At 45.9% G+C, this 72,089-nt stretch overlaps 1 protein-coding gene across 1 annotated transcript; it reads right to left on the bottom strand.

The window, feature by feature from the left end:
* Positions 1-13,771: 13,771 nt before the first annotated feature.
* Positions 13,772-71,882, bottom strand: LOC119227422 (NACHT, LRR and PYD domains-containing protein 3-like). Its single transcript, XM_062557456.1, has 12 exons — positions 71,597-71,882; positions 25,667-25,831; positions 22,147-22,272; positions 21,945-22,058; positions 21,473-21,586; positions 21,065-21,140; positions 20,700-20,910; positions 18,254-20,018; positions 17,708-17,881; positions 17,187-17,360; positions 14,847-14,893; positions 13,772-14,727 (listed from the first exon to the last, which is right to left on the bottom strand). Exons 3-12 carry the CDS (start codon positions 22,233-22,235, stop codon positions 14,183-14,185), a joined length of 3,309 nt encoding a protein of 1,102 aa, XP_062413440.1. The 5' UTR covers positions 22,236-22,272; positions 25,667-25,831; positions 71,597-71,882; the 3' UTR covers positions 13,772-14,182.
* Positions 71,883-72,089: the final 207 nt, after the last annotated feature.

The following is a 72,089-nucleotide window of genomic DNA, read 5'->3' as shown; positions in this document are numbered from 1 at the left end:
GGTGCTGGCCGATGAATTCGTGTTAACACATAAAACTGTGTTTCCCACTCACCGTAGTGAAACTAGACCAGTTGTTTCTGCACCTGCCTATAACTCCCCTCGTTACACGGTACATGCACGACCATCTCAAAAGGAGGAGCGTGCATGCTTTTACTGTCATAAGGTTGGGCATATCATTGACGATTGTGTGACTTTAAAACGCAAGTCCCCGCCATCAACCCCTAAACACCCCAAAGGTGTGGGGTTAATCAAGATGGCTACACAGGGCACGGTACAAGAGAGTTCTGCCGTTCGACCGAGTGGTTGTGACCCAACGTATGACCCGTTCATATTTAAAGGCTTTGTTTCCCTGACAGGTGATTCTAAAGACCAGGAGCCCATTTTGATATTGAGAGATACTGGGGCGGCTCAGTCTATAATTCTCTCAAGTGTTCTGCCCTGGTCAGCTGAGTCTTACTGTGGTTCTAGTGTATTGTTGAGGGGGATTGAAATGGGTTGTGTCCCTGTCCCCTTACACACTGTCCATTTGGTTTCAGATTTGGTGAGTGAATGCTTCAGAGTTGGTGTACAGTCCCAACTTCCCATAAATGGGGTGGCTCTAATCATGGGTAATGATCTAGCAGGAGGTAAAGTTGTGCCAGTGTTAGAGGTAATAGACAAGCCAGATGTGCAGTCTAGCGGAGATGTTTTGGCCACTACATTTCCTGAGGCCTTTCCTGCATGCGTAATTACGCGTGCCCAGTCGCGTCGCTTGGGTAGCATGCTTGACCTATCTGACTCTGTGCTTGCACCTATGTGGACTGGAGAAGAAGTCCCGTGTTCTACTTCTGTGATCCCAAGTAGTTCAGCTAAGGTTGCTCTTGAGGTAGAAAAGAAAATGGATTCCTCGGGTGACGATTTAAGAGTACCATTGACTAGGGAAAAGCTAATAGCTTCCCAAAAAGAGGATCTGAGCTCAGCTAAATGTTTTGCCTCTGTTGTGAAGTTGGAGGAAACCACTACGACGGGTGTGAAATATTACTTGAAGGACGGTCTGCTAATGAGAAAATGGACTCCCCGCACGGATCCAGGGAAGGATTGGAGTTCGGTTTTCCGGATTGTAGTTTCAGCCTTGTTTCGGACACATGTAACGTCTTTAGCTCATGATATTCCCTGGTCTGGTCATTTAGGGGTGACTAAAACGTATGATCGCCTCCTCCGTCATTTCTTTTGGCCGGGAATGAAACAGGATGTGGCTCGTTTCTGCCGTACATGTAGTACGTGCCAAGTGGTAGGGAAGCCTAACCAGGTAGTTCCCCCGGCTCCTTTATGCCCGATTCCGGTCATGGGAGAGCCGTTTGAGAAGGTGTTAATTGATTGTGTTGGTCCCTTACCACGGACTAAGTCTGGAAACCAATTTATGCTTACCATAATGTGCACTGCTACTAGGTACCCTGAAGCAATTCCTATGCGTACAGTCACCAGTAAGGCAGTGGTGAAAGCCCTGATTAAGTATTTCTCTACTTTTGGGTTCCCAAAAACCATACAAACAGATCAAGGAACAAATTTTACATCTAAATTGTTTGAGGGAGTGTTGAAGACCTTGTAGGTGACCCATAAGTTGTCCAGCGCTTACCACCCGGAGAGTCAGGGTGCGCTGAAACGTTGGCATCAGACCCTAAAGGCCATGTTAAGTAAATACTGCAAGGACACCGAGAAGGATTGGGATGAAGGGATTCCATATGTGCTGTCTGCGATTCGGGAGACTGTGCAAGAGTCTCTTGGGTTTAGCCCCGCTGAGCTAGTCTTTGGTCACACGGTGAGAGGGCCTCTAAAGATACTAAAAGAACAAATTATGGCTAGCGATTCAACAGAGTCTTCTACTAACGTCCTAGACTATGTAAATCAAGTCTGAGAAAGGCTGCATGATGCATGGGCAGCAGCTAGAGAGAAACTGTCTTCCACTCAGAAGAAAATGAAACGTCACTTTGATCTAAAAGCTGTGTCCCGTTCTTTTCATATCATATCAGGTTAGAGATGGTTCCAAATCTGGTACCAGTACAAGTCCGGTGGTTGCCGCTGTTGCCGCTGTTAAGCAGGATACCCAACCTGGACTCTGGGTAACTGATGAGGACAGTTTAGCGATGCGAAATACTCCAGAGCAGTGTGCTCATTTGGGTAATTCTGAGATGTTAGCGTCTCTTCCCTCACATCTGGAGCATTTGAGTGATCAGCAGAGTGCTGATATACAGTTACTAATTGCTGATTTTCTGAGTCTCTTTAAGGATGTCCCGAGTCGGACAACTGTGTTGGAACACGATATAAAGGTAGGCGATGCTGCGCCAATCAAACAACATCCATATCGTGTTAATTTAAGTAAGAGATCAGCAATGAAAGCCGAGGTAAACTATTTGATAAAAAATGGAATGGCAGTCCCCAGTAGCAGTCCTTGGAGTTCTCCCTGCTTGCTGATTCCAAAGCCAGACGGGACTCAAAGGTTTTGCACGGACTACCGGAAAGTGAATAAGGTTACGATCCCTGACTCATTTCCTTTACCTCGCATGGATGACTGTATTGACACCATTGGCTCAGCTGCTCATGTCACCAAGCTTGATTTATTAAAAGGGTATTGGCAGGTACCTTTAACCCCGCATGCTTCTGGGGTGTCTGCTTTTGTAACTCCGGACAGTTTCTGCCAGTACACGGTGATGGCGTTTGGAATGAGGAACGCCCCGGCCACCTTTCAACGGTTGGTAAATATAGTATTGGCTGATATTCCTTATTGTACCTGGATATTCCTGATTGTACCTGGATGACCTAGTGATTCATTCCACTACCTGGGCTGATCACATAGACACGTTGAGGGCTGTGTTTGCACGCTTGGCCAGCGCATCGTTAACCCTCAACTTGGCCAAATGCGAATTTGGAAAAGCAACCGTAACGTACTTGGGTAAGGAGGTGGGAAGAGGTCAGGTTCGCACCCCAACTTCCAAGGTAGAAGCTATCACACGGTTTCCTGCTCCTGCTACTCGGCGTGAATTGCGCAGGTTCTTGGGCATGACTGGGTATTACCGAACCTTTTGCAAGAATTTCTCCACTGTCGTAGCCCCACTGACCCAATTACTTAGTCCTTCGGTGTCATTTAAGTGGACTGATGAGTGTCAGTCTGCTTTTGAGTCTGTGAAAGACCTATTGTGCACTTCTCCGGTTCTGTCTGCCCCAGATTTTGAAAAACCGTTTAAGTTGGAGGTGGATGCCAGTTCTGTGGGTGCGGGTGCTGTACTGTTGCAGGAACATGATGGAGTAGATCACCCAGTTTGTTACTACTCTAAAAAATTCAACAGTTGCCAGTCCCGTTACTCCACCATAGAACAGGAGACTCTGGCGCTGTTGTTTGCATTACAGTTTTTCGAAGTTTATGTTGGCTCCAGTGTGTTGCCTGTTGTGGTGTATACTGACCCCAATCCTTTAGTTTTTTTGGGCCGCATGTACAACCACAACCAGCGTCTCATGTGTTGGGCGTTGGTTATACAAAGTTATAATTTAGAGATTTGACACATAAAGGGGTCAGAAAATGTGGTTGCTGATGCTCTGTCTCGGGTTTAAATAAATAGGTCTGTGATTTTTTTTTTTTTTCTTTTTTGTGTTCGATACCTGAACTTTTGTTGTGACCACTGTAAAGTCAGGTACAGACCATGTCGTAATCCCACGGGTTTACTCTTTTTGGAGGGGGCGTGTTACATGTCCCCATGTTTTGTGTCTCGGCCTTTAACTGTGAGTGGGGGTAGTGTTTTGTTTTTTGTCATGGCTTACAGGTGTGCAGTGCTGGTTGGCTGTTGGCGAGGAGGCGTGGCCATATAAAACCTGGGGAGCAATCAGCTCACGAGCTGGTGGCCTATATAACCAGCCTGGTTGAGGAACAGAAGAGAGAGAGAAAGCGAAAGGAGAGGCTGTGTTTTGTTGTATGGCCTGGCTGACATTGTTTTGTTTGGGATCTGGTCGAATGAGACCCAATGGTACTCTACCTCTGTTCTGGAGAAGGGGTAGGTAGTTCTGCCCATGGGTGTACATTTTCCATCACGTAGGTAAACCTTTGTTACACACACTAAGTTAGCTGGGTGGGGTCACCCCTGTAGTTTTTGCAATAGAGAGGTGAGCTGGTTAGGGATAGATTGTGTTAGGCAGGGAAAGGGGTGTAGAACAAAAGGGACCTTTTGTTTATTTCCTTACTTTGACCCCAATCCCCTTCTCCTCCCTGATTTGGTTATGTGTGTACCTTTTTGTTGTGTTGTTATTTGTTTGTGTCACCTTCTAAATGTCCCACGGGGACCAAACACAAATTTTACGTGTCAGGCCTCATTTGTTTCAGCTGCACCCCCCCCCCCCACACTACTTCACTGTCCACTGCTGATTATACAGGGTGCGCCAGCACAGGTTTTTACGTTCCCCACCTGTAAAACGAGTTCCAACCTAGGTGGGAACGTAACACCAGTGTTTCGTTCTTTCACATATAATAACAAAAATAAACTGTCACTAAACCTATAAATAAACCAACACATAAACAAGCAAAAAACTAACAACAACTGAAAAACTGACTTGAAATGACTTGTTGATTAAACAGTATCATCAAGATTTTCCAGAACTGGCAGCTGAGGAGAAATCAGAGATGTCAGTCGAAGACAAACAGTTCATGTCTATGATGGAAAGTTCAAAAGAACTAAGAAATGGTCATTATTACTTACCGTTACCCTTTAAAGAAAATTATGTAATGATGCCAAACAACTACCAACAGGCACAGCAACGTATCATGTCTCTGAAAAGAAAATTTGAAAAGAATGAACAATTTCACAGAGAATACACTGCATTTCTAAAAGGAATGCTTGAGAAGGGCCACGCAGAAGTCGTGCCATCTGATGAACTGGAAACACAAAGTGGAAAGGTGTGGTATATTCCACATCATGGAGTGCACCATCCGAAGAAGGGTTCCCTGAGAGTTGTATTCGATTGCTCCGCATCCTTCCAGGGGGTATCCTTGAATAGAAAATTGATGCAAGGTCCAAATCTCACCAGTAACTTGGTAGGCGTCTTGTTGCGCTTTCGCCAGGAGCCAATCGCTCTTATGGCAGACGTGGAAAGCATGTTCCACCAGATAAGAATTATGGAGAAGCACGTGGACTTTTTGCGCTTTTTATGGTGGCCAAATGGTGATACGGGTCAACCACTCAAAGAACACAGAATGACAGTGCACTTATTCGGGGCAACGTCTTCACCAAGTTGTGCAAGTTTCGCCCTCAGACAAACTGCCGAAGATTTCAAAGATCTCTTTTTGCCCGAAACAGTGGAAACAATTAAGCAACATTTCTACGTAGATGATTGCTTGAAAGCTGTGGCTACTGAAGCCGATGCTGCGAAGTTGTGCAAAGAGCTTGAAAGAGCTTGCTCAATGGGAGGCTTTCATTTGCACAAATGGATAAGTAACAGCAGAACAGTCCTAACGTCCATCCCACAAGCAGCCAGATCAAAAGAAGTCAAAGACCTTAACTTGGAATCCAGTGATCTTCCTACAGAAAGGACTCTTGGTATACAATGGCACATAGAAAGTGACAAACTCACCTTCGCAGTGAGCCCGAAACAACAGCCATGTACTCAAAGGGGAATACTGTCCATTGTATCCTCAGTATACGACCCCCTCGGCTTCATCTCTCCATTCGTCCTTACTGCTAAGAACATTCTGCAAGATCTCTGCAAACTGAATTACGCCTGGGACAAAACTGTACCAAGCCACTACATACAGCTGTGGCATGAATGGATGGCAGGCCTAAGTTGCATTGGAGAGCTCCGTGTCAACAGATGTTTCAAGCCAAAAGGCTTTGATCCGATAACATCTGCACAACTACATCACTTTAGTGTTACGGCTGTGTCACGTATCTCCGTCTCACAAATTCAGAGCATGAAGTGCACACCTCCTTTATAATGGGGAAATCACGCGTTGCGCCACTAAAACAAACTACAATGCCAAGAATGGAACTTACTGCAGCAGCACAAGCAGTACAAATGGATAAACTGATCAAAGCAGAGTTACAACTTGCTCTTGAGAATTCCATGTTTTGGACAGATAGTACATCAACACTGAAGTACATTCAGAATAAGAACAAAAGATTTAAAACATTCGTGGCTAATAGAGTGAACACAATCAGGGAAATGAGCAAAGTAAAACAATGGAGATACATAAACACTAAACAAAATCCTGCAGATTGTGCATCCCGTGGTCTCAAAGCCAGTGCTCTTCTGAATTCAAAAGGTGTGGCTGAATGGTCCAGAATTTCTCAAACGTCAGGAATCTGAATGGACAAATTCTGACATTGCCATACAAACACATAGAGATGATGATGATGATGAGGCGGATGTGAAGAAAGATGTTCTCACCATGAACTTGATTGTAAAAGAAGAACAAAATCCTACTCACACATTCATACATTATCACTCAAAGTGGAACAATCTAACCAGAGCAGTAGCATGGCTACTTAAGTTAAAAGACGTTCTCTTGCAATTAAGTCTGAAAAGAAAGGAAATACTTACCAACATGAGTATTAAAACCTTAGATGCAGAGAAACAACGTCTGATGGAAAGTAAAATGCAAACAGTCAAAAAACGCATGAATGTGCAGCAGATTACTTTAGAAGACGTCAAAAGGGCAGAAAAGGCAATCGTACACTTTACACAAATGGAGGCATTTCCAGGAGAAATCAAAACCTTGCAAAGGGAAAACCCTCATGTCAGTCATCAGAGCCACATTCGTAAACTGGATCCTATTCTGCAAGACGGATTACTTCGTACAGGAGGAAGATTAAGCCGAATGGCTATGCCCGAGGATCGAAAACATCCTACAATTCTTCCAAAACACCATCATGTGTCCAAGCTGGTGTTAAAACACATTCACGAACAACTAGACCACTGTGGAAGGAACCATATGTTGGCCAAACTGCGACAGCAGTACTGGATTCCAGCAGCAACTTCCCTTGCTAGAAGGATACGATCTGAGTGTGTGTTCTGTAGACGCCTACATTCAAATTTGGGAGAACAAAAAATGGCAGATTTGCCAAAAGAAAGAATAACACCAGATTTACCACCATTTACCTTTGTTGGAGCAGACTTCTTTGGTCCAATCATAGTAAAAAGAGGACGCAGTGAAGTGAAAAGATATGGTGTCATTTTTACGTGTTTCACAACTCGAGCAATACATTTGGAAATAGCCAATTCACTTGACACAGATTCATGTATCAACGCAATCCGCAGATTTATAAGCAGACGAGGGCAAGTACGCCAAATAAGATCTGACAATGGAACTAACCTGACTTCAGCTGATCGTGAACTAAAAAATGCCCTAAAGGAATGGAACCAAAGCAACAAACTTCAAGTTGCTCTGCAACAAAATGGCATAGAATGGATTTATAATCCACCTGCCGCTTCACACTTTGGAGGAGTATGGGAGAGGTTAATAAAACAGGTCAAACTAATACTTCTATCACTAACAAAGGATCAAATAGTAGACGACGAATCCCTTCACACTTTCATCTGTGAGGTAGAAGCCATAATGAATAGTCGCCCACTTACCTCAAACTCAGATAGTCCAAATGACCTCGAACCTTTAACACCCAACCACCTCTTACTTCTCAAAGGGCATACATTAGACCTCATCATAACAAACTTCCCTGTTGACAACGTTCAAGTACATGATCTTGGCATATCTGATCACAATGCCATATCATTTGACTTCTCATCCTTGACCTCGCTCAATAAACCTAAACAGAAAATTTGCTTTCGCAAAACAAAAGACATTAACCCTGAACATCTGTCCTACGACCTACAAAACTTGGCCACATCTGCCCATCACTCTGCTACTGACAAGCTTGTCGACCATTACAATACTGGACTGCGAGAGATACTTGACGACCACGCTCCCCTCAAAACACGTACTGTAACATTTACACGCTCTGCTCCGTGGTACACTGGTGCGCTGCGTAGACAGAAGGCGGCTGGGAGGGTCCTTGAGAGGCGCTATGTTGCCTCTGGGCTGACTGTCCATAAAACTGCTTATAGAGATCACCAAAGATCATATTCCAACCTGCTTAGTCTGGCACGGTCACAATACTATTCCAACATCATTAACAATAATCCCGGAAACGCAAAACAGCTTTTTAAAACAATAAACTATCTTCTCAGTCCACCTCCCCTGAGGCAACAAAACTGTACCGACGACAAGTGCAACAAATTCCTTGACTCATTCACCACAAAAATAACTACCATTCGCTCGAACCTAATACCTGGCACTGTCAGTCCATCCATCCCCCCAACCTCAGTACCAGTGTTCTCTCACTTCATTCCCCCTACAAACAGACAGGTTGAGACTCTCATACACAGTATGAGACCCTCAACCTGCTCATTAGATCCTCTCCCCACTGACCTAATCAAATCAAATATGACTTTCTTAAGCGCGCTCATCACCACCATCATAAACTCTTCCCTGCAATCTGGCCATCTCCCAATCTCTCTTAAAACTGCACTTATCATCCCTCGGCTTAAAAAACCCTCCCTCGACTCCGATATTCTATCAAACTACCGGCCCATCTCTAACCTTCCATTTCTCTCCAAAGTCATCCAAAAAGTAATTGTCACCCAAATCCACAACCACCCACTCACTCACTCACACAGTCTCTATGAAAAATTTCAGTCCGGTTTCCGCCCCGGCCATAGTACAGAGACAGCCCTGGTCAGGGTCACAAACGATCTGCTCGTGGCTGCTGACCAGGGCTCATCATCTCTCCTCCTGCTCCTGGACCTCTCAGCCGCCTTTGACACTGTTGACCATGCCATCCTACTTCATCGTCTTCAACACTTCATCGGCATTTCACACACAGCACTTCAGTGGTTCCGGTCCTACCTGACTGATGGCATGCAGGGTACCTCAGGGTTCGGTTCTCGGCCCTACTCTCTTTTCTATCTATATGCTCCCCTTGGGCCACATCATCAGCAGGCATGGAGTTGCTTTTCACTGCTATGCTGATGATACGCAGCTTTATGTCAGATTGGACCCCACATCCTCTGCATCATCTCTCTCCATGCTAACTGCCTGCCTTGAGGAGATAAGGACATGGATGACTGACAACTTCCTCCAGCTAAACAACTCCAAAACCGAAGGTCTCCTCATTGGGACCCCACACCAACTCCGATCTTCCCCTTTGACTGTTTATTCATTCGCTGGCCATGACATCCCACTGAAAGTCCGCTATAACAAACCTGGGGGTTCGATTTGACCCACACCTATCATTTAACACCCACATCCAACATATCTGTAAGACCGCATTCTTTCATCTCCGCAATATTTCAAAACTTCGTCCCTCACTCTCTCTTCCTGATGCAGAGAGGCTGGTCCATGCCTTTGTCTCCTCCAGGCTTGACTACTGTAATTCGCTCCTCATCGGGCTCCCTGGCAGGAGCCTGCAGAGACTGCAGTATATTCAGAACTGTGCTGCCAGGGTCCTGATGAGGGTGCGTAAATCTGATCACATCACACCCATCCTCCATAAACTTCACTGGCTTCCTGTCAGGTTCAGGATTGACTACAAGATCTGTCTCCTGACCTATCAATGTGTTCACGGCAGCGCACCATTGTACCTTAAAGAACTACTCACTACACATAACCCTACCCGTCATCTCCGCTCCTCCGACAGCCACAAACTCCAGGTACCCATGTCTAAACTCTGCGCCATGGGAGACAGGGCCTTCCGGGTGACTGCGCCTCGACTGTGGAATGCCCTCCCCGACCACCTGAGGGCGCCACAGTCTTTAGAAGTTTTTAAAAACAAATTAAAGCCCTATTTATTTTTTATTGCTTTCTCTTAGTATAACTGCTTTTAGCTACCTCTGAATGTGAATATGTACTTTTAATTTTCAATGCCTTTTAATGTTTCTGCTCGTGTAATGCACTTTGAGATGTGTCCTCACATGTAAAGCGCAATATAAATAAAATGTATTATTATTATTATTAAAGGACAACCCACATTACCCCCCTGGCTTATTTCAGAAAGCAGATGTATATAGTAGACGCAGATGGAAGCAAGTACAGTACTTAGCTGATATGTTTTGGAAAAGATGGGTTAGAGAGTATATTCCAAACCTACAAGAAAGACAAAATTGGTTTAAAGAGAAAAGAAACTATGCAAATGGTGACATCGTGTTAATTGCAGATCCTACTGCCCCTAGGGGATCTTGGATGTTGGGGAGAGTTATTGACACAAAGAAAGATTCAAAAGGGATCGTTCGTAGCTTGACTTTAAAAACAAAGACTAGCGTTATAGACAGACCGATAACAAAGGTTTGCTTATTGTTGGAAAATCACATGTGGGTATGAATGTCCAATGTATGTGTAATGTTTACTCCACCATGTAGGAATTGACATGTACACTGATCTTTACACACGCACAATGGACTATGGACAATTCAAGCAAGGAATCTCTTGCAACCTGCACACATGCGTACATAAATATACCAATGCACACAAACATGGACCTTTGAACGCACAACGCCTTTGTGGCATAATGGACTATTTGTGTTATACACTGAAGAAGGACTCTGAAAAAGGAGCATTGATTGCATTACTATTTCATTGATGGACTTTAATTTGAATTGAAATGAATATGGTCACAAATGAACTGGAAAAACACTTGACGTGTTTCAAATGAAACCAACGTATTCATGTTTGTATGAGTGACCAATCGTGATCATTGATGATTCGACAGATTTATATCTTTACTGTGTATATTGTGAAATGGCTCCATATTTTGTTTCGTTTCTTTGTTATTGTACCTATTTAGTCGGTAGCAATAAGAGGGCCGGTGTGTAGGAGCCATTTTGAAGCAAAGTTAATTGGGTGACGCCTGCTGGTCGAAGTTGCACACCTGTGGCAATTAGTGGGCAGAGGAAGACAAACGATCCTGGAAGTTGTCTCTTTTGTTTCGGTGTTGAGTGTTGGGAAGACGTGGACGCCAGCAGGTATTGGTTTTGTTGATGTCCGTCAGTTATGTTTCTGTTTTCCACATTAAAAAATTCAAAATGTTACAAGTGAAAAAAAAAAAAAAAAACTAACAACAATTGAAAAACCATATGCCTGCTGGCGTCCACGTCTTCCCAACACTCAACACCGAAACAAAAGAGACAACTTCCAGGATCGTTTGTCTTCCTCTGCCCACTAATTGCCACAGGTGTGCAACTTCGACCAGCAGGCGTCAATTAACTTTGCTTCAAAATGGCTCCTACAGTAACGACTTTATGAACTTCTTCAATAATAAGATTCTGACTATCAAAGAGAAAATTGATGGCCTCCTACTCCCAACCGGAGCCAACCCGTCCGCGGATGTAGGATCCTTGGATGCAGCCGTGGGCCCTGATACCTACTTGGATGGTTTCTCTTCCATCAACCTTGATCAACTGACTTCTACAATTTTGAAATCCAACTCTTCCACTTGTCTCCTGGATCCGATTCCAACTAAGCTGCTTAAGGAAGTTTTTCCGTTAATTAGCACATCCCTACTGGATATTATGAATCTGTCTTTGTTGACAGGACATGTACCACAGTCCTTCAAGGTAGCTGTAATTAAACCTCTTCTGAAGAAACCTACCCTAGCTCCAGAGGTGTTGGCTAACTACAGACCCATCTCTAATCTTCCCTTCCTCGCTAAGATCCTGGAGAAATCTGTCACGAATCAATTATGTGACTTTCTACAAAACAATGCTTTGTTTGAGGATTTCCAGTCAAGATTTCGAATGCGTCACAGCACAGAAACGGCACTGGTGAAAATTACAAATGATCTTCTACTTGCATCGGACCAAGGACTTGTATCTTTTCTTGTATTGCTGGACCTCAGTGCTGCATTTGACACCATCGATAACCGTATCCTGCTGCAGAGACTGGAACACTTGATTGGCATCAAAGGAACTGCACTCAGCTGGTTTAAATCTTAATCATCGGATCGATCCCAGTTTGTGTTTGTGAACGGTGAATCATTGAGGACCACAAATGTTGGTCACGGAGTCCCACAAGGTTCTGTGCTTGGACCGATTTTATTTACCCTGTACATGCTTCCTTTGGGCGACGTTATCAGAAAACACCGCATAAACTTCCATTGTTATGCAGACGATACTCAACTGTATCATCAACTCTATCGATCAAGCCAGAAGACACCAACCAACTTGTTAGACTTCAGGACTGTCTTGGAGACATCAAAACTTGGATGACCTGCAACTTCCTGATGTCAAAAAACGGAAGTTATCATGATAGGCCCAGAGTGCCTTCGAAGTCAGCTGTCACGTGATACAGTCTCTATGGATGGAATTGCTCTGGTATGCAACAGCACCGTCAGAAATCTTGGAGTTCTCTTTGACCAGGATATGTCCTTCAACTCTCATATAAAGAAGACTTCAAGGACTGCCTTTTTTCATCTACGGAATATATCGAAAATCAGGAACTTCCTGTCTCAAAGTGATGCAGAAAAACTAGTTCATGCATTTGTTACTTCTAGACTGGATTACTGTAATTCTTTGTTATCAGGCTGCTCTTGTAAATCGCTTAAACCTCTCCAACTGATTCAGAATGCTGCAGCACGTGTATTAACAAGAACTAAGAAATAGGATCATATAACTCCTGTATTAACTTCTCTCCACTGGCTTCCTGTTAAATCAAGAATAGAATTTAAGGTACTTCTCCTCACCTACAAGGCACTTGCTGGTGAGGCACCGTCTTATCTTAAAGAGCTTGTTACACCGTATTACCCTACAAGGCATCTACGCTCCGTAGATGCTGGACTACTTGTGGTTCCTAGAGTTTTAAAAAGTAGGATGGGGGCCAGAGCCTTCAGTTATCAAGCTCCTCTTTTGTGGAACCAGCTTCCACTTCCAGCTTCAGTTCATTTAAGATAAAGCTTAAAACGTTCCTCTTTGATATTGCTTATAGTTAGGGCTGGCTCAGGTTAGCCTGGACCAGCCCTTAGTTAAGCTGCTCTAGGCTTTGACTGCCGGGGGACTTCTTAGGACACACCGAGCCCCTCTTTCACTCTCACACTCTCACTCTCTCACTCCCACAATCATCCATGTTTTAATAATGTACATCACTAATTAAGCTTCTTTCCGGGAGTTTTTTGTGCTTTCTCGCCTCGCAGGTCTCCGTGGATCATAGTTTTGTGCGGACCCCGGTTCTGACTCCTGGCTCTGCTGACACCTGCTGCTGCCTTCATCATTACTTTAAATATGATTCATATTACTGTCATCAAAAACCAACATCTTTCTGCTCTCCCTCCCCACAGAAGCCTCTGTGGATGGTGGTTCTATCTGATGGAGGTTGTCCCTGCAGTGGTCCTGCCGTACACCTGTTCTGCTACTTGCAATTACTTGTATCATTTTCTTTAGAGGAATTGAATGTATTGTACATCTTTTACATTGTTGATTCTGTACACATGACATCCATTGCAGTCTGTCCATCCCGGGAGAGGGATCCCTCCTCTGACGTTCTCCCTAAGGTTTCTTCCCTTTTTTCCCCATGGAGGGGAGTTTTTCCTGTGCCGATGTGAGGTTTTCGGGACAGAGGATGTTGCATGTGTACAGACTGTAAAGCCCTCTGAGGCAAATTTGTAATTTGCGATTTTGGGCTATACAAAATAAAATGAATTGAAGTAACTAATATCTGTCATTAAACCTTTTTTCAGAGGTTTGCTGAAGCTTTAAAAAGGAACAAAGCAGATAATGTGAAATGATCTTTAATGTGACACATTGAAATATTTGAAGTTAAAATTTGAGTACAATTTATCAAACAGATACATTAGTCGTATAAAATGTCTTCTTGAACATTGTGACACATAAAGATTAAGATTAAACTGTAATTAGGAGCCAACATCTAAATGATGATTATTGATTCATCCACAGAGGCATCGAGCACAGAGACATTAAAACACACCTCGCTGAGCTCTTTCACACGTTCATCTGCAACAGCACAAGTCCCAGAGAGCTGTGGACCCCCAGAGTCCAGACCAGCTCAGGTACCCCTCACCTGCTCCACCTGCACCTACACCCACATGGACCTCCATCAGCTGTACACACTGAACTATGTGGTGAGCAGAGAGGAAGGTTCTCCACCAGGAGGAGACTCTCCGTCCTACAGAGGACACAAAGACACTGAGGAACCAGAACCGGACCAGGACCCAAACCCAGGATAAAGAGGTTCAGTAAATGTGGTGCTGAAGGTGTGGAGGTGGATCAGTGAGTCAGATGAGACTCTGTAGAAGGACAGAGAGCCAGCAGGACAGTCCACATACACTGCTACTCTACCAGAGGAGGAGGAGGAGGAGGAGATGATGGGTGTTTGTGTCTCATTGTGACAGACATAGTAACCTTCATTAGAGCATCTCAGACTCCAGGACTGATCATTGTGTCCAAACAAACAGTCTCTACTGCCTCCTTTCCTCTTGATTCCTCTGTAACTCACTGATACAAAAACACTTCCTCTGAACTCGACCTCCCAGTAACAGCGACCAGTCAGACCAGTTCTACACAGCTGCTGAGGATAGAAGTCAAATCTGTCTGGATGATCAGGATATGACTGAACCTCCTCCTTCTTCACACATGTCACCTTCCTGTTGTTGTCAGACAGTTTGAGGTCTCTGTTTACTGTGTTTGTGTCGATTGTGAGTTCACAGGAATCTGATGAGAGAACAAGACACAATACAGCTGCAGTTATTAATCATGTGTTCATCTAGTGACATCCCAGAGGTGAATGAGTGATGTCACAGTGTGATGAATCCAACTCAAAGCTCACTTACACTTCTTCAGACCTGGTGTCATCCATCGGACTCCAGCAGGCTCCACCCTGAAAGGAGGAGGGGGGTCAGAGCAGCATGGAGACATGGACATGACATCACTCTCATACACACAGCTTGGTCCTTCATGTCCACATGGACCACCTCTTCTTCTTCTGATTGGCCCATGACCACAGCTCATCATGTTCACTCATTCATCATCTGTTAGGATTAGTGCATGTTAACGTGTTAGAAACCTACTACAGGCCTAAAGTACTACCAGCATGAAGTACTACCGACATAAAGTACTGTGAGCACAAAGTACTGCCAGCATGAAGTACTGTGAGCACAAAGTACTGCCAGCATGAAGTACTACCAGCACAAAGTACTACAGGCCTAAAGTACTACCAGCATGAAGTACTATGAGGACGAAGTACTACGAACACAAAGTACTGTGGACAAACCAAAGAAGAAGAACGAAGCGTCCTTAGAAGCCTCCCAACAATTAATTATGATTGACCTTTGACCTTCTTCACTGTGGTTTCACAGGTGGTTCAGTTTCTATCACCTGTAGTCTGCAGGTGAAGATGTTACAGCTCAGGTGGGTCTGCAGCCACAGAGCACTGCCTAAGTCCCCCTAGAACTTTGGTCCAGTCCTAAACAAACCTCTTTGGGCTCTGACCCCCCAGGGGGCTGTTGCACCAAACCCGGATAAGGGATTAAGTCGGATATCCAGGTTATTCTGGAGGAATTTAGCTTGATTTGGTTGCACCAAAGGAGGTTGAATTAAACCGGGCCAAGTAACCATGGCGATTTATTCTTTGAAGCTAACCTGCTCCAGACCAGGCTAAGAGCCAGGCTAAGATGAATCCTGCAGCTCATGGGTTAAATCAGCTGATCTGGGTTTAACAGTTATTCCGTTGTGTTCTGATGTATTTGTATTAACATTTTAGAAGTGTGTGTTTGTCACTGAAGTCCTTAGCTCAAATCTTCATGACCTTCATGGACACAGAAGAATGTGTCACATCAGAGGATTTCCACATGTGGTAGAAAACAACAGGACGAGGAAATAGGAGCCATAGGAAAGGCCAAAAGGAAACGGTTTAGCCACTACACATATAGTGCTTTACATGTTGCTACTCAAAGACACTTGACAGTAAAACCAGCACATTTACCACATCAACACAGATACAGCAATAAAACCAACACATAAAACAGTCAAATTCTTTCTTTATTGTGCTTTTGTGCAATACCCCCGATGTCCACAATCAGCTGTTGGTTCCTCACTGAGTGTCTGTGGCCGACTGTCACCTGTAGTTTCAACAAGTCCAACTTATCATCCAGGGATCTGGCTCTCAGTGCAAAGCACCAAAACCTGAAGCTGAGCTCCTTTAAAACACCAAACATTCCTGCTGTGATGATCCATCAAGACGGTTTGAACATATTGTTTCTTTAACTGTGTCATTTAGTAATAACGTGTGACTAAAGGACAACACACACTGGAGGCAGATGATCAGCTTCTAAACATCCAGGTGACGACGTTGACTCATATCAACCCACCATGATGCCTTCACCGTGTCAGGAGACACCTCTGTCCTCTCCTATAACAACAAGACAAGGCTCCAGAGACACAAGCCTTTCGTCACCTTCCTCCCTGTTTTGGGAACAGTCATCCTGACTACTCCTCCTCACTACTTCTGTCTGTGTTGATGGTCTGATGTGGGAAACAGTTTGATGAGTCTCTGGTAGTTTGAGGTCAGCTTGGTGTCTCAGGGTCACATGACCAGACTGACAGTGGGACAGAGAAAAGGTCTCCAGCTCTCCCTCCTCTACCAGACTGATGGTCTGTGGCTGCAGCCTCTTCATACCTGAGAGTCTCCAGTCTCCAGTGAGGATCCTCCAGTCCATCAGACAGCAGCTTCACTCCTGAGTCTGTTGGATGGTTGTAGCTCAGGTCCAGCTCTCTCAGGTGGGAGGGGTTGGAGCTCAGAGCTGAGACCAGAGAAGCACAGCCTTTCTCTGTGATCAGACAGCCTGACAGGCTGCAGACACACAAAACAACACACATGTCACATGACCTGAGGGAGCTGTGAGGGCTGGAAGGTCACTGCAGGACGGAGATACTGTCGGCTAGTGAGGGATCATGTGACCATTATTACTTACTGGTTTACAGACAGAACAAAACACACAAAAAGCCCATTAAACTGTACATCAACAATCTTATAACTGATAAATATATTTTACCAACATTTCTATTTCTAACATTTTAGTCTAACAGATGTTTATAGAAAAATTTGGAAAATCAATATTTTATTTAAATCATACAAGCATCATATGAAGTAAATAAAGACATTGAATCTTGACCTGAGAGTCTCCAGGTCACAGTGTGGACTCTTCAGTCCATCACACAGCAGCTTCACTCCTGAATCCTGCAGGTGGTTGTTACTCAGATCCAGTTCTCTCAGACTAGAGGACTGGGAGCTGAGGACTGAGGACAGAACTTCACAGCTTCTCTCTGAGAGGTTACAGCCACTGAGTCTGAAGAGACAACAACCAACAAGAAAAATAACATTTGTGTTAAGATTAAATTCTCTTTAGTGATGAGATTGAACTAAAATGAAATCATGATGATCAAAGAACATTTGTTCAGTGAATGTTTTTCCATTTGTTCTTTTTCTACTTTAAACTGTACATAAAGAATCTTATAAACTGATAAATATATTTCCAAAATTTTCGATTTCTAACATTTTAGTGAAAACAAATTCCAACAAATGTTTATGGAAATATTTGGAAATAAATATTTTATTTAAACCATACAAGAATCATATAAAGTAAAACATGTACAATTGATGTAAATAAAGACCAAGTGGACATTGAATCCTGACCTGAGAGTCTCCAGGTCACAGTGTGGACTCTTCAGTCCATCACACAGCAGCTTCACTCCTGAATCCTGCAGGTGGTTGTTACTCAGATCCAGTTCTCTCAGACTAGAGGACTGGGAGCTGAGGACTGAGGACAGAACTTCACAGCTTCTCTCTGAGAGGTTACAGCCACTGAGTCTGAAGAGACAACAACCAACAAGAAAAATAACATTTGTGTTAAAATTAAACTCTCTTTAGTGATGAGTTTGAACTAAAATAAAATCATGATGATCAAAGAACAACAAGAGGAAAACATCAGTTAATTTGCTCTACTGTTAACAGGAAGTACTGTAGTATCAGTATCAGGATGAGGAAGGAAGATCTAATGTTGTTAAATAGAGCTGAAAATACAAAGTTAAGCTTCTCTATCCTCCATCTGACTCGTTTTAAAGAAAGATACAAAAATAAATCTTTATCTTCTGATTTCATGTTTTTCATGTTCTGAATCAGAAATAAACAACCATGATGTTGACATGAAGTCATGATGAATGAATCTAACTCTTTACTTACAGAACTTTGTTGGAGGCTTTGACCACTGGCAGCAGCCTCAGAAGAGCCTCCTCTGAAGCAGAGTATTTCTTCAGGTCAAACACCTCTAGATCTTCTTGTGATGACAGTAAGATGAAGACCAGAGCTGACCACTGAGCAGGAGACAGTTTATCTGTGGAGAGACGTCCTGAACTAAGGGACTGTTGGATCTCCTCCACTAGAGAACCATCATTCAGTTCATTCAGACAGTGGAACAGATTGATGCTTTTCTCTGGAGACACATTCTCACTGATCTTCTCCTTGATGTACTGGACTGTCTTCTGATTGGTCTGTGAGGTACTTCCTGTCTGTGTCAGCAGACCTCGTAGGAGACTCTGATTGGTCTCCAGAGAAAGACCCAGGAGGAAGCGGAGGAACAAGTCCAGGTGTCCATTAGGACTCTGTAAGGCCTGGTCCACAGCTCTCTGGTAGAGACGCATTGGTCCAGGTTCTCCTGACAGCAGATTGACACCAGAGCTGAAGAAGGTCAGATGGACATGAAGAGCAGCCAGAAACTCCTGAACACTCAGATGGACGAAGCAGAACACCTTGTCCTGGTACAGTCCTCTCTCCTCTCTGAAGATCTGAGTGAACACTCCTGAGCACACTGAGGCTGCTCTGATATCGATGCCACACTCTGTCAGGTCAGATTCATAGAAGATCAGGTGGCCTTTCTGCAGCTGATCAAAGGCCAGTTTTCCCAGAGACTCGATCATCTTCCTGCTCTCTGGACTCCAGTGTGGATCCGTCTCAGCTCCTCCATCGTACTTGACCTTCTTCACTTTGGACTGAACCACCAGGAAGTGGATGTACATCTCAGTCAGGGTCTTGGGCAGATCTCTTCTCTCTCTGGTCTTCAACACGTCCTCCAGAACTCCAGCAGTGATCCAGCAGAAGACTGGGATGTGACACATGATGTGGAGGCTTTGTGAGGTCTTGATGTGAGAGATGATCATGCTGGCCTGCTCCTCATCTCTGAACCTCTTCCTGAAGTACTCCTCCTTCTGGGGGTCAGTGAACCCTCTGACCTCTGTCACCATGCCAACACACTCAGGAGGGATCTGATTGGCTGCTGCAGGTCGTGTGGTTATCCAGAGGCGAGCAGAGGGAAGCAGCTTCCCCCTGATGAGGTTTGTGAGGAGCACATCCACTGAGGAGGTCTCTGTGACATCAGTCAGGATCTCATTGTTGTGGAAGTCCAGAGGAAGTCGACACTCATCCAGACCGTCAAAGATGAACACGACCTGGAACTCTTCAAACCTGCAGATTCCTGCTGCTCTGGTTTCACTGAAGAAGTGATGAACAAGTCCCACCAAGCTGAACTTCTTCTCTCTCAGCACATTCAGCTCTCTGAAGGTGAATGGAAATGTGAACTGTATGTCCTGATGGTCTTTGTCTTCAGCCCAGTCCAGAGTGAACTTCTGTGTCAAGACTGTTTTCCCAATGCCAGCCACTCCCTTAGTCATCACTGTTCTGATTGGTTCTTCTCCTCCAGCTGAGGCTTTGAGGAGGTCTTCTTGTCTGATGGTTGTTTCTGGTCTGCCTGGTCTCCTGGATGCTGCTTCAATCTGTCTGACCTCATGTTCTTCATTGACCTCTGCAGTCCCTCCCTCTGTGATGTAGAGCTCTGTGTAGATCTCATTCAGAAGGGTTGGGTTTCCTGCTTTAGCGATGCCCTCAAACACAGACTGGAACTTCTTCTTCAGGTTGGATTTGAGTTCACGCTGACAAACTGCAGCAGGAAGTCCTGAATGAAGACAACAGAGAAGATCAATGAGTCACAGAATAGATTTTAACATGTCCTTTCCTCAGAGAATGACTCCATGAATATATTCTGTCCATCTCTTGAGACATTAGTGAAGGTCTCATTCATCGTGTTGAGGGAAAATGTGTCTTATTATCCAACATATATTCATGTTATAATCAGTTTTAGAGAAATTGGGTAAGTAGGGATACAACTAGATTAATATATAGTGTATGTAGACACTAGGAGGAGAACAGGAGGGTCAGCTGACCAGACTGAGCCAGTTAGTCCAGCATCAACAAGCAGATAGAAGGTCTAGTGAAGGACAAGAGGAAGAATAGTAGGACGACAACAGGAGGAGAGTTACGTAGTTAGATTGAGGGGAGAGCTTCACTCAATCAATGGTCAAAAGATGTATGAACTGTGTTGTATCATCACCTCGTTGGTGTCTTTCTGGAAAGAGCTCGGTTTATTTGTAGCTCCAATAAATCTCTGACTTGAAGAATTCAGATCTCCAGTGGGTTCTATGTGTGTTACTGAAGGTTCTTGGTCTGTGAGGGTGTGTGGGTCCTCATCACCAGTCAGATAGATCAAGTCAGTAAGTTAGAGAATACGTAGAAAATAGTTGGAACTAAGAATAAATGAATCCACAACATCAGCAAGTCTTTAGAGAAACCCTCTTACTGCTCTGCAGACGCTCAGCCAGATCCTCCTGCTTCATTCTCCTCAGGAAGTGCACTGAGATCTTCACAAATGCCTCTCTGCTCCTCCTCTGCTCTTCATCCAGCACCTCCTCATCCTGCTTCTCTAAGCATTCTGGGTAATCTGAACTCAAAACCTTCTGGATCTTCTTCAGCTCGTTCTTCACAAAGGTGAGGATGTTCTCCTCCAGCAGCTGGAACAGAACATTCCATGAAGGACACCAACTAGAACCATGGAAGCCACCATCAGGTCCATGTTGGACAGATGGACAATCCACTGGTCTACAAAGTGCAGCATGGAGATGATGGTGAACTGAGAGATGTTTAAGTAGTTGTTCATGTACACACCATGAAGATGGAGTCCAGGTGGGTTTGATGCTGCTGGGCAGACTCTGTGGGAACCTCTGAGCTCTCCTGGTCCTCTCTGTGGAGGAACATGAACCATCAGCTCACATGGTGGTTGGACCATCAACACCAAGACAACATTAGGTAAAGATATTGGCTTCTGTCATGATTGATCACCATGGAAACCAGATGCTGAAGACTGATGACGGACAGTTTATTAGTTGAGTGACAGTGTTTACATCTGAGGATGTTTACAGTTAATGATTCACCCTTTAACACATAAGGACCAATTAGATGAAGATAAGAAATCATGATGGATCGTCAAGGAAACAACAATTTAAAGAATGAATGAACATTTCTGTGATTCATTAACGACAATCTGAACACTTCTTCATCTGTTTAAGAACTTACTGTGGGTCATAAGAACGGCCTCCATCTTTGAAGTTAATGAAATGACCTTTAGAATGATGACTCTTCATGGACACACATCTGGGTTCAGGAGACTTTCTTCTTTTCTGATGTGAACTGAAAGAAACACTGAGATTACATCATCACATCATCATCTAATCATGAAGCATCATCTCACATGGTGTCCGTCCTCACAGAGACCAAAACAAGGTAAAGGTCCATGACGTGAGGTCTGGATGTGGACCACATGCCTGTAGTGGTCTAGGTCTACTGGTCCTGCTGGTCCCACTGAGGATCAACAGCTCACTGTGTTCTTCACCAGTCAGTTTGGTTTAGTCCCATCAGGTCTCACCAAGTCCTCCATGGAGCTCTCCCTCCCTCACTGGACTCTGCTGAAGGGCCCTGGAGCAAGAAACCCAGAACCTCCACCAGAGAGTCTGGTAGAAACACCTCACCATCAGCCTGAGACCCTCACCTTGCATCAGCAGAGGGACGGGCATCTTTGAAGACTAGAGGAGGCTCCATGGACTGGTTACTCTTCATGGACACACAGCTGGGTCCAGGTCCTGGTTCTGGTCCCTGGTAAATCCTGGTCACACATGTAGAACCAGAGTCAGTGAGTCAAAGACGTTGGGACATGGAGACGAGTGGAGGACAGTTGGAGATGGTCCTCTCACCTCTGAGCTTTGGTCTGTCTGTCATGTCCCCCCCACAGAGGGGCTTCAGAGGGAGGGACACTGTCCTCTGGGTCCTCAGCCTGATTCATAGCAGAGTCCACACCTTCACACCTTCACAACAACCTGCTGGGAGATCTCACACATTATTCATCTTCATCAGGACAAACTCACAGAGCTCATTCACCTCACATTCACGTCACAGCAGCAGATGCTGTCGGCCTCTGTCACACAATCCCAACCTGCTCCCTCAGGCGACTGTGGCTTGGATCCCAGGTCCTGTTGACCTGTGTCCATGTGTCCTTGAGCAGGACACTTCACCCACATTGCTGCTGTGGCTGTGAGTCCTGTGTGAATGTTGGTCACTGATGGACAGGTGTCTCTGTGTGGTAGCTGCTGTCATTCATCAGTGTGTGAATGATGACATGAAGCCTTAAAGCGCTTTGAAGGGTCAGAAAACTAGAAAAGAGAAACAAGTTCATTCCATCCACCATTTAGCAAACAGACTCACAGACTCACACCTGTCACAGTGTTTGAGTCCTTTATGAATCATTTCCTTAAGTCAGCTTTGGATGAGTGAATCGGCCCAAAGGAATTACCCAGAAGTCATTGTGACGTTAAAAAAGTGTGTTCAGGCTGTCATAATAACATGTTTACATCATTATTGTATTTTTGCGACTATAAAGGTGCACTTAAAATCCTTTTTTTTCTAAAAAAACGACGCGTGCGCCTTATAATCCGGAGCGCCATGTATATGGATCAATTGGTTGATCCATACTGGTTAACGAGGATCCATTGGAGGGAAAGTCTGGTGCCAGCAGCTCCAACAGCGTATTTTAAAGCTGGTAGTTGGATGTCGGGATCGAGCTGACGGTCCACCGTCTGTTCCAGCGCTGCCTCTCGGTGCAAGATGCACCAAAGCATTTACCAAGAATGTTTTCATGAATCAAGAAGGAAAGTTGGAGGTTCAGAGATATTGTTGATATCCACATTAACGTTAGAACAACGTTACCATGGGAGTGAACGCTTAATAACGTTTGATTTAGCACAGCCCGATCTAGTGGATGCATAACGCAGCCCCAGTCAAACCTTTTACTGCAGTATCTTCTATTCTATGCGCCTTATAATCCGGAGCGCTCTATATATGAAAATAGTTCTAAAATCGCCGATTCATTGAAGGTGCGCCGTATAGTCGCGAAAATACGGTACTTAAAATGACGTCAGCAAACAGCCTAAAAGTCGTTCAAGTCAGAGTAAAAAGTACAATAAACCAATTTGACGTTGTCATGGTGACGTAGCAACAAAGTGTTGTCCATTCAGATTCACAACATTTACGGAAACTCCGGATTATAATCTGCTACTTTTTTCCTCTATGACCACTGCATCATAGATATTAAATACTATGTAATCACTAATGATGTCATCTATCTAACTGTAGCTTCCATTGATTACTGCATCATAGATATTTAATACTATGTAATCACTAATGATGTCACCTATCTAAGGTGTAGCTTCCATTGATTACTGCATCATAGATATTAAATACTATGTAATCACTAATGATGTCACCTATCTAACTGTAGCTTCCATTGATTACTGCATCATAGATATTAAATACTATGTTAATCACTAATGATGTCACCTATCTAACTGTAGCTTCCATTGATTACTGCATCATAGATATTAAATACTATGTAATCACTAATGATGTCACCTATCTAACTGTAGCTTCCATTGATCACTGCATCATAGATATTAAATACTATGTAATCACTAATGATGTCACCTATCTAACTGTAGCTTCCATTGATTACTGCATCATAGATATTTAATACTATGTAATCACTAATGATGTCACCTATCTAACTGTAGCTTCCATTGATTACTGCATCATAGATATTAAATACTATGTAATCACTAATGATGTCACCTATCTAACTGTAGCTTCCATTGATCACTGCATCATAGATATTAAATACTATGTAATCACTAATGATGTCACCTATCTAACTGTAGCTTCCATTGATTACTGCATCATAGATATTTAATACTATGTAATCACTAATGATGTCACCTATCTAACTGTAGCTTCCATTGATTACTGCATCATAGATACTAAATACTATGTAATCACTAATGATGTCACCTATCTAACTGTAGCTTCCATTGATCACTGCATCATAGATATTAAATACTATGTAATCACTAATGATGTCACCTATCTAACTGTAGCTTCCATTGATTACTGCATCATAGATATTAAATACTATGTTAATCACTAATGATGTCATCTATCTAACTGTAGCTTCCATTGATTACTGCATCATAGATATTAAATACTTTGTTAATCACTAATGATGTCATCTAACTGTAGCTTCCATTGATTACTGCATCATAGATATTAAATACTTTGTTAATCACTAATGATCATGTCATCTATCTAACGGTATGTAGCCTCATTGATCACTACATCATATACATACAATACTATGAGGTTAATCACTATTAATGTAGCGACACAGAAGAGGTTCAGGTACATCACCATTTTAATTAATAGTGATGTTTGTGCATTTAACTGTACGATGACACCACACTGATGATCAGCCTCTTGATGTTTGAGTAACAAGGAGACAAACGGTAGCTGTGTGTGGAATGTGTTACTATCCAGTAAAATATGTACTGTTTAATTGTTGTTACTGTGCCCAACGTCCTCCTTTATGAAACCATACAAAAATAAAGCTAATGCAGTGTGATGTAATACAACAGCCCTAATTTAAACGTTCAACTAAGTAACGTTTGTTTCTTCCATCTAATATGAATAAATATTAGATTGACACCTGTCATTGTAATCCAGTAAAGTTCAGCAGCACCACAAACTACAGCTGCTCCTCTTCATCTGCTTTAAAAAGATGTTGGACTGTACAACAACTCTGATCTGATCCATTGACATACTTTATACATACATAATTATTTTATGACTTATTATATATATATATATTTAATGATCAATCTAATATATATAGTTTCTAATTTTAAATAAAAATAAAACAAAAGCTTGATAATAGTAAAATACTCAACATAAAACGTATTAGCGAGACCAACTGACGTGGTGACGTCATCAAGTCAGCTGCTGTTCCGATTGCGGAAACGACCGATCTCCCGAAAGCGCGAGTCCGTCTCCCGAGTCTGTTCTCGCGGGAACGCAGGTCCGTTCTCGCCGTCTTAGTTACTGAGAAAGGGCCATTTAGAGCAGATGTTCTCTACTGACGGTTATACAGTGACGTCACAGCCACTTACGAAGAAATGCGTTTAAGAAAAGATTAAAGGAAAGATAGAACGTGTTTTTCCAATTCCGTTTTAAAAAGGAACAAACTGCAGAAACCTGGTTTCCGTGTTTCTGTATTTCCGGGTTTGTCGTATAAACGGTTTAAATGAACCTTAAAACGTTTCACGGCCCGTTAACACATAAACAGACACATAAACACACACCAAAGCACACATTGTGTATCACGGACATACTCACAGGATCTGAACACTTTGAGATGTTAAAGTGAAGCTCCGGTAACTTTCTGCTTACGCGCTGTTGCGCTTCTTCTTCTTCTTCTTCTTCTTTTAGTGCTTATTGGCGGTTCGGTGCATTACCGCCACCATCTGGACTGGAGGGTGGAGCAGGAGATTATGCAGAACACTAAGAGATGAACTAAAGTACAGGAAAAAAAAAAACTAGATCCGTTTAACTAAATTCGTTTCTCTTAAAAACTGATTAATGATTAATTCTGAGTGTTTGTTTGGCCAGAATATCAACGTGTTCCTTCCCCTCCACACCAACATGGGCTGGTACCCAGATGAATTGCATGGTTTGACCTCTACTTTCCATCCTATACATTATGAAGAATATTTTATTGATTATATCATTCCTGATATCTGATCTACTGGATTCTATGCTGGAAAGTGCTGAGAAACTGTCAGATGCAATGACGGTGTTGTTAATTTATCTTTTATCCAGTCACTGCAGGGCCAATAGAATCGCTAATAGCTCTGTGGTATAAACTGACACATGATCTAATACTCTTTGCCTGATGCAGATCTCACTCTCACACGGGATATAAACTGCTGCTCCTGCACATCCTGTTTTGGAGTCTTTCGATCCGTCCGTAAATATGAACGTAACGTCAGAGAAGTGCTGATCAAAATAATTCTGTACTATGCGCCATGCTGGCTTTTGCTTCGACTTATCCTTCAATTTTTGCTGTATCCTAAAGTCTACCTTTGGAGATGGGAATAACCAGGGAGAGATGGAGGAGATGGAGACTGCAGGGCGATACTGTAGTTGACACAACCCTGCTTTTCCCGCCATTACATGGCCTACCCACCCAAAGCTTGTGTGGTTGGGTTCTCTATGTTCCCAGCAGTTGTTAGGTTCTGAAGGCCGAAGGGGAGACCAGCTTCCCTTTGTTCTCGTCCAGGCGGGATACGGTGAATCAAAAGTCAACTAGCTTGCGTTTTAAAAATCAAAAAGTATTTAATAACTAAACAAAGAGTAAGGCCTACAATTACAAAGTGAAAAAACAATGTGAATAGTGATATATTTTGCGAAATAGAGATTTCCCCGGCCCAGTCAAAAGTGACTCCTCAGGACGGCTGCAGGATAAATCTAATCTTCTTGTTCCTTGGTTTGCTGATTTGAAGCTCCCGGGGGGGGTGGTCTTCTGGGTGTATTTGAATGTCATTGGCTCCTTCCTGGTCCAGCCTTTTCACATCAAGGTGTGAACTGCCACGTGTGTCTCTGGATCCCCCTCTCTGTCTCATCTCTCCCTGTCCAATTCATTCTATTTAAACACATCTCGGCTTTATGCCTCAAAGAGTGAAAATAACATCATATACATAGTTTGTCTTCATTTTATAACTAGTACACTTCAGTTACCACACAACATATAGGATCACAGTACTTAATGGTTTATCACAGTTTATCTGGTGCAACACATTGCCTCATTTGGCTGTCTTACATTGCTAAATTAATACCTGACAGGAGAGAAAAACTCCTACTAAAAACCCTCTCTGGGGAAAAGTAGGAGAAATCCATAAAGAACGGCCTATAGCTTACGTCCCCAGGTTTTAACATTACATCATGACAGGATGTTAATGTGTACAGTATTTATATGATTTATATGACTTTAAATTGTTATTGTCTATAATACATTCACTTTATTTAACATACAAATGTAATATCTACTATCTAACATCACAACAACTACAATTCTATTCTAAACATTGTTATACGTAACATACTTCTCACCGCTAGGGGTGCACTTCTACTTAAATTCCTAACAGTGGGAATAAGAGTTCAGCCGAGACCCCAGGATTGCAGTGAAGTCAAACGGAAATTTTATTTATTATAACCTGAGGGGAAGAGGGGAGGGGGCATAAACAAACTCAAAACGCCGGGTTCACCGGGATCGCCGGAGGCATCGGGCAGCTCAGCTGGACTCGTCCTGGAGTGAGAAGGGCAGAGGGATTAGTGTCGTTCCGCTTCTTTTCTTCCCCCCACAGTGTCGTCTCACCCTCCCTTTTACAGGCTCTTGATTGAGGTTCTGATTCAGAACACCTGGGAGGTGCACTTAGGGCCACCTGCTGTAGTACCGCCCATCCACTACCACGCCTCTTGGTGGCCGTTGCCTGGCTACCCCAAGCCAGCTGGGCCATCACGTACCCCCCCCCTCCGCTCCGAACTACGGTGGGGAGCGGCAGTCCACAGGCAGTCGTCCCTTCTTGACAGGGCATCGGCGTTCCCATGTAGCCCACCCGCTCTGTGCTCCACTGTGAACTTAAAGTCCTGTAGGTGCAAAAACCAACGGGTTATTCTGGCATTCTTGTCTTTGTTAAAGGCCATCCACTTTAGGGGGGCGTGGTCTGTGACCAATGTAAACTCTCGGCCTAGTAAGTGGTACCTTAGTTTACCTATTGCCCATTTAACTGCTAGGCACTCCTTTTCAATAGTTGCATAATTCTTCTCATGGGGAAGTAGTTTGCGGCTAACAAAGGTGATGGGGTATTCACTTCCATCATGTACTTGGGACAGGACTGCCCCTAGGCCTACCTCTGATGCATCGGTCTGTAGTACAAACCTCTTGCCAAAGTCAGGGGTGTGTAGTACGGTTTCCCCACAGAGGGCTGTCTTCAAGGCATTGAAGGCCAACTGGGCCTGCTCCGTCCACTTTACCCCGTTGGGTGCGTTTTTGCCTGTCAGTTCATGCAAGGGGGCGGCTACCGAAGCAAAGTTAGGGATGAACTGTCTGTAATACCCAACTAGCCCTAGAAATGTTCTCACCTGTCGTTTTGTCTGGGGTTGGGGCCAGGTTGTTATGGCCTCCACCTTCTTTACTTGGGGCTTCACATTTCCTCAGCCGACAGTGTACCCAAGGTAATTTGCCTCCTCCAAGGCGAGGGAGCACTTTGCAGGGTTGGCTGTCAGTCCCGCCTCTCGCAAGGCCTGGAGGACTGCGGCTAGGTGCTGTAGATGCTTCTCCCATGACGTGCTATGGATGACGATGTCGTCGAGGTATGCCGCGGCGTATTCCTGATGGGGCCGCAGTATCTTATCCATTAGCCTCTGAAACGTTGCCGGAGCTCCATGAAGGCCAAATGGGAGCACTTTATAGTGGAAGGCGCCGTCTGGTGTTGAGAAGGCAGTCTTCTCCATGGCCTGGGGGGTGAGCGGTACCTGCCAGTACCCTTTCGTTAAGTCTAGCGTGGAGATGAACCGGGCCGGTCCTAGTCTCTCGACCAGCTCATCTACCCGGGGCATAGGGTAGGTGTCAAACAGAGAAATTGCATTTAATTTTCTGTAGTCATTGCAGAACCTAATGCTTCTGTCCGGCTTTCCAACCAGGACTATAGGACTGGACCAGGCACTGTGTGACTCCTCCACCACCCCAAGGTCAAGCATTTTCCTCACCTCGTCCCTGATGGCCTCCCGTCTGGCCTCGGGGATTCTGTATGGTCGTAGTCTTACGGTCTTTCCCGGCTCTGTTCTGATGTCGTGGGAGATGGCTGTTGTTCGACCTGGGATCTCAGAGAAGACATCTGCGTTCCGGCCAACCAGTTCTCGGAGGTCTTGACCTTGTCCTGGCCGGTGACCTTCCATTTCAGCTTCCGGAAAGTGCGAGAACACCTCGTCTGATTGCACGTCTTCCAGGGGCTCAACCTCCGCTGCCCGTTCCGGGTCTGTTGCTGTGGTGTGGGTGCAGACCACCTCACCTCCGTCGTCATCCCCACGTGTCCCCGTGGATGCAGGACACCGCCATCTCTCCCCCCCCCGTGGCACGGGCAAATTCCGGTCGGACCAGGGAGACGATACTTCCGTAGTCTAAAAGTGCCTCTGTGTCCTTCCCAGCAATCTTCACTGGGAACTTTGGGGCGGGGGCTCCCTCATGTGCCCAGCAGGTAGTGAGGTCGTGGCAGGAGAGGCCTTTGTGATCGGTGGACCCGGCTGTCGGCATTGGCTCATCCCGATCCGGACACCCTCTGGCTAGATGTCCCTCTCGGCCACAAGAGAAACATCGCGGGATTGGAGGAAGCCACTGGGTTCGTTTTACAGCCGGCCCAGTCCCTCCAAACGTCGGTCGGGGTGACGGGGAACTGACAGCTTTGCCTATCATCTCTCTCTCTGCTTTGTTTTTAGGATTGGTTAGCTTGTTATTTTCTGATTGCATCAGACCAGCCATTACTCTGTGATTTTCCAATAAGGCCAGTAATGTGTCCAGCCCAAGGGGCCCCTGCTGGGCGACGTACCTCTTTGCGTCATTTGGTAGGCCTCGTATACACCGGTCAATTGCCACTCTCTCCACTATGGGTGGCCCCTCTGCTTCTTCCAGCCAGCTCCTGGTGTGATGGACTAGCCCCATCACTTGTGCCCGGACAGGGAGGGTAGGGTCGTAACTCCAGTCATGTACTTGCTGTGCTTTAGCGGGGAGGCTAAGTCCGTATTGAGCTAGGATGGCCGTCTTTACCTTATCATAATTTTCAGCCTCTGCCGCTGAAAGGTCCCGGCAGGTTTTCTGAGCTTCGCCGGTCAGGAAAGGCATGAGGTTGTTCGCCCATTCGGTTCTTGGCCATTTCTCCCTTGTTGCTGCCCTTTCAAACAATGCAATTTAGGTCTCGACATCATCATCTGGCATGAGTTTCGTCAGCACCTCTTTTGGCTTCCGCTCTTTCGGTCTCCCTGTTGCTCTACACAGCTCTACTACCGCTGTCTGTAGATTGGCTTGCGAGGTCAGCATTGCATTCAAAATTTCTTCCATCTCTGACCTTTTGTTGCCACTCCACGGTGCATCCACTGGTAGCGATGAATCAGATTGCCCGCATTCTCCACCATATGTGGGAACCCGGTCTTCCGAGAGGGGCCGGTGGCTTCAGGTGAGAATAAGAGTTCAGCCGAGACCCCAGGATTGCAGTGAAGTCAAACGGAAATTTTATTTATTATAACCTGAGGGGAAGAGGGGAGGGGGCATAAACAAACTCAAAACGCCGGGTTCACCGGGATCGCCGGAGGCATCGGGCAGCTCAACTGGACTCGTCCTGGAGTGAGAAGGGCAGAGGGATTAGTGTCGTTCCGCTTCTTTTCTTCCCCCCACAGTGTCGTCTCACCCTCCCTTTTACAGGCTCTTGATTGAGGTTCTGATTCAGAACACCTGGGAGGTGCACTTAGGGCCACCTGCTGTAGTACCGCCCATCTACTACCACGCTTCTTGGTGGCCGTTGCCTGGCTACCCCAAGCCATGTGGGGCGCTGCTCGCCAGCTGGGCCATCACACCTTGCAGAGTTCCATTATTCACAATATATATATATTTGAATATTCTGTATCTACTCTATCAAGTAAAAAGTCCTTCACCCAGTTATATACCCTGCCACCTATTCCCATTGAATTCAACTTAATTAGTAACCCTTCTTTCCACAGCATATCATATGCTTTTTCCACATCAAGAAGACAGCTATTACTACTTCTTTGTTAGTCTGTGCTTTCCTGATGTTGCTTCTAAGCATAAGACAGAATCCATAGTACTTCGACCCCTACGGAACCCACTCTGATGTGGGGATAAAAGACCTTTACTCTCTATTAAGAACGTTAGTCTTCCTGTGACCATCCGTTCCATGATTTTACATAAGTGAGAGGTCAGGGCAGCAGGTCCGTAGCCATTCGGGTCCGACGGATCGTTTTAGAACTATTACAGCTTGTTTCCACACTGATGGCAGTTGGCCATTTCCCCAAACTCTATTATAAAGTCTTAACACGTTGCCCAGAGCATTTTCTTCCATTTGTTCTAACATTTTATAGCATATACCATCTTTCCCTGGTGTTGTTTGTCTAGTCCTACTAACTGCTCTTCTCAGTTCAAACATCCTAAATGGCAGGTCTATCGGGTCTGGTTCCTCTTTATTCTCTAGTATTTTGGAATTCTCCAAACATGCCTCATCCCTCCAGTGTCTGGCCTCATCGGTTAGGTTGTCAGAGCTGTGCACCTTCCTAAACGTGTGTGAAGAAGTTCAGCCTTTTCTTTACTGCTGACCGCCATTTTGTCCCCACCGTTCATCACTGGTAACTTAGAATTCCTTCTGACCCCCCCCATTCTCCTGATCATGCCCCACAGTCTGACAGCTGGACCTCTCTTCCAATGCTGCTACAATATTGCCTCCAGAATGTGCGTTTTTGGGGTCCTATTGTTTTCCTTACTATTGCCTGTGCCCTCTTATAATGGATCAACGCATCCTGGGAATCAAGTGGTTTCCTTTTGCCTTATTTCTGTTTTTTATAGCTTTTCTACAGTCATTATTCCACCAGGGAACATTCTTGGTACGTTTGGTACTTGCACTTTTAGGGATTGTCTCCTCAGCAGACTGAATTATTTCATGAACTAATTCACCACTAAATATTTATATCCACTTGATAACCTTCTTTAATTCCCCCACATCTTGTTGCACTTGTTTCTTTAACTTTAGTCACTCTGGGGTAGTGGTCGCTGCCCATTGTCGTATGTTCTTACACCTGCTAAAGTACTGTTTACAAGTGTTAGGTCAAGTGCTGCCTCTGTATTTTGATTACTTTTATATCGTGTTCCTTCCCCGTTGTTGAGACAAACCAAACCGTGATCATCTAAAAGTTCTTCCACCTCAACACCATTTGCATCTGTGCTCTTGCTTCCCCATAATACAGTATATTATGATGTATTATGTAATGTATTAGGAGTTGAAATCCCCACACCATATTACATTGTTTTGTACGTCTCCCCTTACCTCCTCTAATATACCTTTGCTTATCACCCCACATCGATTATAAAAGTTAATTATATCTATATCACCTCTGTTACGCCTCCACCCCGGCTCAGAAGAGGAGGTGGAGGCGTAACTGCCCAAGACCACGCCTGTTGGATGCTGGAACCTGTACCCTATGCACCACAATAACAATCAATAATAAACACACGCTGCTACGAAAAAGTACAGAAGGGTGGGTTTATTTTCCACAAAATAATAATAATGAAAAGAAAGGACAAGTACATACCATATAAATACACACAAAATGGTAGACAGGGGATAGGAGGGCTAACAGGTAGCAAGGCCTGTGGAGTAGGGCGGTGCCAGCGCTCTGTCAAAGCAAAGAAACAAAAAGAAGGACCCTGAGCTTCCCTATTCCTCTAAAGCTACCTACCACAATGTAACCTGTCACACCACTTACCTAAACTGCTCCAATACACTGGGTGACAGCCACTGGCTTCTCACCTAGTGGGTCTAACAGGTTTTTCCTACGTGTGTATGTAGACCCCAGGGTGTCTTACCTAGCCCTGCTCCACAGCGCTCTTGGGGTAAGTACATAAAACACAGTTTTAACAAACAACATAAACCAAATAAATCACAAAGTTTCTCTCTCAACCTCTATCCCAACAACCCTCCTCGCAAGCCCTCACAAACAAACATTAGACATAGAGGAGAGCCGCGCTGGATTGGCTGGAGAATCACCTGCCACGCCCACATCGTCAGCAGCAACTCACCACACCTGTGAAGCACCGATTGAAACAGAAGAGGATGGGAGGAGAAAACACAAGCAGCAGCTCTTTCAGTCCACACCTTCACCACAGTGGATTCATGTTCCGTATTAACCTGCATTATCTCATAACTCACCTCATTCTGTGTGAATGTTGCTGCTCCTCCACCTTTGCCAGATTCACGATCTCTTCTAACAACAGAGTACCCTTTTATCCCCAAATCCCATTGTGGTTTTCACCATGTCTCTTGAATACAGATAACATTAGGTTTCTCATTTAAATTATCTATGTATTTCTGGGATGTACAGCCTGACCTCTGTTACGTCCCCTGTTCTGTGTATCGGTTGGTGGGTGTGTTCTGTTTTGTGTGTGTGTGCATACAGGTGGTACTGATCATCCATGATCTCCATTCATCTTGACTCCACCCCCGCTCGTTACCCGGTTCAGCTGTTTTCACTCATCTCCAATCCCATCATGCCCTTCTGTCAGTATATGTACCCCTGTGTTTGTTTCACCGGGGTGGGTGGCACTCTGGTTGTGTATACGTGAGTGCTGGTTGATGGTATAAGATTTGTATGTCTGGTGATTTGATATAAGTGTGTATACAATTAATACGTGTTCTTTGGTTTCTTTGTTATCTTTATTACAGGGGGGGGGTGAGGAGTAGTTTAGTCCTGCTCCGGAGTTTACACACCTGCACGTAGTGTTACTCCCCTGTCTAACAACACTAGCTACACCTGGCTGGGCCACCCAATGTAAGTTTTGTTAGGGCGCCTTAGTAGTGTGCCAGTTAGGTTGTGGTTTTGTTGGGAGATAGGACAGGTAAGGGGGTGGGAAGCATTTTGTTCTTTTTGTTGCTTTGGTACCGCCAGCTCTCCTCATTTCCCCCGTTAACAGCGCTATAAATAAAAACAAGCCTGTTAACCCCAACTTCAAGCCCCAGTCTGTTTCTTGCACCTTCCACACCACACGCTGTTTATTGGCCACAGGACGCCGTCAAGCAGTGGCGTGGATCCCACTCCCCTCCTGGGGAGGCAGAACGTAACACCTCATAACACAAGTATCCAATACAGATTGTTTCCAGTAGTTTCCCCTCCCCAAAAGTGATCAAAACTGAAAGGCTGTCACTTTTAATCCCATTTTTGTTCAATTTAATCCGTTTAATTCAGTTATTTTTGCATTACTTACGTTTGTTTTAACATCGTCCTCGGATACATTGTTTTTTGTCACCAGTCATGGAACATTGCACTTTCTTGCTATTTATCGTATTCATCCTAATTGCTCTCCCTTGTTGTCCTCCATCCCTGCACATTATCAGCAATGATCCATTTCTCTGCACTCTAGCACTCTTTATCTCTCCAATTTCCTTATGTATAGATCTAGTGAGCCGGATTGGATTCCACTCACCAAAAGAAGCCCCTTCTTGCGTCCATTTAACGATGACCTTGTATTCATCCCTCCTCCTCTCTGTTGCTTCTCCTCTATCAGCATATTCACTGTCATCCGATTGGTCACTTTGGATCTTTGGACGTTTCTTTTTCCGCACAGTTTCCCACTCTCTATATTTCCCGCCACCTACTTCCATCTCGCCTGACTCTCTTCCTGCTACGTCACTTCCCTCTGCCACCTGCCACCTGCCACCTGCCATTTGCCGGTCCACGCCTCTCCTTTAGTGTTTATCGGCAGCTTGCATCCTTTTATGTTGCACTACCGCCATCTTCCAGATTTATTTCTCTGTTATATCATGTCCTTATTTCATATTCTTTTCACCAGACCTGTTCTTAATTAAAAAAAATGTAAAATAGTTTCTCTACATTGTTTGTAGAAGCCTTTTCAGTTGGTCCCTTTAACCCCTGATCAGCTACTTCCGGTGGCTGAGCTGGATATCCTGACGCGTGTAGTTTTAAAGATGAGGAGTAGAAATTGATCCGGTTTGGTGCAATGACCATTTATTGCTCTTCCGTGGAAAGATTTTACAAACCAAAAATGAAGTAAAAATAATAAACACAATTCAACTAATGTAGTCTCTTATTTGGTGGGAGACGGCTTGTCACGTCATGGCTCCTCACGTCACTCCACCACACGGTCAAAAGACTGTTTCCTTTCTCAGCCACACCCACTGCTCGGTCTTCCTGTCTTTAAGGCCTGCCTACACACACACACCCACACACACACACATGCACACACCCACACACACCCACACTACTTTGGAGGAAAGAAACATGAATATACCGTAGCTCGATATGGCTCCTACATACCGGCCCCTAATTGTGTTTGTAAAGGCAAAACAATTTTACCTTTTTTAAATGAGAAAAGGAGCCATCTCATGGAAAAACTCAAAATGAGACACAAAATGTAATGAGTCCACTTATCTTCCAAGATCTTGGATGCTCAGGACTTCTTCATACAACCTTGGTTACGTTCGTCACCCTCTAACAGCATGCAGATTTTGGACACCGGCCTCTCTAGTATACTCGTCTTTGTTTTCAGCTTTACCACCCGGACATGACCTCTGCTATCAGGTTTGGCCTCGACAATTCTTCCCAGTAGCCACGAACAGCGAGGAGCAGTATTGTCTGCGATCAAGACGATGTCCCCTAGAATGAAATTCCTTCTTGCTCTTGACCATTTTTGTCGTTCTTGTAGAAGAGGGAGGTATTCCAGAATCCATCTCTTCCAGAACAGCTCAGCCATATACTGGACTTGTCTCCAGCGTCTTCTGTGGTATAGATCTGACCTTGCAAAGACTCCTGGGGGCAGAATTGGGTTAGGTTTGAGTAACAGAATATGATTCGGTGTAAGGGCCTCTAGATCTTGTGGGTCACCGGATACCTTTGTGATGGGACGGCTGTTAAGAATTGCCTCAGCTTCGCAGAACACAGTGTGTAGCCCTTCATCGTCTATTGTTTGTTGGTTTAAGACTGAGCATAAGACATGCCTTACCATTCTGATGAGGCGTTCCCAGAACCCACCATGGTGAGAGGCGGTAGGGGGGTTAAAGCTCCACTGAACTCCTTCCTTCATCAAGGTTTGGTGGATCTTCCTTTGGTCTAAAGTTCTGAGTGCTTCTCTCAGTTCTCTTTCTGCACCTACAAGGTTAGTGCCATTATCTGATCTTATGTGTTGTGCCTGCCCTCTTCGACACAGAAACCTTCTGATGGCATTGATGCACGAGTCTGTAGTTAAAGAACAGGCTATCTCTAGGTGTACAGCTCGGCTGGTCATGCAGGTAAAGATGACGCCGTATCTTTTCATTGTGCTCCTTCCCCTTCTTACCTCAAAAGGACCAAAGTAGTCAAGTCCAACATTGGAGAATGGTGGCAAGTCTGTGACCAGTCTTTCACTTGGCAGGTCCGCCATCTTTTGTTCGCCGAATTTACCTCTGTGCTTTCTGCACGTCACACAGTGAGAGAGAACACTTCTTGCAGCAGAGTTACCATTTGTTATCCAGTATGTTTTTCGTACCTGAGATAGCACGTGGTTCCTTCCCCCATGTCCGGTACGAACATGGAAGTGGCGAAGGATCAGAGTGGCTATGTGGTGTTTTTTGGACAAAATGGCAGGGTGTTTTCCTTCTTCGGGCATTGCTGTTCTTCCGAGGCGACCCCCCACTCGAAGGATTCCATTGTCCAGCACTGGATCCAATCGGTATATGCTACTGCCCTTTTTCACATTGGAAGCACCATTTTGCAGCATGTCAATCTCCTCAGGGAAACTTTGTCTCTGTACATAGGAGAGAATAGCCTTTTCTGCCATTATCAGATCTTCCACTGTTATTGCTTCCTTTATGTTGTCTTTTACATACCCCTTTGTCATTCTGGTTACTCTTGGTGCCTGTTTACAATCTCTCTTTGAATACTTTTCCTTCTGCACAAGGAATTTTAATGCATTTTTAAGTTTTAGGATCCATGCAACAGCTACTTTCAACTTCAGCCAGTCTGAAAAGTGATTGAGCAACCTGTCTGTGGGCCTTTCCTCACATGTTTGCATGATTACATTCATTGTTGCAGATTTTCTCACCTCTGGATCATCTTCACAAAGTTCAAGTTTGTCCGCAGATGCATTTGGCCAGTTCTCTTCCGATGACCAAAGGAACTCTGGTCCAGAGATCCATCTTGGGTTCCTCATGAACCTCTCTGTGCTCACACCTCTAGAGCAGTCGTCAGCCGGGTTTCTCTTTGTGTCAATATATCTCCACTGAAAGACCTGTGTGGCCTCCCTGATCCTAGATGTCCTATTTGCTACGTAGGTATGAAAACGAGTGTGGTCATTTGAGATGTACTTTAAGACCGATGTGCTGTCTGACCAAAACACCGATTTTTCTGTAGGTGGCAGCAATTCTTCTTTTAACATTTTATCCATCTTAACTGCCAAAGCTGCAGCTGCTAACTCCAGCCTTGGGATGGTCTGCAGTTTCAATGGAGCTACTCTTGCCTTGCCAATCAAAAATGCTACATGGACCTTTCCTTCTGCATTTGTCATTCTGAGATAGCTGACTGTTCCATAGCCTAGCTCGCTGGCATCAGAGAAGTGGTGAATCTGGCTATGCACTGACTCACCAAAATCGTTTGGCTTAAAGCAGCGTGGTACCTCAAAGTCTGTGAGTTGTGAGAGACTGCCGGCCCATTTGGTCCACTGGTCAGAAAGTGAGTTGGGAATAGTCATATCCCATCCAAAGTCCTGTCGGCACAATTCCTGCAACAACAGTTTAGCTGACAAGGTAAGTGGAGACAGAAAGCCCAATGGATCATAAATAGAGCTTACCATTGATAGGATGCCCCTCCTGGTAAGTTTACGCTCACAGATGATGATGTTGAACTTGAAGGAGTCCCTTTGGACACACCATTGAAGTCCTAAGGCTCGTTCCATAGGCAATTGATCTTTGCTCAAGTCCAAGTCCTTTATCTCTGTAGCTCTGTCCTCAGGAGGAAAGTTGCCTGCGTTGTCCTGTGCTGTCTTTCTGAGAGCAAAGTTGGCTATGCTCGGTGAAGAGACCGCACCAAACAAATGAACAGTCATGCGATATTCCACTGAAGCACCATCCGCATTTCCTTGTGGCCACCATAGGAAGCGCAGGAAGTCTGTGTCACTTTCTGTCACCTTGACTTGGTGAAACATGGCCTGTATGTCCGCCATCAGAGTTACTGGTTCTTCTCGGAAACGTGTCAGCACTCCAATCAGCGTGTTTGTCAGATTTGGGCCTTGGAGTAGTTCAGAGTTAAGGGATGTCCCCTGAAAAGTTGCACTACAGTCAAACACTACTCTAATAGTCTTCTTTTTTGGGTGGTACACCCCATGATGAGGGATATACCAAACTCTTCCATCAGTCCTATCCAGTTGTGCGGAGGGAACCACTTCAGCATAGCCCTTCTGAATGACATCACTAAGGAACTCTGTATACTCACTTTGATATTTCGGATCTCTTTTGAACTTCCTTTTCAGATTCCTCAGACGCTGTTCTGCAACAACGCGGTTGTTAGGCATTGTGATATTATCCGTTTTGAAAGGTAAGTTAATGCAGTAGTGACCCTCTTTCACTTTTACAGAATGATTGACAATGTTCAGAAATTTCTTGTCATTCACTGACATTTCCCTTTTTTCTTCATAGGCCTTCTCATTGAAGTCTGTGTTGTATTGATTCACTAGAAGTTCTTGCAGGTCGACCAAGGAGATCCTGTTTGCAGTCACGGTGGCCATTTCCACAGCTTTGCTGCTACCTCCCAATGGGCCGTTGATTACCCAACCTAACACTGTTCTTACAGCATAAGGTCCATCTTCTTGTGAGTTTATTACCTGCCAAGGTTCCATAACATTGGCTGCATTCATTCCTATGAGCAATTCAATGTCACCGTCTATGTGAGGTAACTGGACTTCACTAAGATAAGGCCATTGCTTTAAATCTTCTTGTGTTGGAATGTTCTCTTTTGCTACAGGCATAGTTTTCTGCGTGTAAACATCAGGTAAAGAGATGAATTTGTCGCCATTAAGTTCACAGACTTCTAAACCTGCTACTAACATGCTTTTTATGGGCTTCTCATGTGCCATTGTTCTCAGCAGTACAGTCGTTTGTTTCCCCTCTAGACACAACTTCTGCGCCAGCCTCTTTGTGCAGAATGTTGCTGAACTGCCAGGATCAAGAAGAGCATAAGTTTGAAAGATTTTGTTGCCTTTGACAGACTTAACCTGCAGAGGAAGGATTGACAGTGCACATTTACTGTTCCCGGCCCCTGTATGTCCACAAACATTTGACGACACCTTGCTGATGTATTTTTGTGACGCCTCGGCTTGACTTTTAGCCCCAAAGTCCATGTGAAGCACATTGGGATGTGTTTTATCGCAGATGGTACATGCAAGACGGTCTTTGCAGTCTTTGCTCATGTGCCCTTTACGCAAACAACCAAAGCAGAGTCCTTTTCCCTTCAAAAGGTTTAACTTTTCCTTGTGGGTTTTCTTCTTAAAGTGAGAGCAGTTCTCCAGAAAATGAGCACCATCACAGCAAAGGCAAGGAGTTTCTATCTCACCAATCCTACTTTGAGCAGCTGGTGTGCTCAGTGTTGTTACATTAGTGGCATAGGTAGACTTGGGCCTAAAAAGGGTCTTACTTACATTGGGCCTTTTATTCCTGCTTGCAACTGGTTCCTGTATGTCTCCAAATATCGGGTTGGAACATATCTTGGCTTCTTTCTCAATAAACTGTACAAGGTCTGTGAATGTAATCCTGTTGTTGTCTTCCAGCTTATTTTGAGCTTTAGTCCGCCATCTATCCCGCAGCTTGTAGGGTAATTTCATAACAATGGCTTTCAAGGTAGAGACAACGTTCAATTCCTCCATGTAGTTTATCTTCGGCATAGCATTACAGCATCCTTTGAGGTATAGAGCATACTCATTCAGGGCTTTGGGGTCTTCAGGTTTTATATTTGGCCAATTGAGAACCTTTTCAATATACGCGGTGGAAATTTTATATTCATTGCCAAAATGTTCAAGCAACAAGCGCTTTGCCCTGAGATAACCCTGATCTCCTTCCATATGCTGGCAACTTCTTACTAGCTCTCTAGCCTGCCCTTTAGTAAACTGCTCAAGGTAAAACAACCTATCTTGTCCACTGTCTGTCTTCATCTCAATGTTGTGTTCAAAAGATGCCATAAATGCCCTAAACTGTAAAATGTCCCCATCAAATATGATAACATTTTTAGGTGGCAATAATGACAATTGCTGCTGTTTGAGAAGCAGGGATGTAATTTCATTTTGTCTGTTTAAGACAGCAAGGAGACTATTGGAAACTACACCATCCTTTGATGGTCTGTGCTGCATAAGCTCTTGTTCTGATAACATAGGATCTGGCATGTCTGCATGTGTTTGAACAAGAACACTATTTCCCATCTGTCTATATTCTGTACTGAGCTCCACTCTGTCATGGGGCTTCTCTTCACCATTAGCATCAACTCGAGTTGCGCCCTCGACCTGCAGAGCTTGTGCCTGCCCTTGTGCTACCCCCGTACCTTCTTGGGTTTCCTGGAATAACCAGTGTCCTCTCTGGTCGCCCTGGGAACTTTGTTGTTGGTATGGTAGGTGATACAACGGCAGATGTTGTAGATTCTGTACCCCGACCTTCGGGCGCACACTTCTTTCTTCCTGCACATTGGGAGCCCTCGTTTGCAGTGTGTCCATGTTGCAGAGTTCCCAGTTCTCCTTCTCAAAGTAGTCGTTCATGCCATCAACTGGGGTTGAATAAACTTGTTCTTCCGCGCCATCCAACACTGCAAGCTTTGCGTTTGCAGCAGACAACTCAGCTGCGAAGTTCAGAGTCTCCTTTTGCCTTCTTATTTCCTCTCTTTCCTTACCTAAGCGCTGTTCCTTTTCTTCCAAAGCATGCCTTTCCTTCAAAGCAGCAGCCCTAGCCAAGAGCGCTGCCCTTTCAGCATGTGCCACTAGACGAGCTGATTCTGAGCTTGCATGTGAACTTTTATGTGAACCCTGACTTACTGAAGAGATACTGTCTTTAGGACCAATTTCATCTCTTATTTTTGGCAGGTGTTGAACAGGACAGGATTGAATCCACTCATCAGCCTTACTTTCAAACTCATTGATGTTTAACAACTTTGGCTCATACCATTGTTGTGTGTCTGTAGCACACTCATTCTTTGATAATAACTGTTGGTATTGTTTATGAAAGTCTTTAAATTCTTCTAACAGTTCAGTGTATTGCTGAACATTCTCCTTTACTTTCTCTACTCAATATTCGTGTCAATGAGTCTTCCTAAATACAGAGGGCAATATTGCCTTTAAAGTTCTTTGCTTCACATACCGAGTCTTTGAGATTCGACTGGATTCACCTTGGCATTCAAGCAATCCAAGATGGCTGACACTGGTTAACCTTTGTTCCAAGTAACCAATATTCCTTTGATCCCAGCATATCCATCCAGAGGAGTCTTTTGACTAATTGTAGAAGCCTTTTCAGTTGGTCCCTTTAACCCCTGATCAGCTACTTCCGGTGGCTGAGCTGGATATCCTGACGCGTGTAGTTTTAAAGATGAGGAGTAGAAATTGATCCGGTTTGGTGCAATGACCATTTATTGCTCTTCCGTGGAAAGATTTTACAAACCAAAAATGAAGTAAAAATAATAAACACAATTCAACTAATGTAGTCTCTTATTTGGTGGGAGACGGCTTGTCACGTCATGGCTCCTCACGTCACTCCACCACACGGTCAAAAGACTGTTTCCTTTCTCAGCCACACCCACTGCTCGGTCTTCCTGTCTTTAAGGCCTGCCTACACACACACACCCACACACACACACATGCACACACCCACACACACCCACACTACTTTGGAGGAAAGAAACATGAATATACCGTAGCTCGATATGGCTCCTACGTTGTTCATTCTCCCCACTCTCTAGTATTTCCTTCACTCCTGTCCTTTTATTCCAATCTTTCCTAACTCTTCCATCATCTTTTTCCTATGTCCTTCATACTGTTTACAATTCATTAACACATGTTCTATTGTTTCTGCAACTGGACAAAAACCACAAAAACCCGTTCTTTAACCACTTCTTTTAAGGACGAGCATGTTTCTCAAACAATAAGAAAGTACTTTATATTACTCTGAATAATATTAATACATCACTATTGTGAGAATGAGTGGACACTTGATATGGATCAATGTGAAAAAAGAGAAAAAAAGAGAGTGTAAATAGGTGGGAACAGCACAGGAGGTGTGTAACTCTGACACTGAGCAGAGGTTACACTTTGATCTGTTTGAGGCGACAGTGTTACGGGCATATGAACAAGTGCCTGAGGCATATAGGCAAAAGTTCAGAAATGGTGAAAAGGATGAGAGCCAGACCTACGTAGAGTGTGGAGGTGGGAAAGACATGCTGTTGGATAAATGGTGTCGATCCAGTAAAGCTGCGGGAGCTGATGCTCTTGGAAGAGTTCAACAAGTGGCTGCCAGAGCGCATCGTCTTGTTTTTAAATGAGCAGAGAGTGACGACCGTTTCTGAGGCGGATGAGTTTGTCCTGACTCACAAAAGTGTTTTCCCATCTTCTGTGCCGTGCGGGCCACCGGTACCTATTATAAATGAAGCGAGGTCGCCTAAACATTTCCGGCGAGGTAACTGGAAACGCTACCGCTCGTGTACCCGTTTGTGAGGCCGCACCGCCTTGCATGACGCCCAATGATCCAGTCTGTGTGGGAACCAGAGATCACACTCTCAAACTGGGTGATTCAGTGGATCTTTCCACACTTAAAGATTGTGGGCACTGGAAAACGAGGGGAGCCTAGTGTCGAGATGGTGACTGTGGACGATGAGTTATGTTTGGCAGTAGAGAGAAGTCCGCTAATTATCACCCAACAAGCGGATAGGACTCCAGCTGCCTGCTTGTCGGCTGCCCGGGAGCAGAAAGGTGACTCGGAAGCAGCAGTAAGGGCGGACTTTGACAACTACGATGAGCGGCACCAGGCCTACTGCAGGTTTGGGGGCGGCAGAGGGCCCCGCAGAGCCGGTGGCCCGGCTCGCTTGAGAGAGAGGCCCCCCCGCAGACCGGACTTCAGGGAACCTTCTGATGTTGTATAAGAGGGATCCTGTGAGAGATAGCCCGCCCTTTTTTTTGCCTGTCTCTCCATCTTCCAACCGGGAGCCCTGCTGCACCTCGTGGACTTTTGGGGTGTTGGGGGGGGAGACTCTTGTGTATGCTGCGTCCGGCCCCCCTAGGCCGGTCGTGACATCTCCAGATAGTAAATTACTGAAGATAGTTTAGACTCTGCAGAAAGCGGACCACTGTAGGTCAGCCCCTCCCTGTGGGTTATGAGGGGGGGGGGGACTGAGTAGAACGTTTACAGATGGGTAAAGTTGGCAAGATCTTCACAGACATTCTCAGACTTCCAGTTTCAAAAGGTCATCAGCGAGACGTAGTTAAAACACTAAAGACGCCTCAGTGTGACGTCAACAATCCAATCGGCCCCAATGTTTTACAACAGGAGCAAAAATCACCTTTCCCTCCCCATGTAAGAAGGAACAGTGTTCCACCCTGTGCTCTCACTCACACTGAGTAGTGTTTGTACTGCTCTCTCTCAAAAAAGGGTTCACTTTCATGGGTGATGGTTTAGGTAAATGGTAAAGATTCCTCTCTTTCTCCTCTTCACCTTTTCTGCCACAATTTGTGGGTTTTTGTCCCCAAACCATATATTTGACCTGATTGCTGGTAGTAATGTGCATTTCTGTGTCCTGTCATTGCCACGTACACCTACATGCGAGTTCAAGCTGACCTCCCTGATGATTCCTCCTTGTAGCTGACTGGAGGACATGGTGCAGTAGACCTTGCTGGCTATTTGAATGACACAACCTCATACGCATCAGGGCTGAAGATGAATCGGAGCAGATCGACACATGTTCCTGCTGTGTTTCTTCCACCCGTCGCAGTGCAACCCTTACTGCCAACATCTCCACTGTGTAGAGCCCCAGATCATTAGATGTTCTCCTGTTGATAGCCATCCCTTGACTTGGTAAAGACGCCCCACACCCTGTCACCCCTGTCTGAGGTTCTTTGGCACCATGTGTGTAAAGCTGTGTGTAGTTCCTGTTCTCTTTCATAACAGACCTTTAAAATGTACCAGACAAACCCCCCTCCATTTGTTTCTTCTTTTGACCAAATGTCAATGTGTGTCTGGCTCAGATCCTCAGATAATCTACCTCACATTCTGTTGTTATATTGTTCACCCGACCAAAGGTTATTGGTGAGATACTTTTCACACAAAACCACTTCAAACTCATCAAAAAGTGATTTTACATATAAACACAGAGGTAAATAAATGAGTCAAAGTATTTCTATTACAGTGTAGACACATTGATAACAGCCTGCTGATGAACATTCACACTTTTCTTACCAAGGTTATAGATGGAATTAAGTGGGTCATTTCTCCACCTGGTGAGCTCTGATGTATTTAAGCCTCGTTCCCAGCATCAGGATTTCTCTTCTGTTGTCTGCTCCAACAAATACTTTATATATATTTAATACATCCATCTTCATCGACCCGCACTGCATGCTGGGATATGCTGCCTCGGGGGGAGGAGTCGACCACATGGGACACACGAGAGATGAAGGAGATCTTTGTGTCTGAATGAAAACATTAAACCTCCAGGTTCCAGGTGCTGCAGATGTTCTGCTCACCTGCAGCACCTCCTGAAGGAGCAGAGCGCTCTGAGGCCGCTGGGCCGCACCAACCTGCCGCTCCGGGTCCACCTGCACAGGTGAGGTCCCGCCGGCCCCCTCTGGTCCCGGGTGGGACCCGGTGGTCTCAGGAGTCTGCTTGTGGTTCATGTCTCTGGTGGAGCTGCCGCTGGACTTCATGGAGACGCTGGAGGAGGAGAAGCTGGACGCAGTCCGCCGCGGTCCGGCCCGGGGGGAGGAGCTGGCTCAGCTGGTGGGTCACATGACGTCATGGCGTTCCCCTGTGAGGTCATCGTTGACTCTCTGCTGTCACTCAGCTACTGGCCCACGTGGTGGAGGGTTTGTCCAGTCGGGTTCTCCAGAGGAGCTCAGTGGGATGACCTCTGACCTCTGGCTCATCATCATCATCATCATCATTGTGTCAAATATTAAAGACTTGCTTTATTTTCCTGACAAATTGTGACTGGTTTAATTCAACATGAACCTTTTAGTTAAAACACAGATCTTCTTCATCTTCATCACCATAAATCATGTCACTGTGAAACTGAAGCAGCTCTTTCATCAACATTCTCTGGGGATTAAAACTTATTGCAGCTAAATCTTGAGTGTTTTATTGTTAATTTAAAACCTTTACATTTAACAATGAAAAGTCCCTTGAGAAGCAGGAAGTCATGTGACTAAAGAGCTGGAGACCAAAGTGACCCTCACAGGCCACCATCTGATTCACCACAAACCAACTATTGATTAATAGAAATAAAAAGGCTCTTCTGCGTTATGGACATTTACTCGTTTCTCAGGTTCTTGTTGAAGAAAGAAAAGTTTATGACACAACGAGCAGAACGCTGCTCATCAATAAAGTTTCACATTAACAATCAATTATACAACACAAAGTACTACATGGAGGGACTAAACGTTGTACTTCTATGTAACTTTAATAAAAACACAAGTAACTAATATCTGTCATTAAAGCTTTTTTTCAGAGGTTTGCTGAAGCTTTAAAAAGGAACAAAGCAGATAATGTGAAATGATCTTTAATGTGACACATTGAAACATTTGAAGTTAAAATTTGAGTACAATTTATCAAACAGATCCATTAGTCGTATAAAATGTCTTCTTGAACATTGTGACACATAAAGATTAAGATTAAACTGTAATTAGGAGCCAACATCTAAATGATGATTATTGATTCATCCACAGAGGCATCGAGCACAGAGACATTAAAACACACCTCGCTGAGCTCTTTCACACGTTCATCTGCAACAGCACAAGTCCCAGAGAGCTGTGGACCCCCAGAGTCCAGACCAGTTCAGGTACCCCTCACCTGCTCCACCTGCACCTACACCCACATGGACCTCCACCAGCTGTAGAGACTGAACTAGGTGGTGAGCAGAGAGGAAGGTTCTCCACCAGGAGGAGACTCTCCGTCCTGAAGAGGACACAAAGACACTGAGGAACTGAACCAGAGCCCAAACCCAGGATAAAGAGGTTCAGTGAATGTGGTGCTGAAGGTGTGGTGCTGAAGGTGTGGAGGTGGAACAGTGAGTCAGAGGAGACTCTGTAGAAGGACAGAGAGCCAGCAGGACAGTCCACATACACTGCTACTCTATGAGAGGAGGAGGAGGAGGAGGTGATGCGTGTTACTGTCTCATTGTGACAGACAGAGTAACCTTCATCAGAGCATCTCAGAATCCAGGACTGATCATTGAATCCAAACAAAGAGTCATAACTGTTTCCTTTCCTCTTGATTCCTCTGTAACTCACTGATACATCAACTTTTCTTCTCCACTCGACCTCCCAGTAACAGCGACCAGTCAGACCAGTTCTACACAGCAGCTGAGGCCAGTAGTCAAATCTGTCTGGATGATCAGGATATGACTGAACCTCCTTCACATATGTCACCTCCCTGTTGTTGTCAGACAGTTTGAGTCGTCTGTTCACTGTGTTTGTGTCGATTGTGAGTTCACAGGAATCTGATGAGAGAACAAGACACAATACAGCTGCAGTTATTAATCATGTGTTCATCTAGTGACATCACAGAGGTGAATGAGTGATGTCAGAGTGTGATGAATCCAACTCAAAGCTCACTTACACTTCCTCAGACCTGGTGTCATCCATCGGACTCCAGCAGGCTCCACCCTGAAAGGAGGAGGGGGGTCAGAGCAGCATGGAGACATGGACATGACATCACTCTCATACACACAGCTTGGTCCTTCATGTCCACATGGACCACCTCTTCTTCTTCTGATTGGCCCATGACCACAGCTCATCATGTTCACTCATTCATCATCTGTTAGGATTAGTGCATGTTAACGTGTTAGAAACCTACTACAGGGCTAAAGTACTACCAGCATGAAGTACTACCAGCATGAAGTACTGCCAGCATGAAGTACTACGAACACAAAGTACTACCAGCACGAAGTACTACCAGCACGAAGTACTACCAACATAAAGTACTACCAGCACGAAGTACTACCAGCACGAAGTACTACCAACATAAAGTACTACCAGCACGAAGTACTACCAGCATGAAGTACTACCAGCATGAAGTACTACCAGCACAAAGTACTACGAGCACAAAGTACTACCAGCATGAAGTACTACGAGCATGAAGTACTACCAGCATGAAGTACTATCAGCATGAAGTACTACGAGCATGAAGTACTATCAGCACAAAGTACTACGAGCATGAATTACTACTCTGAAACAACAGTGACGAGCTGCAGACTCTCAGTCTGAAGAACAACATCTGCTCCTGTGGAAGGAGGTTCTCTCCTGCTGCTCATGTTGTTCACAAGAAGAAGAGAAGTTCTTCATCATGTGGAACTTCAATGACCTCGTGTGTCTCAGCAGCTGGATCAGTGCAGAGTGACAAAGTGAATTTATTCATTGTGTAACTGCTCAAGCTGCATCAATGGAAGTCATTTTCAAGTAAATCCACATTCTTTACAGACTGAAAGTCATTTCTTTGAGCTGGACCACTTTCCCTCACTAACAGGGAGCCTGACTCCTGAAGACCAGCTGCTTCATGCATCATGTGATCAATGACCACTGACTGATGTTTCTTCTGCTTCAACTTCAGGAGGAATTTATATCCTGTGTGTCAACTTGTAGTCGCTCAGATTGCCTCTTGTGTTGTTCTGATGACATTAATTATAAATAAAAACACACCATTTCTGATGTATTATTGACCTTTGACCTTCTTCACTGTGGTTTCACAGGTGGTTCAGTTTCTATCACCTGTAGTCTGCAGGTGAAGATGTTACAGCTCAGGTGGGTCTGCAGCCACAGAGCACTGCCTGAGTCCCCCTAGAACTTTGGTCCAGTCCTAAACAAACCTCTTTGGGCTCTGACCCCCCAGGGGGCTGTTGCACCAAACCCGGATAAGGGATTAAGTCGAATATCCAGGTTATTCTGGAGGAATTTAGCTTGACTTGCTTGAATTAAACCGGGCCAAGTAACCATGGCGATTTATTCTTTGAAGCTAACCTGCTCCAGACCAGGCTAAGAGCCAGGCTAAGATGAATCCTGCAGCTCATGGGTTAAATCAGCTGATCTGGGTTTAACAGTTATTCCGTTGTGTTCTGATGTATTTGTATTAACATTTTAGAAGTGTGTGTTTGTCACTGAAGTCCTTAGCTCACATCTTCATGACCTTCATGGCCTCAGAAGAATGTGTCACATCAAAGAGGATTTCCACATGTGGTAGAAAACAACAGGACGAGGAAATAGGAGCCATAGGAAAGGCCAAAAGGAAACGGTTTAGCCACTACACATATAGTGCTTTACATGTTGCTACTCAAAGACACTTCACAGTAAAACCAGCACATTTACCACATCACTACAGATACAGCAATAAAACCAACACATAAAACAGTCAAATTAAAAGACACTAAAACAGAGTGTACAACTTTCCTAGTAAGGAGATATTTTTAAATCCTTCCACATTCAGTCGATTGTCTGTCAGATTTTTTCTCTGTTTAATTACAGCTGCCGTATTCCTTGTTTTGCGTCTTATATGCTTCACCTCCTCATATATTTGATCAGTAGCTGATCAGCAGGTGAGAAATATGCTGCGCGGCGTCTTCTCCATTTCAGCATCAGTGAATGTGTGATGGACACCGTGGTCTACTTAAGAAAGCTGTGGACCTGCACTGATCCCAGATATGTGACCTGGATCCACTGAGCTCCTCCTTCTCAGCGCGACTCAGAAAACGTGCAACAGATTAAGATCAAACTAAGTCAAGCTGAGCTTAATCTCTTTCTTTATTGTACTTTTGTGCAATACCCCCCTGGTCCACAATCAGCTGTTGGTTCTTCACTGAGTATCTGTGGCCGACTGTCACCTGTAGTTTCAACAAGTCCAACTTATCATCCAGGGATCTGGCTCTCAGTGCAAAGCACCACAACCTGAAGCTGAGCTCCTTTAAAACACCAAACATTCCTGCTGTGATGATCCATCAAGACGGTTTGAACATATTGTTTCTTTAACTGTTTGTCATTTAGTAATAACGTGTGACTAAAGGACAACACACACTGGAGGCAGATGATCAGCTTCTAAACATCATCATCCTGACTACTCTTCCTCACTATTTCTGTCTGTGTTGATGGTCTGATGTGGGAAACAGTTTGATGAGTCTCTGGTAGTTTGAGGTCAGCTTGGTGTCTCAGGGTCACATGACCAGACTGACAGTGGGACAGAGAAAAGGTCTCCAGCTCTCCCTCCTCTACCAGACTGATGGTCTGTGGCTGCAGCCTCTTCATACCTGAGAGTCTTCAGTCTCCAGTGAGGATCCTCCAGTCCATCAGACAGCAGCTTCACTCCTGAGTCTCCTGGATGGTTGTAGCTCAGGTCCAGCTCTCTCAGGTGGGAGGGGTTGGAGCTCAGAGCTGAGACCAGAGAAGCACAGCCTTCCTCTGTGATCAGACAGCCTGACAGGCTGCAGACACACAAACCAACACACATGTCACATGACCTGAGGGAGCTGTGAGGGCTGGAAGGTCACTGCAGCACTGAGATACTGTTGGCTAGTGAGGGATCATGTGACCATTATTGCTTACTGGTTTCCAGACAGAACAAAAGACACAAAAAGCCCATTAAACTGTACATCAACAATCTTATAACTGATAAATAAATTTTACCAACATTTCTATTTCTAACATTTCAGTGAAAACAAACTCTAACAAATGTTTATGGAAGTATTTGGAAAATAAATATTTCATTGAAATCATACAAGAATTATATAAAGTAAAAAATGTACAATTGATGTAAATAAAGACCAAGTAGACATTGAATACTGACCTGAGAGTCTCCAGGTCACAGTGTGGACTCTTCAGTCCATCACACAGCAGCTTCACTCTTGAATCCTCCAGGTGGTTGTTACTCAGATCCAGTTCTCTCAGACTAGAGGACTGGGAGCTGAGGACTGAGGACAGAACTTCACAGCTTCTCTCTGAGAGGTTACAGCCACTGAGTCTGAAGAGACAACAACCAACAAGAAAAATAACATTTGTGTTAAAATGAAATTCTCTTTAGTGATGAGTTTGAACTAAAATGAAGGCTTTGACCACTGGCAGCAGCCTCAGAAGAGCCTCCTCTGAAGCAGAGAATTTCTTCAGGTCAAACACCTCCAGATCTTCTTGTGATGACAGTAAGATGAAGACCAGAGCTGACCACTGAGCAGGAGACAGTTTATCTGTGGAGAGACGTCCTGATCCAAGGGACCGTTGAATCTCCTCCACTAGAGAAGCATCATTCAGTTCATTCAGACAGTGGAACAGATTGATGCTTTTCTCTGGAGACACATTCTTAGTGATCTTCTCCTTGATGTACTGGACTTTCTTCCGATTGGTCGTTGAGCGACTTCCTGTCTGTGTCAGCAGACCTCCTAGGAGAGTCTGATTGGTCTCCAGAGAAAGACCCAGGAGGAAGCGGAGGAACAAGTCCAGGTGTCCATTAGGACTCTGTAAGGCCTGGTCCACAGCACTCTGGTAGAGACGCATTGGTCCAGGTTCTCCTGACAGCAGATTGACACCAGAGCTAAAGAAGGTCAGATGGACATGAAGGGCAGCCAGAAACTCCTGAACACTCAGATGGACGAAGCAGAACACCTTGTCCTGGTACAGTCCTCTCTCCTCTCTGAAGATCTGAGTGAACACTCCTGAGCACACTGAGGCTGCTCTGATATCGATGCCACACTCTGTCAGGTCGGATTCATAGAAGATCAGGTGGCCTTTCTGCAGCTGATCAAAGGCCAGTTTTCCCAGAGACTCAATCATCTTCCTGCTCTCTGGACTCCAGTGTGGATCCGTCTCAGCTCCTCCATCGTACTTGACCTTCTTCACTATGGACTGAACCACCAGGAAGTGGATGTACATCTCAGTCAGGGTCTTGGGCAGATCTCCTCCCTCTCTGGTCTTCAACACCTCCTCCAGAACTACAGCAGTGATCCAGCAGAAGACTGGGATGTGGCACATGATGTGGAGGCTTCGTGAGGTCTTGATGTGAGAGATGATCCTGCTGGCCTGCTCCTCATCTCTGAACCTCTTCCTGAAGTACTCCTCCTTCTGGAGGTCAGTGAACCCTCTGACCTCTGTCACCATGCCAACACACTCAGGAGGGATCTGATTGGCTGCTGCAGGCCGTGTGGTTATCCAGAGGCGAGCAGAGGGAAGCAGCTTCCCCCTGATGAGGTTTGTGAGGAGCACATCCACTGAGGAGGTCTCTGTGACATCAGTCAGGATCTCATTGTTGTGGAAGTCCAGAGGAAGTCGACACTCATCCAGACCGTCAAAGATGAACACAACCTGGAACTCTTCAAACCTGCAGATTCCTGCTGCTCTGGTTTCACTGAAGAAGTGATGAACAAGTCCCACCAAGCTGAACTTCTTCTCTCTCAGCACATTCAGCTCTCTGAAGGTGAATGGAAATGTGAACTGTATGTCCTGGTGGTCTTTGTCTTCAGCCCAGTCCAGAGTGAACTTCTGTGTTAAGACTGTTTTCCCAATGCCAGCCACTCCCTTAGTCATCACTGTTCTGATTAGTTCTTCTCCTCCAGCTGAGGCTTTGAGGAGGTCTTCTTGTCTGATGGTGGTTTCTGGTCTGCCTGGTCTCCTGGATGCTGTTTCAATCTGTCTGACCTCATGTTCTTCATTGACCTCTGCAGTCCCTCCCTCTGTGATGTAGAGCTCTGTGTAGATCTCATTCAGAAGAGTTGGGTTTCCTGCTTTAGCGATGCCCTCAAACACACACTGGAACTTCTTCTTCAGGTTGGATTTGAGTTCACGCTGACAAACTGCAGCAGAAAGTCCTGAATGAAGACGACAAAGAAGATAAATGAGTCACAGAATAGATTTTAACATGTCCTTTCCTCAGAGAATGACTCCATGAATACATGAATATATTCTGTCCATCTCTTGAGACATTAGTGAAGGTCTCATTCATCGTGTTGAGGGAAAATGTGTGAAACTGAGAAATTGGATAAGTAGGGATACAACTAGATTAAAAATATAGTGTATGTGGACACTAGGAGGAGAACAGGATGGTCAGCTGACCAGACTGAGCCAGTTAGTCCAGCATCAACAACCAGATAGAAGGTCTAGTGAAGGACAAGAGGAAGAATAGTAGGACGACAACAGGAGGAGAGTTACGTAGTTAGATTGAGGGGAGAGCTTCACTCAATCAATGGTCAAAAGATGTATGAACTATGTGTTGTATCATCACCTCGTTGGTGTCTTTCTGGAAAGAGCTCGGTTTATTTGAGTGTTTTGTGGTTCCAATAAATCTCTTACTTGAAGATTTCAGGTCTCCAGTGGGTTCTATGTGTGTTACTGAAGGTTCTTGGTCTGTGAGGGTGTGTGGGTCCTCATCACCAGTCAGATAGATCAAGTCAGTGAGTTAGAGAATACGTAGAAAATAGTTGAAACTAAGAATGAATGAATCCACAACATCAGCAAGTCTTTAGAGAAACCCTCTTACTGCTCTGCAGACGCTCAGCCAGATCTTCCTGCTTCATTCTCCTCAGGAAGTGCACTGAGATCTTCTCAAATGCCTCCCTGCTCCTCCTCTGCTCTTCATCCAGCACCTCCTCATCCTCCTTCTCTGAGGACTCTGGGTAATCTGAACTCACAACCTTCTGGATCTTCTTCAGCTCGTTCTTCACAAAGGTGAGGATGTTCTCCTCCAACAGCTGGAACAGAACATTCTATGAATGACACCAACTAGAACCATGGAAGCCACCATCAGGTCCATGTTGGACAGATGGACAATCCACTGGTCTACAAAGTGGAGCATGGAGATGATGGTGAACTGAGAGATGTTTAAGTAGTTGTTCATGTACACACCATGAAGATGAAGTCCAGGTGGGTTTGATGCTGATGGGAAGACTCTGTGGGAACTTCTGAGCTCTCCTGGTCCTCTCTGTAGAGGAACATCAACCATTAGCTCATATGTTGTTTGGACCATCAACACCAACACAACATTAGGTAAAGATATTGGCTTCTTTCATGATTGATCACCATGGAAACCAGATGCTGAAGACTGATGACGGACAGTCTATTAGTTGAGTGACAGTGTTTACATCTGAGGATGTTAACAGTTAATGATTCACACTTTAACACATAAGGACCAATTAGATGAAGATAAGAAGTTCTGTCATGATGGATCGTCATGGAAACAACACTTTAAACAATGAACGAACATTTCTGTGATTTACAACTGAGGATCAGAAAACTTCTTCATCTGTTTAAGAACTTACTGTGGATCATAAGAACAGCCTCCATCTTTGAAGTTATTCCTTCCATTCATAGACTGATCATCTTTGAAGTCAATCGGATGATCAATAGACCGATCACTCTTCAAGGACACACAGCTGGGTTCAGGAGACTTTCTTCTTTTCTGATGTGAACTGAAAGAAACACTGAGATTACATCATCACATCATCATCTAATCATGAAGCATCATCTCACATGGTGTCCGTCCTCACAGAGACCAAAACAAGGTAAAGGTCCATGACGTGAGGTCTGGATGTGGACCACATGACTGTAGTGGTCTAGGTCTATTGGTCCTGCTGGTTCCACTGAGAATCAACAGCTCACTGTGTTCTTCACCAGTCAGTTTGGTTTAGTCCCAACAGGTCTCACCAAGTCCTCCATGGAGCTCTCCCTCCCTCACTGGACTCTGCTGAAGGGCTCTGGAGCAAGAAACCCAGAACCTCCACCAGAGAGTCTGGTAGAAACACCTCACCATCAGCCTGAGACCCTCACCTTGCATCAGCAGAGGGACAGACCCCTTTGAAGAATAGAGGATGATCCATAGACCAGTTACTCTTCATGGACACACAGCTGGGTCCAGGTCCTGGTAGAGGTTCTGGTCTCTGATGGGTCCTGGTCACACATGTAGAACCAGAGTCAGTGAGTCAAAGACGTTGGGACATGGAGACGAGTGGAGGACAGTTGGAGATGGTCCTCTCACCTCTGAGATTTGGTCTGTCTGTCATGTCCCCCACACAGAGGGGCTTCAGAGGGAGGGACACTGTCCTCTGGGTCCTCAGCCTGATTCATAGCAGAGTCCACACCTTCACACCTTCATAACAACCTGCTGGGAGATCTAACACATTATTCATCTTCATCAGGACAAACTCACAGAGCTCATTCACCTCACATTCACGTCACAGCAGCAGATGCTGTCGGCCTCTGTCACACAATCCCAACCTGCTCCCTCAGGCGACTGTGGCTTGGATCCCAGGTCCTGTTGACCTGTGTCCATGTGTCCTTGAGCAGGACACTTCACCCACATTGCTGCTGTGGCTGTGAGTCCTGTGTGAATGTTGGTCACTAATGGACAGGTGTCTCTGTGTGGTAGCTGCTGTCATTCATCAGTGTGTGAATGATGACATGAAGCCTTAAAGCGCTTTGAAGGGTCAGAAGACTAGAAAAGAGAAACAAGTTCATTCCATCCACCATTTAGCAAACAGACTCACAGACTCACATCTGTCACAGTGTTTGAGTCCTTCATGAATCATTTCCTTAAGTCAGCTTTGGATGAATGAAACGGCCCAAAGGAATTACCCAGAAGTCATTGTGACGTTAAAAAAGTGTGTTCAGGGTTGTATATTAGTGTGTGTCTGTTCACCTGTGGAGGGGGGTTGTTTGGAGCATGGCTGCAGGGTGAGCATGGGGAAAAACTTTCTTTTGACCGTCAGCGTCACCATCGTTAACGTCATCGTCACTTTAACGGAGTTACTTGTGTTTTTGATACTCACTTGACCAATAAAATGCATCCGGTAAAATAAGCGATTGGTGTATGTTTTCTCAGTGAAACGAAGCTAACATCAAATACTTCAGTGCGACGCGTCATTAGTATGATCCCCTCATGTCTTAGCCTGCTGCGGCTTTTGGATATTGTTTATTGTGTATAAGCCGCTATAATTTTGTCAAAAGAAAGTTTTTTGAAGCGCGGAAATGTATTGTCGTGATAACGCTGGATGTCTGAGATCGCTTTCAAAGTTGTAAACAATAGACGTGAACGCTCAGACTCGCGTAAAGCCCATTAAATCACAAATTTGCTGTTACTATGCCGTTTGTAATCACAGCGCTTCTATTGAAAGGTACACGTCTATAAATATTGTGCATTGTTTGTACTCCCCGGTAGGCTTAGTAGTACTTTCGCATAAGGTGATTGTACCGTTTGTTTGTTTTGGGACCTTTTGTAGGGTTTTTGTTCGTGCGTCAAGCGGGTGAAGCATTGCGCTTGGGAGTGCCGCCGTAGTTCTCGTTCTAAGACGGTTAGTCTGGTTTGAGGCTATCGGTATTTAGGTACATAAATACCCACCGGTAGTACGCACAGAAGACTAGGGTTGAGTCTAGTTTAGCCTCGGTGGAAGTTAGGGGGAATCAAAACAATGCACTGTAGCTGTACTATTTTCAGGTGGAAATACAAATTATAAAAGAGCGCTATGTCTTAACGTCATTAGCAGATATTTTTTGTGATTTATTGGATTTTTTGTAAATGGAAAATGGAGTTGAATGACACCAGCCAAGTTGAGAAAAGACAAATAACACTTACACCCAAAGCCTTTGAGCACAATTTGGAAAAGCTCCAAGAAGAACGTCAAGTAAAAATAAGGAAGATTAAAGGTGCAATAAGAGAAATTAAAACTCTAATGCAAAGGGCGGATAATGCTAGAAAAATACGGTCATGCCTTGATAATGTATCAAGCTTGTTTAAAGTAGCAAGTCATCTTCATGGTGTTGTGGCTTCTATGCTCCCACCTGAAGAACAAGAAAAAAAAAATGATTGGTTTGTCAGTATTGAAGAACATACAATTTATTTTGTATAGGAGACCAATAAATGGCTGCTTGAGGTGCCAGACACAGCAGAAGAGTGCGTTGTCGCACCATGTTTAGGATCTGTTCCCAACAATGAGGCAGGTATTGTGGAAAATGTAGTAGATGACATTAGACCGATTGATAGTGTTTCTAATGTATCAGTGAAGTCAAAGAGGCGCAGTTCAGTAGTAAGTAATTCTATGTTGACTACTTCATCAGCTAGATTAAGGGCTGAAGCTGAGATAGCTGCTCTTATGGCTCGTCAAAGAATGCTGAGTCAGAAACATGCCCTGGAAGAACAGCAGGAAGTATTGAGGAAGAAAAAGGAGGAGCTGGACCTGGACACGGAGCTGGCAGTATCTATGGCTAAAGTGAGTGTGTTCAAGGCTTCAGAAGGATCCTGTGTGTCTAATGTTTCCGTCAAATCAGATGGGATGAACTCTTATTTGGAAAGAGAAAAGGGAACACAGTTAAGACCTGATGCTGTCAAATTCGTGCCTGAGTTCAACACCCAACCATGGGAGACAGAGGCTGAAAGTGAAGCTTTGCTTTCAGGTTATTCTGCTGTAAGGCCTAAGACACACAGCAGAAGGGAGCCGCCTGCTGCTGTGACCTGGCCCGGTCCGTCTGCTTTCCCTCGTGGATACACTAAGGCAAGGTCACTACTTCAAGAACATTTTGGCAATCCATTCAAAGTAGCCTCCGCTTATATGGATAAGGTGCTTTCATGGCCGATGGCTAAAGCTGAAGATATCGAGGCTTTGCAGGCGTATAGTCTAATGTTACAGGAATGTTGCAATTCCATGGGGACTGCCGCAAAAGATCTGGATGTACCTACGAATATGCAAAACATTGTGAAAAAGCTGGCTGATGGCTGTGGCTGGTGATATTCAGGAGAAGTTTCGCCATAGAGCTACATTTTCAGACATTGTGGAGTTTGTTGAGAGGCAAGTCAAGATAGCAAGTGACCCTCTTTTTGGAAATATACAAGATACACCTATGACAGCAAGAAAGGAATTAAAAATAGTCAAGTTGCACTCCTCTCAAACTGGTTCAATGGCTAGAGGCATTAGTTTTGCCACTACCGTGACACCTGCTGAGAAGAAAGTGGAGTCTGGAAACAAAATAGAGAAGAACTCGCTTGTGAAAGTTTGTTTGTTCTGTGGAGCTGGACATTCGTTGGATGTTTGTCTTTCTTTAGGTAAAAGGACACAAGATGAAAAATTTTCCTTTTTGAAGGAGAACTGTATATGCTTTGGATGTCTGTGCGTTGGGCATATGAGTAAAGATTGCAGAAAACGTCTAATATGTAGAGTCTGCAATTATAGACACCCCACGTTGTTGCATTTCCACCCCAAAGCAAAACAAAAGAGTTCGACTCAGGCCAATGGTGGCTTTGAACCAGTCACAGAAGGCGCTGTTGTGTCTGTTCAGTCCAGTGGCTTAACTGGGGCCGGTAAGCAGGACTGTACACTTTCTATCTTGCCTGTTCAGGTGAAATCCAAAAGTGGGCAAGAGACCTTGGTCACGTATGCGTTTCTAGGTCCGGGGAGTACTGCCTCGTTTTGCACAGAGCGACTCATGAATCTCAAACTCAATCTTATAGGGAAGAAGCTCGGAATACTCCTTAGAACTATGGGGCAGGAGAAGGTGGTGGAAAGTTACAAGTTCTCAGACTTGGAAGTCTCCAAGATGGATTCTGACAGCTTTTGTGACCTGCCTGAGATTTTCACTCAAAGAAGCATGCCTGTTCATAGAGGTAACATTCCACGCTCAAAAGACCTCCAAAGATGGCCGCACCTGAGACACATACAAATACCAGAGATTGACGCTGACGTGGACCTTTTGATCGGCACTAACGTCCCTCAAGCTCTGGAGGTAGTTCGAGCCGTGAACGGCGGCCCTTATGCAATTAAAACCATTCTGGGTTGGACCGTGAATGGTCCGCTGCGAGGAGATAATCAGATCCGTGATCAGTGTTCACAGCCCGACATCTCAGTTAATCGCATCTCCGTGGCGAGACTTGATGAGCTTTGGGAAAAACTACTGAAGGTGGATTTTCCTGAAAATCTGCATGATGACCAACCTGGTCTGTCAAGAGTGGATAGGCGCTTCATTGAGTCAGTTTCTAAATCTGCTAAGCTCATTGATGGTCATTATAATATCGGTTTGCCGGTAAGACAAAGATCCCTCAAAATGCCAAACAATAAGACAATCGTAGAGCAGCGTACGTTGAGTCTAAAAAGGCGTTTGAACAAAGATCTATCTTTTCGCTCCAACTACATTACATTCATGTCTGGCATGCTGACTAATGGCTACGCAGAGAGAGTTCCTACTGAGCAGCTGGCCCGTTGTGATGGAAGGGTGTGGTATGTACCCCATCATGGGGTGTATCATTCCAAGAAGAAAAAGCTGCGAGTAGTTTTTGATTGTGGGGTCACGTTTCGGGGGATGTCTTTGAATTATCAGCTTCTTCGGGGACCAGATCTCACAAATTCGTTAGTGGGAGTCATCACAAGATTCCGCAAAGAACCTGTCGTGCTCATGGCTGATATTGAAGCCATGTTTCATCAGGTCAGGGTGCCAGTTGAAGACTCTGACTTGTTGAGATTCTTGTGGTGCCCAGATGGAGATTGTACTCAGGAGCTAGTGGAGTACAGAATGAGGGTGCATCTATTCGGTGCTACTTCCTCTCCTAGCTGTGCCTGTCTCGCCCTGAGGAAGTGTGCTGAAGACAATCAAAAGTGCTTGAGTCCTGTGGCAGTTAACACTGTACTGCACAATTTCTACGTCGACGATTGTTTGGTGTCTGTTGGCTCTGAAGAGGAAGCAGTATCTTTATGTCAAGAGCTCTGTGCCTTGTGTGCTAAAGGAGGTTTTATCCGTGGAGGACATGGTCATGGCAGAGTTAAATATTGTCCGTTTCTGTCAAAGGGTGAAGTTTACGGAGGAACTGTCCCATTTGAAGAAAGGAGAGTGTGTAGGAAGGACAAGTCATCTTTACAAGCTCAACCCAATCCTGAATGGTGATCTCATCAGGGTTGGGGGACGGCTCAGTAGAGCAGCAATGCCACTTGAAGCGAAACATCCAGTTATACTGGCTAAAGATCAACATGTTTCTAATCTTATCCTTGCTCATGTACATCAAGAAACAGGCCATGGTGGCCGAAATCATATGCTTTCTCATTTGCGTCAGAAGTATTGGATTCCTGGTGCCTGCGTTGCCATTAGAAGGGTTCTGAGCATATGTGTTATCTGCCGTAAACTGTCTGCTTCTCCTGGACATCAGAAAATGGCTGATCTTCCTCACAACCGAATTACTCCTGATGAGCCTCCTTTCAGTCGTGTTCGGTTAGACTGTTTTGGACCATTTGAAGTTAAGCGTGGAAGATCTGTGATCAAGAGGTATGGGCTTATTTTTACATGCCTGGCAATACGAGCCATACACCTTGAAGTTCTTTCGTCTTTAGACACGGACTCTTTCATTAATAGTTTCAGAAGGTTCATGGCGAGACGTGGTCAAGTCCTAGAAATTTGTTCAGATAACGGCACTAACTTTGTGGGCGCTGAACGTGAATTGAGGCATGCCATTGAAAATCTTGAATCATGACCTTATAATGTACTGTTGCGAAAAGGGTGTTAAATGGGTTTTCAATCCCCCACCAGCATCACACCATGGAGGCGTTTGGGAAAGATTAATTCGATCAGTTCGTAGAGTGCTGAACTTTGAAGGGTTTTTTCATATTTTGGGGAGTTTTTCCTGTGCCGAAGTGAGGGTTTCGGGACAGAGGATGTTGCATGTGTAAAGCCCACTGAGGCAAATTTGTAATGCTCTGCGAGCATCTGAAAGAAAATGGCGAAAATACAAACAACGACTGGTCTTCAACCTTCCGAAATACTCCCACACCACACCGCTTCTCCGTTCACTTCATTGGTTACCAGTAGCTGCCCGCATCCAGTTCAAAACATTGGTACTGACGTACCATGCTGTGAATGGATCGGGACCAGTCTACATCCAGGACATGGTGAAACCCTACATCCCAACCCGCACACCTCGATCTGCATCTTCAAAGCGGCTTGTTCCTCCCTCACTGAGAGAAAAGCACTCGACGAGATCGCGACTCTTTGCTGTCCTGGCTCCCAGATGGTGGAATGAGCTCTCCGATGACATCAGGACTGCAGAGAGCCTCTACATCTTCCGTCGAAAACTCAAGACACACCTCTTTAGACTCTACCTTGACTAAAACACTAGCAAACCGTAGCACTAACAAATTATAGCACTTAAATTGTACTTATAATGGCACTTTTCTATAACATGTTTTGTAACTGCTTATTTGACGAAAAATGTATCTTGTTACTTGTTTTCTGTTCTGTTGTTTTTTTTGTATCTATGTGAAAATGCACTTATTGTACGTCGCTTTGGATAAAAGCGTAAGCTAAATGACATGTAATGTAATGTAAATCCGCAGCAGAACTTCAGCTTCAATGAAACTCTGAAGCGCGGAAAAATTCCACGTATAAATTATTGTATAGTTCTCTGTAAGATATTTGATGTGTGGTCAGCAGCTTGCTGTACGAGGACCACTACACTGATTATCAGCCTGTTGATGTTTGAGTAAAAAGACAAACGGTAGGTGTGTGTGTGCATTAAAATATTTTAGTATAATAGTTTATTTTTTGTTACTGTATCCAACCTCCTCCTCCTAAAATGATAAAGCTATTTATTTTATGATATATATATATATATATATATATATATATATATATAATGTGACACAAGGTCCTGAGCCCTTGTCAGCGTCGCCCTGGAAACAGAGCAGACACACCTGGACCTGCTCATCACGGACTGAGCGGCCACACCTGCGTGCCATCAGGCGCGGGCTTGATAAGCCTCAGTGGCACACACCGGGGGGGAGGAAGATGTCCCGCAGGACCCGAGTAACAAGTCTTATGTTATTTTCCCCGAGAGAGCAGTGGGTGACCGCGATCCCTCCGTCCCCTTGGACTCCACGGACGCCGCGGACGCACGCAGCACCGCGCCCCGGGAAGGCGACCGAGAGAGGAGCGAGCACCAGGGAAAAATCCCTCACGCACTCAAATAAAATCCGCCCTTCGGGGCACTCACCGTGACCCTTGTGCCGTGTGTTTCTTCGCCCCCGTCACACTGGTGGAGAATGCGGGCACAGCGCTGAAGAAGCACTGACCAGGGTTTCACCCCATACGGATTGCTCCGGACGTTTTTTTTTTGTTTTTTTTTTCACGGTGAGTTCATTCACGTCCCCCGTCTGGTTTCCTCCCGTGGCGTCCGCCCCCCGGAAGATGGAGGACCTACTCAAACACCTCACAGAGATGAGCATGCGCCAGCAACAACTCGCCGAGCATATGGCCTCCCGACAAAGCAACACGGAGCGGGAGCTTGCCGCCCTACGCCTGGGCGAGACCCCGCGGACTCCGCCACCGGATCCCCGTGCCCAGGCCGCACAGCTGATTCCGAAGATGACTGCGCAGGATGACGTCGAGACCTTCCTCCAGATGTTTGAGGCAATTGCCACCCGAGAGGCCTGGCCCAGGGACGAGTGGACGCGTATCATGACGCCGTTGCTGACCGGAGAAGCATAACGAGCGTACTTCATGCTTCCCCCGGAGCGGGGCGGCTCATATGAGGAGCTGAAGAAGGAAATCCTGGGGCGACTGGGGTTATCGCCCCTTAGCGCCGCTCAACTCTTCCACGACTGGCCGGCCCGTGCCCAAGTCACGGACCTCTCACGCCTGGTCCAGCACTGGCTACTGGCCGGGGGCCCCACCGCACAGCAGGTAGCGGAGCGGGTCGTGGTCGATCGCCTGTTACGGGCACTTCCTCGCCCTCTCCGCCAGGCAGCCGGCATGCGGCACCCCACCAACGTCGACGAGTTGGTAGAAGCCATCGAGCTGGCGGAGGCCACCCAACGCCGGGAGGTTGGAGAGAGAGAGCTGTTCTTTCCCCGCCGGGAAACCCGGGAGCAACGCACGCCAGAACGCGTCCAGCGACCAGTAAGCAAACCGGCGGTTTCTGGCCCGCAGGACGAATCTATGCCCACCGAAGCGCCACCGACCCCTGGACGGGCTTGGCTGACTAACTGTGCCGGGCACGCGGAGGCTCCGAAACAGGCCCCGCAGGCGGAAGTGAGGATATGTGGCCGACCATTCCTCGCCCTCCTGGACTCGGGCAGCGCGGTCACCCTCGTCCGGCCCACCGTCCTTCCTCCTCGACCCGAGCCCAAAGCCCGCCTGCCCATCACCTGCATCCACGGCGATACCAGAGAGGTGCCATCGCGGCGCATCACCATCGCGGCGCTGCCCGGGGCATGGCCGGTGGAAGTGGGGATTGTCAGGCATCTACCGGTGCCGGTCCTGCTAGGGAGAGATTGGCCGGGCTTCGACCGCCTCCTAGCCACCACCAGACAGCCGGCTAGCCCCGCCTGGAACCGCCCACCGCGCCCCGCGCCTAGTAGGCCCAGACGACTCCCCGCGCTGCTGGCCTCGGATAGCCCCAGGGAGGGTGAGTCATCCCACCATAACCCTAATCTGTACTTTGACCTCTTCCAGCAGGTGTCTGGGGCTGGGGGGTTCGCCAGGGAGCAGCATGAGGATGATCGCCTAAAGCACTGCTGGTCCCAGGTGAGGGTTGCCGATGGGAAGGAACTCCAACCGGCACCTCACCCCACGCCCCACTTCGTGATAAAGAACGGCCTGCTTTTCTGTGTCGCGCAACGAAAGGGGGAAGAAAAAACCTTGCTGGTGGTCCCCCGGACAAAGACTCAGGCAGTGATCGAACTAGCGCATGCGCACCCCATGGCCGGCCACCTGGGGGCCCAGAACACAGCCCAACGCATACGCGATCGGTTCCACTGGCCGGGTCTGGATGCTGAGGTCAAGCGCTTCTGTCAAGCCTGTCCCACTTGCCAACGGACGTCGCCACGGACCCCGGCCCCGAGCCCACTGATTCCACTGCCCATCATCGAGGTGCCCTTCGAGCGAATTGGGATGGACCTGGTGGGGCCGCTGCCGAAGTCTGCCCGGGGACACGAACACGTCTTGGTCATCCTAGACTACGCCACCCGCTACCCGGAGGCCATCCCCCTCCGTAAAGCCACCGCCAAAGCCATTGCCCAGGAGCTGTTCCTGCTGAGTAGTCGGGTCGGTCTACCCTCCCAGATCCTGACTGACCAAGGCACCCCATTTATGTCCCGGGTGATGGCTGACCTCTGCAAGCTCCTCCAGATTAAGCGGCTCCGCACCACCGTGTACCACCCGCAGACGGATGGCCTGGTTGAGCGGTTTAACCAGACGCTAAAGCAGATGCTGCGTCGAGTGGCGGCAGAGGACAGGCGGGACTGGGACAAGATGCTGCCGTACATCCTGTTTGGCATCCGAGAAGTACCCCAGGCGTCCACCGGCTTAACCCCATTCGAGCTCCTCTTCGGCCGACAGCCCCGCGGTCTACTCGACGTCGCCAGAGAAGCTTGGGAGAAGCAGCAGCCGGCGCCCCACCGAACCACGGTGGAGCACGTCCGGGAGATGCGGGAGCGGATCGACAGGGTCATGCCCCTCGTCCGGGAACACCTGGCCAAGGCCCAACAATCCCAGCAACGGCACTACAACCAGGCGGCCCAGCCACGGTAGTTCCAGCCTGGTGACCACGTCATTGTTCTAGTCCCCACCGCCGCCTGCAAGTTCCTGGCCAACTGGCAGGGCCCCTACACAGTCACCGAGAAGATGGGCCCGGTTACCTACCGAGTCCGGCAGCCGGGGAGACGGAAGGAGGACCAAATCTACCACATAAACCTCCTGAAGCGCTGGGTTGGGACCGGACCCCAGCTGGCGGCTCTCGCCCACCTACCCCCCGTGGCTGTCGACATGGACCCCCAGCTATCGGCGGCCCAAAAATTGGAGCTGCAACACTTGGTGAGTCAGTTCACCGATGTGTTCTCTCCCCAGCCGGGGCGGACCCAAGTACTCAAGCACGATATCCGCACAGCTCCCGGAGTCATCATCCGGCAGCGGCCCTATCGCGTCCCGGAGGCTCGACGACACGCTATCGAGGAAGAGGTACAGGAGATGCTGAGGTTGGGGACCATTGAGCCTTCACGCAGCCCGTGGTCCAGCCCGATCGTCCTGGTACCGAAGCCCGATGGCACCTTCCGGTTTTGCAACGACTTTCACCGCCTCAATGAGGTCTCTGAGTTCGACAGCTACCCGATGCCGCGGGTCGATGAGCTGTTGGATCGCCTAGGAAGGGCCCGGTTCATCTCAACCCTGGACCTCACCAAGGGGTACTGGCAGGTCCCATTAACCGAGCAGGCCAAGCCGAAGACCGCGTTCTCCACCCCGAGCGGACACTGGCAGTACCGGGTCCATCCCTTTGGCCTGCACGGGGCCCCCGCCACCTTCCAACGCCTCATGGACGTCCTCCTGCGGCCTCACCAAAGTTATGCGGCGGCCTATCTGGACGATGTGGTGGTTCACTCAGAGACCTGGGAGGACCACCTAGAGCGTCTGCGGAAGGTGCTGTCGGAGCTACGCCGGGCTGGGCTGACCGCCAACCCCCGCAAGTGTCACCTGGCCCTCGCCGAAGCCAAGTACCTGGGGTATCAGGTTGGCCGGGGCCTTATCCGGCCCCAGGAGAAGAAGGTGTCGGCTATCCTCTCGGCAACGCGGCCCACTACAAAGACACAGGTACGGGCCTTTTTGGGGTTGGCGGGATACTACCGCTGTTTTATCCCTAACTTCTCCTCCTTAGCCTCTCCCCTGACAGACCTGACCAGGAAGGGGCAACCGGAGAAGGTTCCGTGGAACCCGGAGACAGAAAACGCGTTCCGGCGGATAAAAACAGCCCTCACGTCGGCCGCGGTGCTCCGAGCCCCCGACTTCAACAGCCCCTTCCTGGTACAGACGGATGCATCAGATACCGGGTTGGGAGCAGTCCTCTCCCAGGTCCTCAACGGCGAGGAACACCCGGTGGTCTATATCAGCCGGAAGCTGACCCCGGCCGAGCAACGGTACGCGACCGTCGAAAGAGAGGCGTTGGCAGCCAAGTGGGCAGTCCTGGAGCTCCGCTACTACCTCCTCGGCCACCACTTCACCCTGATCACGGACCACGCCCCTCTACAGTGGATGGCCCGGGTCAAGGATACCAACGCCAGGGTGACGCGGTGGTTCCTCGCCCTTCAGGATTTCCGCTTCACGGTACAACACCGAGCGGGGAAGGAAAACGCCAACGCCGATGGCCTATCAAGGTTATGGTCAGCGTTTGCGGACCGGTCAGGCTCCACCCCCCACCCTGCCCCAATCTCCCCGTTTCTCCACAAGATAGGACGACGCTTAGGGGGGGGGAATGTGACACAAGGTCCTGAGCCCTTGTCAGCGTCGCCCTGGAAACAGAGCAGACACACCTGCACTTGCTCATCACGGGCTGAGCGGCCACACCTGCGTGCCATCAGGCGCGGGCTTGATAAGCCTCAGTGGCACACACCGGGGGGGAGGAAGATGTCCCGCAGGACCCGAGTAACAAGTCTTATGTTATTTTACCCCAGAGAGCAGTGGGTGACCGCGATCCCTCCGTCCCCTTGGACTCCACGGACGCCGCGGACGCACGCAGCACCGCGCCCCGGGAAGGCGACCGAGAGAGGAGCGAGCACCAGGGAAAAATCCCTCACGCACTCAAATAAAATCCGCCCTTCGGGGCACTCACCGTGACCCTTGTGCCGTGTGTTTCTTCGCCCCCGTCACAATATATATATATATATATATATATATATATATATATCATATATGGTGCTCAATATTATCTATACCATTTATATATACCAGCTTGTTAATAGTAAAATATTTAAGTCAAAAACTAAATTAAAACGTATTAGGAAGACAAGCTGACGTGGTGAAGTCATCAAGTCAGCTGCTGTTCCAATTACAGAAACGTCTGTTCTCCGTTCTCTAGAACCTGCGAGTCAGGACCATAGACATGTATAGAAAGGCTAGATGGCTTACCGGCGCTGAGAGCCAATGGGACCCGACGATGTCACACGGCGGCCATCTTAGGACAGGACCGCTCGTCCAGTTATAACATTAAAGTCTTTTGTGCATGTAGTGCTGAAATAACTATTTTGCTCAATTTTCAACCGATTTTCAAACGGCTTGGTGTGTCATAAACGTCAGGGATGCGGCTATTTAACTGCATACTTGTGAAAAATTATCGCCACGGAGTTTATTAAGAAAATAATATATTAAGTAGGTTAATAAGGTTTGGAATAAACAAAACCGTTTGTAAATCCGTCAAAAATTCAGCAAGTTACGAGCATTTTAGTTGGCATATATCACTCACCTTCCGTCCACAGCAGCAGGGAGCAGCAGCGCGGTCTCCTGACCTAAGATGGCTGCCAAGTGACGACACAGCCGACTCCGCCTTGAGCCATCTAGCCTTTCTATACATGTCTATGGTCAGGACGCCCGAGTCCGTCTCCCGAGTCTGTTCTCGCGGGAACGCGAGTCCGATCTCGCCGTCTCAGGTATTGAGAAAGGGCCCGAGTATTATACGAGTAATACGAGTCAATATCTGTGGTCGGATTGAATAAATGTCCTCATTGGGTAGCTGTCTGTGTCTGCGTTCTGTGATTGGCTGGTAGTCACAGCGCCCCTCCCCTACACACACACTGTTTGTGTTGCTGTGTCCCGCTCGGCTCACTCACACACAGAACTCCTCTCTCCCTCCCTCAGTCAGCATGTTACATGTCCCCATGTTTTGTGTCTCTGCCTTTAACTGTGAGTGGGGGTAGTGTTTTGTTTTTTTCATGGCTTACAGGTGTGCAGTGCTGGTTGGCTGTTGGCGAGGAGACGTGGCCGTATAAAACCTGGGGAGCAATCAGCTAACGAGCTGGTGGCCTATATAACCAGCCTGGTTGAGGAACAGAGGGGAGAGAGAAAGAGGCTGTGTTTGTTGTATGGCCTGGCTAACATTGTTTTGTTTGAGATCTGGTCGAGTGAGACCCAATGGTACTCTACCTCAGTTCTGGAGAAGGGGTAGGTAGTTCTGCCCATGGGTGTACATTTTCCATCACGTAGGTAAACCTTTGTTACACACACTAAGTTAGCTGGGTGGGGTCACCCCTGTAGTTTTTTTTGGAATAGAGAGGTGAGCTGGTTAGGGATAGATTGTGTTAGGCAGGGAAAGGGGGGTAGAACAAAAGGGACCTTTTGTTTATTTCCTTACTTTGACCCCAATCCCCACAATCCCCTTCTCCTCCCTGATTTGGTTATGTGTGTACCTTTTTGTTGTGTTGTTATTTGTTTGTGTCACCTACTAAATGTCCCACGGGGACCAAACACAAATTTTACGTGTCAGGCCTCATTTGTTTCAGCTGCACCCCCCCCCCACACTACTTCACTGTCCACTACTGATTATACAGGGGGCGCCAGCACAGGTTTTTACGTTCCCCACCGGTAAAACGAGTTCCAACCTAGGTGGGAACGTAACATGGGGGCTCGTCCGGGATCTTTTGAATCAGCCTGTGCACACACTCTGTGTTTGTAGCTTTGGATTGTGTAAAGTGTGGTAGTGGGTTTAGTGTGTTTGTTTAGGGTGACTCATAAAATGGCCACCTTTGATGTAAAAGACTTTCTGGATAACCCTACATGGGAGGATTTTGAAAATTGTAGGAGAGTGGAATTAGAATCCTTGGCAGCCCAGTTGGGTGTCTCTGTGCCAAGGGGATTTGATAAGGCGGAGGCACGTGCTTTAGTGTTAGCCGCACTGCTTGAACAGCAGGTGCTAGTTTTGTCTCAACCTGTGTTTGAGGAGGGGGTGGATACTCCGGGGTCCCCGGATAGACCTCCTGAGGCTGAGTATAAGGCCCCGGCCACCTTGCCTCGGTTTGATCCCTTCTCTCCCATGCCTCCTGCTGTACCGCAACAGCTGGACGCCGAAGAGAGGGCTCAGATCCGAAAAGAAGAGCTCCAGCACAAGTTGGAGATGCGTAAACTGGAGTTGGAAGCTGAGAGGGATATCCGAATAAGGCAGATGGATTTTGAACTGCGAAAATTGGAATTGGACGCAGAGAGGGCGAGGCTTGCCGCTGCTTCTGCCATGCCCCCTGGGGGATCTTCCGCTCAGGGCGCTGCAAATACATTTGACATCAGCCGGCATATTGCTTTAGTTCCTCAATTTTGTGAGTCTGAGGTAGATTCGTACTTCAGTCCATTTGAACGTATAGCAGTGGCCTTAAATTGGCCTAGGGACGTGTGGCCACTGTTACTTCAGTGTAAATTGTCTGGTAAGGCGCAGGAGGTGCTGGGTACCCTCTCCCTTGTTGATAGTCTTAACTATGACATTGTTAAGGCTACTGTGCTACGTGGATATGAGCTGGTGCCAGAGGCTTATCGCCAAAAGTTTCGACGGCACACCAAATCCACTATAAAAACCTTTGTTGAATTTGCGAGAGAAAAGGAGTCCCTATTGGACAAATGGTGTTTGGCAAGTAAAGTTAAAACTTTTGAAAGTCTTCGTGAGTTAATTTTGTTGGAGGAATTTAAAAACAGCCTTCCAGAGCGGTTGGTTGTATACATTAACGAACAAAAGGTTAATAAGTTATCGGAAGCTGCGGTGCTGGCCGATGAATTTGTGTTAACACATAAAACTGTGTTTCCCACTCACCGTAGTGAAACTAGACCAGTTGTTTCTGCACCTGCCTATAACTCCCCTCGTTACCCAGTACATGCACGACCATCTCAAAAGGAGGAGCGTGCATGCTTTTACTGTCATAAGGTTGGGCATGTCATTGCCGATTGTGTGACTTTAAAACGCAAGTCCCCACCCTCAACCCCTAAACACCCCAAAGGTGTGGGGTTAATCACGATGGCTACACAGGGCACGGTACAAGAGAGTTCTGCCGTTCGACCGAGTGGTTGTGACCCAACGTATGACCCGTTCATATTTAAAGGCTTTGTTTCCCTGACAGGTGATTCTAAGGACCAGGAGCCCATTTTGATATTGAGAGATACTGGGGCGGCTCAGTCTATAATTCTCTCAAGTGTTCTGCCCTGGTCAAATGAGTCTTACTGTGGTTCTAGTGTATTGTTGAGGGGGATTGAAATGGGTTGTGTCCCTGTCCCCTTACACACTGTCCATTTGGTTTCAGATTTGGTGAGTGGATGCTTCAGAGTTGGTGTACAGTCCCAACTTCCCATAAATGGGGTGGCTCTGATCATGGGTAATGATCCAGCAGGAGGTAAAGTTGTGCCAGTGTTGGAGGTAATAGACAAGCCAGATGTGCAGTCTAGTGGAGATGTTTTGGCCACTACATTTCCTGAGGCCTTTCCTGCATGCGTAATTACGCGTGCCCAGTCGCGTCGCTTGGGTAGCATGCTTGACCTATCTGACTCTGTGCTTGCCCCTATGTGGACTGGAGAAGAAGTCCCGTGTTCTACTTCTATGATCCCAAGTAGTTCAGCAAAGGTTGCTCTTGAGGTAGAAAAGAAAATGGATTCCACTGGTGACGATTTAAGAGTACCATTGACTAGGGAAAAGCTAATAGCTTCCCAAAAAGAGGATCTGAGCTTAGCTAAATGTTTTGCCTCTGTCGTGAAGTTGGGGGAAACCACTACGACAGGTGTGAAATATTACTTGAAGGACGGTCTGCTAATGAGAATATGGACTCCCCGTACGGATCCAGGGAAGGATTGGAGTTCGGTTTTCCAGATTGTAGTTCCAACCTTGTTTTGGACAGGTTCGCGGGTCTTTCACGATAAATTAGAAGGATTTCTTCGGCTTCAGGATTATTTTTTTACTTCGGTTTGTTGTTCTTAACTAGTAGAGTTCAGGTAAACGTGGGGCTTGTTAAGACGTCGTGCTTAAGAATGCGACTCGCGTTGTGTTGTGTCTCCGTTTTTTTTTTTTTTTTTTACTTAACACACTTCCCCTCGCTCTCTCATGATCTTCAGTGATCAGAATAATGAGGGATAAACATAAATGAACATAAGAATTAAGAAGGAATGCTGTTTTAACCGCAGAAATGCGTAGGTACAGTACAGTGTTTTTCAAGTTCATGTATGATTGGTCATATCACCTATTAATCAAGCTCCCTGCGAAGGGTCAATTGCATGCTTAAGAAAAGAGCATAGCGGTTAAAGCCCCGCCCATTTCAAAACAACCCCACAAGTTACGGGTTAAATCCATCCTTCTTTCGGGTTAGGCCCGCCCACTTTCGGGTTAGGCCCCGCCCAATCAGAGTATAGATACAGATAATGCTGTACTCGCTCATCTCTAATTATCATGAGGGATTTCACTCTTTGTGAGGCTTCGTTCAACAGTAACCTTCGTGTGCGTCATAGAGCACAACAAGAACCTGTGATGCTATTGGCTGCTCTGATTGCTGCCCAATAGGAAATACATTAATTATTGTTATAAATATAAAACGTGACTAAAGACCTTTTCACAATCATTTTTAATGTTAAAAATATTTGTCGGGGACCCCCCAAACTCAAAAGATAAATTCTTATAGGGGGTCCCTAATGACCCGGGACCCCCCCAGACCTCTCTCGTTTCGAACCCTGATTAAAAGGAGCTCGTTGTTGGAAGTCTGAGACCTGCCTTCAGTGACAAGATCTTGTACTTCCTTCATGAAAGTGCTCCTTAACCAATGTTCTGTTTACTGGACATTAAATAGGATCCAGTGGTCGTGGTTGTGAAACAAAATGTAATGACATTACATTGCATTAGAATTAAGTTAATTAAAATAATGCAAAAGCAGACTTTATCAAAATGTGTAGTATAACAAGAACAATCCCATGAACATATGACATGATTTTGGGGGGAAGCTGTAATAAATAATTACAGCTTTACTTCAGAATTGATTATTAAATATTAGCCCTAATAAAAAGTCAGAAGCACATTTAATGATAATATTGGATGTGGTACAACACAAATAACCCCATAGATGTAAGGAATGACTTTGGTCTTGCTAAACTTTATAAGAGTGAAGCTATTTAATAATGTTTACATTAAATACTCAGTAATGAATCAAAAGCACATTTCATCAAAATAACTACTTTGGTACAACAATAATAATCCCACTTATATATAAATGCTTGTGGTCGTGCTACCATTCATTACAGTGAAGGTATGGAATATTTCTGTAATATAGTTTAAACGCATTGTACGTGTCAGACGGTCACTGCGCACATGGAGGACGATTCGTCCAGCTCACTGAGCGTCTTTTTGATAAAGTTCTGATTAATCTGGGTTGTAGTTGGTTGTCTCCATGGTTACAGAAAGGTGTCGTTCGTGTTTTAACGTTGTTTGACCAGCTTTTCAACCGTGAATCTGAATCTTTAAACAATCACACGTTCACAACCATCAATGATGTCACTCATCCAACCACTGCTGCACTTACCGAGCTTGTAGACATGAACTTCCTCAGTGAGCCGCTCTCTTCTGTCCTCAGCAGGTCTGTAGAAAAGGAGCTTGGTGCTTCACTTCAACTTCCTTCAGACGCAGTGACCTCAGAGTGTTTCTACTCTTTACTCCACTTGTTGGGGAGGAACAACTTACCCACAAAGCAGTGTCACGCTGAGATGTCAATCATTTACCTTCATGACAAAGTGCAGCTTCCTCTCAAGTACATGTTGTTACAAGCAGGCTTCAATGGCAGTAAACATGGCACTTTGAACCCTGTGGCTCATATATCTGTGTGCAAAGGATTGTTTCCACATCTTAACCTCAGTTCTTATCTCCACTTGTTTGTAATGATTCAAACCTTCAACTGAGGATGACCTTCATGTGAGGGAATGAAAGCTCAGTGTTATCATGATGTTCAATATTTATGGCAGGTAGAATTCAGTTGAAATATTCCACAACAACAGCCATAAAGAAGCCTGCTTGCGTAC

This window comes from Pungitius pungitius, chromosome 14 (assembly GCF_949316345.1).
Source record: "Pungitius pungitius chromosome 14, fPunPun2.1, whole genome shotgun sequence".
NCBI classification, from domain to species: Eukaryota; Metazoa; Chordata; class Actinopteri; order Perciformes; family Gasterosteidae; genus Pungitius; species Pungitius pungitius.
Note: the sequence above shows the minus strand (reverse complement) of the source record. Positions and strands in the feature narration are given on the sequence as shown.

Excerpts from the sequence above, each read along its gene's own strand:
- LOC119227422 (XM_062557456.1), bottom strand. The coding sequence starts at position 22,235 with ATGAATCAGGCTGAGGACCCAGAGGACAGTGTCCCTCCCTCTGAAGCC. Across the intron at positions 20,911-21,064 it reads ACCTGGACTCCATCTTCATG|CTGCTGGAGGAGAACATCCT; the intron begins GTGTGTACATGA and ends GTTCTGTTCCAG. Across the intron at positions 20,019-20,699 it reads GGCTGAGCGTCTGCAGAGCA|GACTTCCTGCTGCAGTTTGT; the intron begins GTAAGAGGGTTT and ends GTCTTCATTCAG.